This window comes from Zea mays, chromosome 1 (assembly GCF_902167145.1).
Source record: "Zea mays cultivar B73 chromosome 1, Zm-B73-REFERENCE-NAM-5.0, whole genome shotgun sequence".
Classification (NCBI taxonomy): Eukaryota; Viridiplantae; Streptophyta; class Magnoliopsida; order Poales; family Poaceae; genus Zea; species Zea mays.
Genome location: NC_050096.1, coordinates 40,563,959 through 40,636,047, shown reverse-complemented (window position 1 = coordinate 40,636,047; position 72,089 = coordinate 40,563,959). Strand labels below are relative to the sequence as shown.

General features: G+C 45.2%; 1 protein-coding gene and 1 pseudogene across 7 annotated transcripts; one reads left to right on the top strand and one right to left on the bottom strand.

The window, feature by feature from the left end:
* Positions 1-36,400: 36,400 nt before the first annotated feature.
* On the bottom strand, positions 36,401-41,433 carry LOC100282120 (DHHC zinc finger domain containing protein). 7 transcript variants are annotated; one of them, XR_004857596.1, is made up of 11 exons: positions 40,952-41,425; positions 40,689-40,823; positions 39,646-39,712; positions 39,388-39,484; positions 39,203-39,299; positions 39,029-39,112; positions 38,815-38,855; positions 38,070-38,135; positions 37,022-37,101; positions 36,872-36,923; positions 36,401-36,770 (listed from the first exon to the last, which is right to left on the bottom strand). XR_004857596.1 is itself a non-coding variant. In XM_020551455.2 (11 exons), exons 1-11 carry the CDS (start codon positions 41,041-41,043, stop codon positions 36,694-36,696), a joined length of 882 nt encoding a protein of 293 aa, XP_020407044.1. In that variant the 5' UTR covers positions 41,044-41,411; the 3' UTR covers positions 36,401-36,693. The 7 variants fall into 7 exon arrangements, 3 of the variants coding, with proteins under 3 accessions (XP_020407044.1, XP_008675968.1, NP_001148505.1); XM_020551455.2 differs by having other exon boundaries at positions 37,022-37,081; positions 40,938-41,411; NM_001155033.1 differs by having other exon boundaries at positions 36,433-36,770; positions 37,022-37,081; positions 40,952-41,382.
* On the top strand, positions 41,254-61,666 carry LOC103644575 (ATP-dependent DNA helicase DDX11-like; annotated as a pseudogene).
* The last annotated feature ends 10,423 nt before the right edge of the window (positions 61,667-72,089 follow it).

Here is a 72,089-nt window from a genome sequence, read left to right as displayed (position 1 = left end):
TTCACTAAGACTTGTAATGGTGACCTTTTTGTGTGCCAAATTTATGTCGATGACATAATATTTGGTTCTACTAATCAAAAGTCTTGTGAGGAGTTTAGCAGGGTGGTGACTCAAAAGTTTGAGATGTCAATGATGGGCGAGTTGAACTACTTCCTTGGGTTCCAAGTGAAGCAACTCAAGGACGGCACCTTCATCTCCCAAACGAAGTACACTCAAGATCTTCTCAAGCGGTTTGGGATGAAGGACGCCAAGCCCGCGAAGACACCAATGGGAACCGACGGACATGTCGACCTCAATAAAGGAGGTAAGTCCATTGATCAAAAGGCATACCGGTCTTTGATAGGGTCATTACTTTATTTATGTGCTAGTAGACCGAATATTATGCTTAGCGTATGCATGTGTGCTAGATATCAATCCGACCCAAGGGAATGTCACCTTGTGGCCGTTAAGCGGATTCTTAGATATTTAGTTTCTACGCCTTGCTTCGGGATCTGGTATCCAAAGGGGTCTACCTTTGACTTAATTGGATATTCAGACTCCGATTATGCTGGATGCATGGTTGATAGGAAGAGTACATCAGGGACGTGCCAATTCCTAGGAAGGTCCCTGGTGTCTTGGAGTTCAAAGAAACAAACCTCTGTTGCCCTATCCACCGCTGAGGCCGAGTATGTTGTCGTAGGACAGTGTTGCGCGCAACTACTTTGGATGGGCAAACCCTCTGGGACTTTGGCTACAGTCTGAGCAAAGTCCCACTCCTATGTGACAATGAGAGTGCAATCCGCATGGCGGATAATCCTGTTGAACACAGCCGCACTAAGCACATAGACATCCGGCATCACTTTCTGAGAGACCACCAGCAAAAGGGAGATATCGAGGTGTTCCATATTAGCACCGAGAACCAGCTAGCCAATATCTTTACCAAGCCTTTAGATGAGAAAACCTTTTGCAGGCTGCGTAGTGAGCTAAATGTCTTAGATTCGCGTAACTTGGATTGATTTATAGCATACATGTGTTTTATGCCTTTGATCAAGTTACTTTATGCATTTATAAAATTTGTTGCTTATTTATGGTGCTCAAGTTGTGCAAAGGATCCCCGGACTGAAAGTCGCCTAGAGGGGGGGTGAATAGGGCGAATCTGAAATTTGCAAACTTAATCACAACTACAAGCCGGGTTAGCGTTAGAAATAAGAACGAGTCTGAGAGAGAGGGCGCAAAACAAATCGTGAGCAAATAAAGAGTGAGACACGATGATTTGTTTTACCGAGGTTCGGTTCTTGCAAACCTACTCCCCGTTGAGGTGGTCACAAAGACCGGGTCTCTTCCAACCCTTTCCCTCTCTCAAACGGTCACCTAGACCAAGTGAGCTTCTCTTCTCAATGAATCGGAACACAAAGTTCCCGCACGGACCACCACACAATCGGTGTCTCTTGCCTCGATTACAAATGAGTTTGATCGCAAGAAGAATGAGAAAGAAAAGAAGCGATCCAAGCGCAAGAGCTCAAAAGAACACAACAAATCACTCTCTCTAATCACTAAAGCTTTGTGTGGAGTTGGGAGAGGATTTGATCTCTTTGGTGTGTCTTGTATTGAATGCTAGCTCTTGTAAGGTGTAGAAGAGTGGAAACTTGGATGCCATTGAATGTGGGGTGGTTGGGGTATTTATAGCCCCAACCACCAAAAATGGTCGTTGGAAGGCTGCAGTCGCATGGCGCACCGGACAGTCCGGTGCGCCACCGGACACAGTCTGGTGCGCCAGCCACGTCAGTAGACCGTTGGGGTTCGACCGTTGAAGCTCTGACTTGTGGGGCCTCTGGGCTGTCCGGTGGTGCACCGGACAGGTCCTGTAGACTGTCCGGTGCGCCTCCCGCGCGTGCTCTGACCTCTGCGCGCACTGTAGCGCATTGAATGCGGTTGTAGTCGACCGTTGCGCGCGAAGTAGCCGTTGCTCCGCTGGCACACCGGACAGTCCGGTGTGCACCGGACCCTGTCCGGTGACTCACCAGACAGTCCGGTGAATTATAGCGGAGCGCCCTTTAATTTTCCCGAAGGTAGCAAGTTCAGTGTCGAGTGCCCTGGTGCACCGGACACTGTCTGGTGGTGCACCGGACACTATCCGGTGGCACACCGGATAGTCCAGTGCGCCAGACCAGGGTGCCTTCTAGGATGTCTTTTGCTCTCTCTGTTTGAACCCTTTCTTGGTCTTTTTATTGGCTTATTGTGAACCTTTGGCACCTGTAAAACTTATAGACTAGAGCAAACTAGTTAGTCCAATTATTTGTGTTGGGCAATTCAACCACCAAAATTAATTAGGAAAAAGGTGTAAGCCTAATTCCCTTTCAATCTCCCCCTTTTTGGTGATTGATGTCAACACAAACCAAAGCAAATATAGAAGTGCATAATTTGAACTCGTTTGCATAATTTGTAAGTGCAAAGATTACTTAGAATTGAGCCAATAAATATTTTCATAAGATATGCATGGATTGTTTCTTTATTTTTAATATTTTGGACCACGTTTGCACCACATGTTTTGTTTTTGCAAATTGTTTTGTAAATTCTTTTCAAAGTTCTTTTGCAAATAGTCAAAGGTAAATGAATAATATTTTGAGAAGCATTTACAAGATTTGACATTTTCTCCCCCTGTTTCAAATGCTTTTCTTTCGACTAAACAAAACTCCCCCTTGATGAAATCCTCCTCTTAGTGTTCAAGAGGGTTTTAAGATACTGATTTAGAAAATACTACTTTCTCCCCCTTTTGAACATAATAAGATACCAATTTGAAAACATCATTTTTTGTAAAATTAGGTGGTGGTGCGGTCCTTTTGCTTTGGGCTAATACTTTCTCCCCCTTTGGCATGAATCGCCAAAAACGGATACTTGAGTGAAATATAAGCCCTTGTAAAACTACTTTCTCCCCTTTGGCAAATAAAACATGAGTGAATATTATACCAAAGACGGAGAGTTGCTCGGAGCGACGGCGAAGGATGAGTTATAGAGTGGAGTGGAAGCCTTTGCCTTGCCGAAGACTCCAATTCCCTTTCAATATACCTATGACTTGGTTTGAAATTCACTTGAAAACACATTAGTCATAGCATATAAAATAGACATGATCAAAGGTATATTAATGAGCTATGTGTGCAAAACATCAAAAGAAATTCCTAGAATCAAGAATATTCAGCTCATGCCTAAGTTTGTTAAAAGTTTGTTCATCTAGTGGCTTGGTAAAGATATCGGCTAATTGTTCCTTAGTGTTAATATATGCAATCTCGATATCCCCCTTTTGTTGGTGATCCCTTAAGAAATGATACCGAATGGCTATGTGTTTAGTGCGGCTATGCTCGACGGGATTATCCGCCATGCGGATTGCACGCTCATTATCACATAGAAGAGGAACTTTAGTTAATTTGTAACCATAGTCCCTAAGGGTTTGCCTCATCCAAAGCAATATACTCGATGTGCTTCTTTGATGTGCGGCAATATACTCGGCTTCGGCGGTAGAAAGAGCGACGGAATTTTGCTTCTTTGAAGCCCAAGACACCAGGGATCTTCCCAAGAACTGGCAAGTCCCCAATGTGCTCTTTCTATTAATTTTACACCCCGCCCAATCGGCATCCGAATAACCAATTAAATCAAATGTGGATCCCCGAGGGTACCAAAGCCCAAACTTAGGAGTATGAACTAAATATCTCAAGATTCGTTTTATGGCCGTAAGGTGAGCTTCCTTAGGGTCGGCTTGGAATCTTGCACACATGCATACGGAAAGCATAATGTCCGGTCGAGATGCACATAAATAGAGTAAAGAGCCTATCATCGACCAATATACCTTTTGATCGACGGATTTACCTTCCGTGTCGAGGTCGAGATGCCCATTGGTTCCCATGGGTGTCTTGATGGGCTTGGCATCCTTCATTCCAAACTTGTTTAGAATGTCTTGAATGTACTTTGTTTGGCTAATGAAGGTGCCCTCTTGGAGTTGCTTCACTTGAAATCCTAAGAAGTACTTCAACTCCCCCATCATTGACATCTCGAATTTCTGTGTCATGATCCTACTAAATTCTTCACATGTAGATTCATTAGTAGACCCAAATATAATATCATCAACATAAATTTGGCACACGAACAAATCATTGTCAAGAGTTTTAGTAAATAGAGTAGGATCGACTTTTCCGACTTTGAAGCCATTAGTGATAAGAAAATCTCTTAGACATTCATACCATGCTCTTGGGGCTTGCTTGAGCCCATAAAGCGCCTTAGAGAGTTTATACATATGATTAGGATACTCACTATCTTCAAAGCCAGGAGGTTGCTCAACATAGACCTCTTCCTTGATCGGTCCATTGAGGAAGGCACTCTTCACGTCCATTTGGTAAAGCTTGAAGCCATGGTAAGTAGCATAGGCTAATAATATACGAATTGACTCAAGCCTAGCTACGGGTGCATAGGTTTCACCGAAATCCAAACCTTCGACTTGGGAGTATCCCTTGGCCACAAGTCGGGCTTTGTTCCTTGTCACCACACCATGCTCATCTTGCTTGTTGCGGAAGACCCACTTGGTTCCTACAACATTTTGATTAGGACGTGGAACTAAATGCCATACCTAATTTCTAGTGAAGTTGTTGAGTTCCTCTGGCATCGCCACCACCCAATCCGAATCTTGTAGTGCCTCCTCTACCCTATGTGGCTCAATAGAGGAAACAAAAGAGTAATGCTCACAAAAATGTGCAACACGAGATCTAGTGGTTACCCCCTTATGAATGTCGCCGAGGATGGTGTCGACGGGGTGATCTCGTTGGATTGCTTGGTGGACTCTTGGGTGTGGCGGTCTTGGTTCTTCATCCTCCTTGTCTTGATCATTTGTATCTCCCCCTTGATCATTGCCATCATCTTGAGGTGGCTCATCTCTTTGATCTTCTCCTTCATCAACTTGAGCCTCATCCTCATTTTGAGTTGGTGGAGATGCTTGCGTGGAGGAGGATGGTTGATCTTGTGCATTTGGAGGCTCTTCGGATTCCTTAGGACACACATCCCCAATGGACATGTTCCTTAGCGCGACGCATGGAGCCTCTTCATCACCTATCTCATCAAGATCAACTTGCTCTACTTGAGAGCCGTTAGTCTCATCAAACACAATGTCACAAGAAACTTCAACTAGTCCTGAGGACTTGTTAAAGACTCTATATGCCCTTGTGTTTGAATCATATCCTAGTAAAAAGCCTTCTACAGTCTTAGGAGCAAATTTAGATTTTCTACCTCTTTTAACAAGAATAAAGCATTTGCTACCAAAGACTCTAAAATATGAAATATTGGGCCTTTTACCGGTTAGGAGTTCGTATGATGTCTTCTTGAGGATTCGGTGTAGATACAACCGATTGATGGCGTAGCAAGCGGTGTTGACCGCCTCGGCCCAAAACCGATCCGAAGTCTTGTACTCATCAAGCATGGTTCTTGCCATGTCCAATAGAGTTCGATTCTTCCTTTCCACTACACCATTTTGTTGTGGCGTGTAGGGAGAGGAGAACTCATGCTTGATGCCCTCCTCCTCAAGGAAGCCTTCAATTTGAGAGTTCTTGAACTCCGTCTCGTTGTCGCTTCTAATTTTCTTGATCCTTAAGCCGAACTGAAAGGGAAATGTGCCCTTGGGCCATTTCTAAGTATTTTGGTGATTGAGTGTCAACACAAGTGCTTAAATGTAAATCAATGCCCATGGATGAACAAAGTGCAAATCTTCAACAAAGGTATGTTTCTAAGTCTTAGTACATTGGTTTTGTGTACTAATATATTTGTCTAAGTGTTAGAAACAGAAAGAAGAAGAGAAGAGAAGACTTGGCTGTGTGCAGCCAAGGGGCTGTTTCGGTCTGGGGCACCGGACTGTCCGGTGGTGCACCGGACAGTGTCCGGTGGTGCACCGGACAGTGTCCGGTGCGCCAGGCTGCCTCGACCGAAGAGGCCGCTCTCGGGTTTTTCTCCGGCGACTTCGGCTAAAATTCACCGGACTGTCCGGTGTGCACCGGACTGTCCGGTGAGCCAACGGTCGGCCGGGCCAACGGTCGGCCGCGCGATCGGCGCGCGACACGTGGCCGAGCCAACGGTCGGAAGGAAGCACCGGACTGTCCGGTGTGCACCGGACTGTCCGGTGCGCCAGATCTGCAACGGTCGGCAACGGTCGGCTTCGCTTTTTATGGAAACAAATCGGGCACCGGACAGTGTCCGGTGTGCACCGGACTGTCCGGTGCGCCACGAGACAGAAGGCAAAGATGGCCTTCCAGATTTGTTCCCAACGGCTCCTAGCTGCCTTGGGGCTATAAAAGGGACCCCTTGGCGCATGGAGGAGTACACCAAGCATTCCTTGAGCACTCTTGATCACTCACACATCAATCTCGCGCACTTGTTTGACATTCTAGTGATTTGAGCTCCGTTCTAGTGTGCTAGTCTTTTGAGCTCAAGTCTGGGTCTTGTGTGTGCGTATTCGCTGTGATCTTTGTGTCGTGTGTGAGTTGCTAATCCCTCCTTTGCTCTGTGATTCTCTGTGAACATCTTTTGTAAGGGCGAGAGGCTCCAAGTTGTGGAGATTCCTCGCAAACGGGATTGAGAAAAGAAAAGCAAGAACACCGTGGTATTCAAGTTGATCATTGGATCACTTGAGAGGAGTTGAGTGCAACTCTCGTCCGTTGGGACGCCACAACGTGGAGTAGGCAAGTTTTGTACTTGGCCGAACCACGGGATAACCACTGTGTCATCTCTGTGATCGGATTCTTGTGGTTATTGTGTTTTGACTCCTCTCTAGCCACTTGGCATAAACTGTGCTAACACCTAATCAAGTTTTGTGGCTATAAGTTTAAGTTTTTACAGGATCACCTATTCACCCCCCCCCCTCTAGGTGCTCTCAATTGGTATCAGAGCCGTTCTCTTCAAGAAAGGGACTAACCGCCCGAAGAGATGGATCCTAAGGGGAAGGGAATTGTGATCAACGACAAGGAGAAGGAGTCCTTCGTCAACGAGCCAAGGGATGACAAGTCCAATGACTCGGGCTCGGGCCACAAGCGAAGAGATGGGAAGAAGAAGAAGACAAGACGCATCAAGGAGATCGTCTACTACGACAGCGATGAGTCCTCTTCTTCCCAAAAGGACGACGACCACGACAAACAAAGGAAACCGGTTAATTCGAACTTTTCATTTGATTATTCTCGTATTCCACATAGTTCGAATTCGCATTTGCTTTCCATTCCTCTTGGTAAACCTCCACATTTTGATGGGGAGGACTACGGATTTTGGAGTCACAAAATGCGTAGTCATTTATTCTCTCTCCATCCAAGCATATGGGAGATTGTAGAGAATGGAATGAAATTTGATAGCTCGGATAGCCCTATGTTTATCAATGAACAAATTCATAAAAATGCACAAGCTACTACTGTTCTCTTAGCATCTTTGTGCAGGGAAGAGTACAATAAGGTGAGCGGCTTGGACAATGCCAAGCAGATATGGGACACCCTCAAGATCTCTCACGAGGGGAACGACATCACCATGCTCACCAAGATGGAGTTGGTGGAGGGCGAGCTTGGACGATTCGCCATGATAAGGGGAGAAGAGCCAACTCAAACTTACAACCGGCTCAAGACCCTTATCAACAAGATAAGGAGCTACGGAAGCACGCGTTGGACGGATCACGACGTCGTCCGCCTAATGCTCAGGTCATTTACCGTTCTTGATCCTCATCTCGTGAACAATATTCGTGAGAACCCCAGGTACACGATGATGACGCCCGAAGAAGTACTTGGAAAATTCGTGAGCGGGCGGATGATGATCAAGGAGGCAAGGTACGTCGATGACGCGTTGAACGGTCCAATCCACGAGCCTCAACCCATTGCTCTCAAGGCATCGAGGAGCAAGGAGGCACTACCAAGCAAGGTGGCGCAAATTGAGGCGGCCGGGCTTAATGATGAAGAAATGGCTCTCATCATTAAGCGCTTCAAGACGGTGCTAAAGGGTCGCAATGGACAGCCGAGCAAGACTAAGACCAAGGGGAAGCGATCATGCTTCAAATGCGGTAAGCTTGGTCATTTTATTGCTAACTGTCCCGATAATGATAGTGACCAGGAAAAGGGAAACAAGAGGGAAAAGAAGAAGCATTACAAGAAGGCAAAGGGCGAGGCGCATCTAGGCAAGGAGTGGGACTCGGATTGCTCCTCGTCCGACTCCGACAATGAAGGACTCGCCGCCACCGCCTTCAACAAATCAACCCTCTTCCCCAACGAGCGTCACACATGCCTTATGGCAAGGGAGAAGAAGGTATGTACTCGCAACTCTACCTATGTTTCTTCAAGTGAGGACGAATCTAGTGATGAGGATGAAGTAGATTATTCATGTTTGTTCAAGGGCTTAGATAGATCTAAGATAGACAAAATTAATGAATTAATTGATGCCTTGAATGAAAAGAATATACTTTTAGAAAAGCAAGAGGATTTGTTGTATGAAGAGCATGATAAATTTGTTGAGGCACAAAAATCCTATACTTTAGAAGTTAAAAGAAATGAAATGCTTTCTTTTGAACTATCTACTTGTCATGAAACCATTTCTACTTTGAAAGGTGTCAACAATGATTTAAATGCGAAATTAGAAGTAGCAAATAAATCCAATTCTTGTGTAGAACATGTTGAAATTTGTACTAGGTGTAAAGATTTTGACATTAATGCTTGTAGTGAACACCTAGTTTCAATTTCCAAGCTTAATGATGAACTGGCTAGTCTTAATGCTCAACTTAAGACTAGCAAGAATGATTTCGATAAGCTAAAATTTGCAAGGGATGCCTACACAATTGGTAGACACCCCTCAATTAAGGATGGACTTGGCTTCAAGAGAGAAGCTAAGAACTTAACAAGCCATAAGGCTCCCATTCCCGCCAAGGAGAAAGGGAAGGCCCCTATGGCTACTAGTGCTAAAAGGAACCATGCATTTTTGTATCATGATAGAAGACAAACTAGAAATGTAAGTCATGATGCTTATGATTCATATGTTTATGATTCTCATACCATGTTTGCTCCTAGTTCCTCTTATGTGTATGATAGAAATGTTACTAGGAGAAATGTTGTTCCTAAAAGAAATGCTATTCATCATGTGCCTAGAAGGAATGTTATTCATGCTCCTAGGAAAATAGCAAATGAACCTTCCACAATTTATTATGCTTTAAATGCTTCCTTTGCTATTTGTAGAAAGGATAAGAAAATTGTTGCTAGGAAGTTAGGGGCAAAATGCAAGGGAGACAAAACTTGCATTTGGGTCCCTAAGGATATTTGCACTAACCTTGTAGGACCCAACATGAGTTGGGTACCTAAGACCCAAGCCTAAATTTGCCTTGCAGGTTTATGCATCCGGGGGTTCAAGCTGGATTATTGATAGCGGATGCACAAACCATATGACGGGGGAGAAGAAGATGTTCACCTCCTACGTCAAGAATAAGGATTCCCAAGATTCAATCATATTCGGTGATGGGAATCAAGGCAAGGTAAAAGGGTTAGGTAAAATTGCAATTTCTAATGAGCACTCTATCTCTAATGTGTTTTTAGTAGAGTCACTAGGATATAATTTACTATCTGTTAGTCAATTGTGCAATATGGGATATAACTGTCTGTTTACAAATATAGATGTGTCTGTCTTTAGAAGAAGTGATGGTTCACTAGCTTTTAAGGGTGTATTAGACGGCAAACTTTATTTAGTTGATTTTGCAAAAGAAGAGGCCGGTCTAGATGCATGCTTAATGGCTAAGACTTGCATGGGCTGGCTGTGGCATCGCCGCTTAGCACATGTGGGGATGAAGAACCTTCACAAGCTTCTAAAGGGAGAACACGTGATAGGTCTAACCAATGTTCAATTCGAAAAAGATAGACCTTGTGCAGCTTGTCAAGCAGGGAAACAGGTGGGAGGAGCGCATCACAGCAAGAATGTGATGACCACTTCAAGACCCCTGGAGCTGCTGCATATGGACCTCTTCGGACCCGTCGCCTATCTAAGCATAGGGGGAAGTAAGTATGGTTTAGTTATTGTTGATGATTTTTCCCGCTTCACTTGGGTGTTCTTTTTGCAGGATAAGTCTGAAACCCAAGGGACCCTCAAACGCTTCCTCAGGAGAGCTCAAAATGAGTTTGAGCTCAAAGTGAAAAAGATAAGAAGCGACAACGGGTCCGAGTTCAAAAACCTTCAAGTGGAGGAGTTCCTTGAAGAGGAAGGGATCAAGCACGAGTTCTCCGCTCCCTACACACCACAGCAAAATGGTGTGGTAGAGAGGAAGAACAGGACGCTCATCGACATGGCGAGGACGATGCTAGGAGAGTTCAAGACTCCCGAGTGCTTTTGGACGGAAGCCGTGAACACGGCGTGCCACGCCATCAACAGGGTCTACCTTCATCGCCTCCTCAAGAAGACGTCGTATGAGCTACTAACCGGTAACAAACCCAATGTATCGTACTTTCGTGTATTTGGGAGTAAATGCTACATTCTAGTAAAGAAGGGTAGAAATTCTAAGTTTGCTCCCAAAGCTGTAGAAGGGTTTTTATTAGGTTATGACTCAAATACAAAGGCGTATAGAGTCTTCAACAAATCATCGGGTTTGGTTGAAGTCTCTAGCGACGTTGTATTTGATGAGACTAATGGCTCTCCAAGAGAGCAAGTTGTTGATTGTGATGATGTAGATGAAGAAGATGTTCCGACGGCCGCTATACGGACCATGGCGATTGGAGAAGTACGGCCACAGGAACAAGATGAACGAGATCAACCTTCTTCCTCAACTATGGTGCAACCCCCAACCGAAGATGACAAACAGGTACCTCAAGTGGAGGTGCTTGATCAAGGGGGAGCACAAGATGATCAAGTGATAGAGGAAGAAGCGCAACCGGCACCTCCAACTCAAGTTCGAGCGATGATTCAAAGGGATCATCCCGTCAACCAAATTCTGGGTGACATTAGCAAGGGAGTAACTACTCGATCTCGATTAGTTAATTTTTGTGAGCATTACTCCTTTGTCTCTTCTATTGAGCCTTTCAGGGTAGAAGAGGCCTTGCTAGATCCGGACTGGGTGTTGGCCATGCAAGAGGAGTTAAACAACTTCAAGCGCAATGAAGTTTGGACACTGGTGCCTCGTCCGAAGCAAAATGTTGTGGGAACCAAGTGGGTGTTCCGCAACAAACAGGACGAGCACGGGGTGGTGACGAGGAACAAGGCTCGACTTGTGGCAAAAGGTTATGCCCAAGTCGCAGGTTTGGATTTCGAGGAGACTTTTGCTCCTGTGGCTAGGCTAGAATCAATTCGTATCTTGCTAGCATATGCCGCTCACCATTCTTTCAGGTTGTTTCAAATGGATGTGAAGAGCGCCTTCCTCAACGGGCCAATCAAGGAGGAGGTGTACGTGGAGCAACCCCCTGGCTTCGAGGATGAACGGTACCCCGACCATGTGTGTAAGCTCTCTAAGGCGCTCTATGGACTTAAGCAAGCCCCAAGAGCATGGTATGAATGCCTTAGAGATTTCTTAATTGCTAATGCTTTCAAGGTTGGGAAAGCCGATCCAACTCTTTTTACTAAGACTTGTAATGGTGATTTGTTTGTGTGCCAAATTTATGTCGATGACATAATATTTGGTTCTACTAACCAAAAGTCTTGTGAAGAGTTTAGCAGGGTGATGACGCAGAAATTCGAGATGTCGATGATGGGCGAGTTGAACTACTTCCTTGGGTTCCAAGTGAAGCAACTCAAGGACGGCACCTTCATCTCCCAAACGAAGTACACGCAAGATCTGCTAAAGCGGTTTGGGATGAAGGACGCCAAGCCCGCAAAGACTCCGATGGGGACCGACGGACACACCGACCTCAACAAAGGAGGTAAGTCCGTTGATCAAAAAGCATACCGGTCAATGATAGGTTCTTTGCTTTACTTATGTGCTAGTAGACCGGATATTATGCTTAGCGTATGCATGTGTGCTAGATTTCAATCCGATCCTAAGGAGTGTCACTTAGTGGCGGTGAAGCGAATTCTTAGATATTTGGTTGCTACGCCTTGCTTCGGGCTCTGGTATCCAAAGGGGTCTACCTTTGACTTAGTTGGATACTCAGACTCCGACTATGCTGGATGTAAGGTCGATAGGAAGAGTACATCGGGGACGTGCCAATTCTTAGGAAGGTCCCTGGTGTCATGGAACTCTAAGAAACAAACCTCCGTTGCCCTATCCACCGCTGAGGCCGAGTATGTTGCCGCAGGACAGTGTTGCGCGCAACTACTTTGGATGAGGCAAACCCTCCGGGACTTTGGCTACAATCTGAGCAAAGTCCCACTCCTATGTGACAATGAGAGTGCTATCCGCATGGCGGAGAATCCTGTTGAACACAGCCGCACAAAGCACATAGACATCCGGCATCACTTTTTGAGAGACCACCAGCAAAAGGGAGATATCGAAGTGTTTCATGTTAGCACCGAGAACCAGCTAGCCGATATCTTTACCAAGCCTCTAGATGAGAAGACCTTTTGCAGGCTGCATAGTGAGCTAAATGTCTTAGATTCGCGGAACTTGGATTGAATTGTAGCATACATGTGTTTATGCATTTGATCAGGTTCATTCTGCATTTTGTTGCTTATTGTGGTGCTCAAGTTGTACCAACACTCCCTGGACCTCACAAGTCCGTTGCAAAGTGATGCACATGTTTAGGGGGAGATGTGTTACAACTTGACCCTTTGAGACTAACCATTTGCTTGAGATTGCTTGATTTAGTCTCGAAGGAGGATTGAAAGGGAAAAGGTGGACTTGGACCATGAAAGACTTCCACTGCACTCCGATGAGAGGGTAACTAATTCCAAGTTCATCTCATGAAATCTTATTGCCATTTGCTCTTAATTGAAGACTTTGATGAGGCAATGGGGTTAAAAGGCCAAGATTGATCCCGTTTTGGTGCTTGATGCCAAAGGGGGAGAAAATAAAGGCCAAAGCGATAAATGGATCAGCTACCACTTGAGAGATTTTGAAAATAGTAGGATAGAGTTTTTGTTTTGTCAAAAGCTTTTATTGTCTCTTATTGTCTCTATTGTCAAAAGTTGGCTTCTTGTGGGGAGAAGTATTGAGTATGGGAAATAGGGGGAGTTTTTGAAATCTTTGATCAATCTCTTTTGGAATGACTCTCTTTAAACTTCAACATGTGTGTTTGACTTAGAGATAGAGATTTGAGTTTGATTTGCAAAAACAAACCAAGTGGTGGCAAAGGATGATCCATATATGCCAAAATTGAATAAAACCAATTTGAGTTTTTATTTAAAGTGATTTTGCACTTGTTCTAGTTGCTTTATATTGTGTTGGCATAAATCACCAAAAAGGGGGAGATTGAAAGGGAAATGTGCCCTTGGGCCATTTCTAAGTATTTTGGTGATTGAGTGTCAACACAAGTGCTTAAATGTAAATCAATGACCATGGATGAACAAAGTGCAAATCTTCAACAAAGGTATGTTTCTAAGTCTTAGTACATTGGTTTTGTGTACTAATATATTTGTCTAAGTGTTAGAAACAGAAAGAAGAAGAGAAGAGAAGACTTGGCTGTGTGCAGCCAAGGGGCTGTTTCGGTCTGGGGCACCGGACTGTCCGGTGGTGCACCGGACAGTGTCCGGTGGTGCACCGGACAGTGTCCGGTGCGCCAGGCTGCCTCGGCCGAAGAGGCCGCTCTCGGGTTTTTCTCCGGCGACTTCGGCTAAAATTCACCGGACTGTCCGGTGTGCACCGGACTGTCCGGTGAGCCAACGGTCGGCCGGGCCAACGGTCGGCCGCGCGATCGGCGCGCGACACGTGGCCGAGCCAACGGTCGGAAGGAAGCACCGGACTGTCCGGTGTGCACCGGACTGTCCGGTGCGCCAGATCTGCAACGGTCGGCAACGGTCGGCTTCGCTTTTTATGGAAACAAATCGGGCACCGGACAGTGTCCGGTGTGCACCGGACTGTCCGGTGCGCCACGAGACAGAAGGCAAAGATGGCCTTCCAGATTTGTTCCCAACGGCTCCTAGCTGCCTTGGGGCTATAAAAGGGACCCCTTGGCGCATGGAGGAGTACACCAAGCATTCCTTGAGCACTCTTGATCACTCACACATCAATCTCGCGCACTTGTTTGACATTCTAGTGATTTGAGCTCCGTTCTAGTGTGCTAGTCTTTTGAGCTCAAGTCTGGGTCTTGTGTGTGCGTATTCGCTGTGATCTTTGTGTCGTGTGTGAGTTGCTAATCCCTCCTTTGCTCTGTGATTCTCTGTGAACATCTTTTGTAAGGGCGAGAGGCTCCAAGTTGTGGAGATTCCTCGCAAACGGGATTGAGAAAAGAAAAGCAAGAACACCGTGGTATTCAAGTTGATCATTGGATCACTTGAGAGGAGTTGAGTGCAACTCTCGTCCGTTGGGACGCCACAACGTGGAGTAGGCAAGTTTTGTACTTGGCCGAACCACGGGATAACCACTGTGTCATCTCTGTGATCGGATTCTTGTGGTTATTGTGTTTTGACTCCTCTCTAGCCACTTGGCATAAACTGTGCTAACACCTAATCAAGTTTTGTGGCTATAAGTTTAAGTTTTTACAGGATCACCTATTCACCCCCCCCCCCCCCCCTCTAGGTGCTCTCACGAACTCATTTTGAGCCCGTCTCAAGAATCCCTTTAAGGTTTCCTGGGTATGAGATTTTTCCTGCAAAAAGAATACCCAAGTGAAGCGAGAATAATCATCCACAATAACTAGACAGTACTTATTCCCGCCGATGCTTATGTAAGCTATCGGGCCGAATAGTTCCATGTGTAGGAGCTCGAGTGGCCTGTCAGTTGTCATAATGTTCTTGTGTGGATGATGAGTCCCAACTTGCTTTCCTGCCTGACATGCGCTACAAATTCTGTCTTTCTCAAAATGAACATTTGTTAGTCCCAAAATGTGTTGTCCCTTTAGAAGCTTATGAAGATTCTTCATTCCAACATGTGCTAGTCGGCGATGCCACAACCAGCCCATGTTAGTCTTAGCAATTAAGCAAGTGTCGAGTTTAGCTCTATCAAAATCTACTAAGTATAGCTGACCCTCTAACACTCCCTTAAATGCCATTGAATCATCACTTCTTCTAAAGACAGTAACACCTACATCTGTGAAAAGACAGTTGTAGCCCATTTTGCATAATTGAGAAACGGAAAGCAAATTGTAATCTAAAGAATCTACAAGAAAAACATTGGAAATTGAATGGTCGGGAGATATAGCTATTTTACCCAATCCTTTGACCAAACCTTGATTTCCATCCTTGAATGTGATAGCTCGTTGGGGATCTTGGTTTTTCTCATAGGAGGAGAACATCTTCTTCTCCCCGGTCATGTGGTTTGTGTACCCGCTATCGATAATCCAACTTGAGCCCCCGGATGCATAAATCTACAAAACAAATTTAGTTCTTGATTTTAGGTACCCAAATGGTTTTGGGTTCTTTGACATTAGACACAAGAACTTTAGGTACCCAAACACAAGTCTTTGACCCCTTGTGCTTGCCCCCAACATACTTGGTAACTACCTTGTCGGATTTGTTAGTTAAAACATAAGAAGCATCAAAGGTCTTAAATGAAATGTTAGAATCATTTGATGCCTTAGGAGTTTTCTTCTTAGGCAATCTTGCATGGGTTGATTGCCTAGAACTAGATGTCTCACCCTTATACATAAAAGCATGATTAGGGTCAGAGTGAGACTTCTTAGAGTGAATTCTCCTAATTTTGCTCTCGGGATAACCGGTAGGGTACAAAATGTAACCCTCGTTATCCTGAGGCATGGGAGCCTTGCCCTTAACAAAGTTAGACAATCTTTTAGGAGGGGCATTGAGTTTGACATTGCCTCCCTGTTGGAAGCCAATGCCATCCTTAATGCCAGGGCGTCTCCCACTATAAAGCATGCTTCTAGCAAATTTAAATTTTTCGTTTTCTAAGTCATGCTCGGCAATTTTTGCACCTAATTTTGCTATATGATCATTTTGTTGTTTAATTAGAGCCATGTGATCATGAATAGCATCAATGTTAATGTCTCTACATCTAGTACAAATGGAAGTATGCTCAACGGTAGATGTGGATGGTTTGCAATATTTTAATTCTACAACCTTAGCATGCAATATATCATTTTCACTTCTAAGGTTGGAAATAGTAACATTGCAAACATCAAAATCTTTAGCATTAGCAATCAATTTTTCATTTTCAATCCTAAGGCTAGCAAGTGAGACATTCAATTCTTCAATCTTAGCAAGTAAGTTAACATTATCATCTCTAAGATTGGGAATTGAACCATCACAAACATTAGAATCAACCTTAGCAATTAATTTAGCATTTTCATCTCTAAGGTTGGCAATAGTGTCATGGCAAGTGCTTAGCTCACTAGATAGTTTTTCACATTTTTCTACTTCTATAGCGTAAGCATTTTTAACCTTAACATGCTTCTTATTTTCCTTAATTAGGAAGTCCTCTTGGGTGTCCAAGAGTTCATCCTTTTCATGGATGGCACTAATCAATTCATTTAACTTTTCCTTTTGTTGCATGTTTAGGTTCGCAAAAAGAATGCGTAAGTTATCCTCCTCATCACTAGCATTATCCTCATCACTAGAGGTTTCATATTTAGTGGAGGATTTTGATTTTACCTTCTTCCTTTTGTCGTCCTTTGCCATGAGGCACTTGTGGCCGACGTTGGGGAAGAGGAGTCCCTTGGTGACGACGATGTTGGCGGCATCCTCGTCGGAGGAAGAGTCAGAGGAGCTCTCGTCGGAGTCCCACTCACGACACACATGGGCATCGCTGCCCTTCTTCTTGTAGTATCTCTTCTTTTCTCTCCTCTTGCTCTTCTTGTCGTCGCCCCTGTCACTGTCACTAGATAGTGGACATTTTGCTGTAAAATGACCGGGCTTACCACACTTGTAGCACACTTTCTTGGAGCGGGGCTTGTAGTCCTTCCCCCTCCTTTGCTTGAGGATTTGGCGGAAGCTCTTGATGATGAGCGCCATCTCCTCATTGTCGAGCTTAGAGGCGTCGATTGGTTGTCTACTTGATGTAGACTCCTCCTTCTTCTCCTCCGTCGCCTTGAATGCAACCGGTTGTGCTTCGGGCGCGGAGGGGCCATCTAGCTCGATGATCTTCTTTGAGCCTTTGATCATCAACTCAAAGCTCACAAAATTACCTATTACTTCCTTGGGAGTCATTAGTGTGTATCTAGGATTACCACGAATTAATTGAACTTGAGTAGGGTTAAGGAAAACAAGTGATCTAAGAATAACCTTAACCACCTCATGGTCATCCCATTTCTTACTCCTGAGGTTGAGCACTTGGTTCACCAAAGTTTTGAGCCAGTTGTACATTTCTTGTGGCTCTTCACCTTGGCGAAGCCGGAAGCGACCGAGCTCCCCCTCGATCGTCTCCCTCTTGGTGATTTTGGTCACCTCGTCTCCTTCGTGCGCGGTCTTGAGCACGTCCCAAATCTCCTTGGCGCTCTTCAATCCTTGCACCTTGTTATACTCCTCTCGACTTAGAGAGGTGAGTAGTATAGTGGTGTCTTGGGAGTTGAAGTGCATGATTTGGGCCACTTCGTCCTCATCATAGTCTTCATCCCCTACGGATGGTACCTGTACACCAAACTCAACAACATCCCATATACTTTTGTGGAGTGAGGTTAGGTGATATCGCATCATATCACTCCACCTAGCATAATCTTCACCATCAAACGTTGGTGGTTTGCCTAATATGACGGAAAGTAAAGGCGTATGTTTAGGAATGCGAGGATATCGTAGGGGGATCTTACTAAACTTCTTGCGCTCATGGCTCTTAGAAGTGACGGACGGCGTGTCGGAGCCGGAGGTGGATGGTGACGAGGAGTCAGTCTCGTAGTAGACCACCTTCCTCATCTTCTTCTTCTTGTCACCACTCCGACGCGACTTGTGTGAAGGGGATTCCTTTTCCTTCCCCTTGTTGCGGGACTCTCCCGATGGAGCTTTTCCGTGGCTTGTAGCGGGCTTCTCGCCGGTCACCATTTCCTTGGCGTGATCTCCCGACATCACTTCGAGCGGTTAGGCTCTAATGAAGCCTTGGGCTCTGATACCAATTGAAAGTCGCCTAGAGGGGGTGAATAGGGCGAATCTGAAATTTGCAAACTTAATCACAACTACAAGTCGGGTTAGCGTTAGAAATAAGAACGAGTCCGAGAGAGAGGGCGCAAAACAAATCGTGAGCAAATAAAGAGTGAGACACGATGATTTGTTTTACCGAGGTTCGGTTCTTGCAAACCTACTCCCCGTTGAGGTGGTCACAAAGACCGGGTCTCTTCCAACCCTTTCCCTCTCTCAAACGGTCACCTAGACCGAGTGAGCTTCTCTTCTCAATCAATCGGAACACAAAGTTCCCGCAAGGACCACCACACAATTGGTGTCTCTTGCCTCGATTACAAATGAGTTTGATCGCAAGAAGAATAAGAAAGAAAAGAAGCGATCCAAGCGCAAGAGCTCAAAAGAACACAACAAATCACTCTCTCTAATCACTAAAGCTTTGTGTGGAGTTGGGAGAGGATTTGATCTCTTTGGTGTGTCTTGTATTGAATGCTAGCTCTTGTAAGGTGTAGAAGAGTGGAAACTTGGATGCCATTGAATGTGGGGTGGTTGGGGTATTTATAGCCCCAACCACCAAAAATGGTCGTTGGAAGGCTGCAGTCGCATGGCGCACCGGACAGTCCGGTGCGCCACCGGACACTGTCCGGTGCGCCAGCCACGTCAGTAGACCGTTGGGGTTCGACCGTTGAAGCTCTGACTTGTGGGGCCTCTGGGCTGTTCGGTGGTGCACCGGACAGGTCCTGTAGACTGTCCGGTGCACCTCTCGCGCGTGCTCTGACCTCTGTGCGCACTGTAGCGCATTGAATGCGGTTGCAGTCGACCGTTGCGCGCGAAGTAGCCGTTGCTCCGCTGGCACACCGGACAGTCCGGTGTGCACCGGACAGTCTGGTGAATTATAGCGGAGCGCCCTCTGATTTTCCCGAAGGTAGCAAATTCAGTGTCGAGTGCCCTGGTGCACCGAACACTGTCCAGTGGCACACCGGACAGTCCGGTGCGCCAGACCAGGGTGCCTTCTAGGATGTCTTTTGGTCTCTCTGTTTGAACCCTTTCTTGGTCTTTTTATTGGCTTATTGTGAACCTTTGACACCTGTAAAACTTATAGACTAGAGAAAACTAGTTAGTCCAATTATTTGTGTTGGGCAATTCAACCACCAAAATTAATTAGGGAAAAGGTGTAAGCCTAATTCCCTTTCACGGACCTCACAAGTCCATGTGTGAATGATGCACATATTTAGGGGGAGAAGTGCTACAACTTGACCCTTTGAGACTAACCTTTGTGTTTGAGTGTATTTAATGCAGTCTCAAAGGTGAATTGAAAGGAAGAGGTGAACTTGGACCATGCAAAGACTTCCACTGCACTCCGGTATTAGTGTACTCACCTCCAAGTTCATTCTTATGCTCTTATTGTCTTTTGCTCTTAATTGACAATTTTGGTGAGGCAATGGGGTTAAAGGGCAAAAAATGATACGGTTTTGGTGCTTAATGCCAAAGGGGGAGAAATTAAGGCCAAAGCAATTGGATCAGCTACCACTTGAGAATTTTGAAAATAGTAGAGTTAGGATTTTTGATTTGACCAAAATACTCTTATTGCAAAATTTGGCCTCTTGTGGGGGAGAATTTTCGATTATGACAAAAGGGGGAATTTTTGGTACTTGTTCAATTTTTCGATTGGAATATCTCTCTTTGTGCCTAAACAAGTGTGTTTGGATTAGAGATAGGAAAATGAATTTGATTTGCAAGAACAAACCAAGTGGTGGCAAAGAATGATCCAAATATGCCAAGTTAGAGTCAAAAACAATTTGGTCTTCAATTTTAATCGATGTTGCATGTTTTGCATTGCTTTTTGATGTGTTGGCATAAATCACCAAAAAGGGGGAGATTGAAAGGGAAATATGCCCTTGGGCCATTTCTATAATGTTTTGGTGATTAAGTGTCCAACACATAGCGAGTGAAATATAATGTGCCAAACAAGCAAGAAGTGCAAATCATGTAACAAGGTACGTTTCTAGACTTAGTACATTGTTTTGAGTACTAACATATTTTGTCTAAGTGCTAGAAACAGAGAAAAGAAAAGAAGAAAAGGATTGCAAGTGACTTGGCCATATACAAACGAAGTCCAGCTCAGTCTGGCACACCGGACTGTCCGGTGGTGCACCGGACAGTGTCCGGTGCGCCAGGCTGGCTTCTGGTGAACAGGCCACTCTCGAGAAAAATTGGCGGCATACGACTATAATTCACCGGACTGTCCGGTGGTGCACCGGACTATCCGGTGAGCCAACGGTCGCCAGCGCAATGGTCGGCCGCGCAATCCACGGGCGACGCGTGGCCCGCACCAACGGTCGACAAGGGGCATCGGACCGTTCGGTGTGCACCGGATAGTGTCCGGTGCGCCAATTGGCTCGGCGCTGCAACGGTCATCTGCGCCAAAATAGGAAGGAGATCCGCACCGGACCGTCTACAGTGACTGTCTGGTGGTGCACCGGACTGTCCGGTGCACCACCCGACAGAAAGGCAACTTTGACCTTCCTTGTTGGCCTCCAACGGCTCCTAGCTGCCTTGGGGGTATAAAAGGGACCCCTAGGCGCATGGAGGAGTCACTCAAGCTGTTGGGGACCTTCGGCATCCGAAGGTCCTCAAAAACAGGATTTAACAGTATCTCTGGAGTACAATGTGTGAACAGGTATCTTCGGACTAAAGTCGGCATTGCTGTAGACCGGAATAATACGAAGGTTGATACCGAGCCGAAGGTGTGAGCAGGAAAGCTTTGGCGTGACAGCAAAGAGTGGAACCGACTTAAAGATGAAAAGGCTATTCAGACCTCGATAGACTACTATAGAATTATTATCAAATGTAAAGGGCATGTATGTAATTTTGTAAGGGCTGTGTCCCGTGCCTATAAATAGGTGAACAGTATCCCCGTACTGTTCACGCTGACTGGGCATTCACTTTTTGCGTCACGCTTGTATTGTCATCCTCTCTCGATTGAAGGTACACTTATAATTCAATAATATTTCTATTTATGTCTGATAATAATATATAATCGTTCATATTGTCTTTTATATCCTTTACATTTTCACCTTCGTCATCGTTTAATGATTTTATGAAGGTACGTCCTTCATAACCTTCGTCCGTAAATCATTATATCCTAAGGGAAATAATGCTTCGGAGGACGAAGGACTATAACGATTAACATTTTCTGTGTTGCCTTGTTCTTAACTCTTAGCACTTGAGAACAAGTCCCCAACATTGGCGCCCACCTCCGGTGAACTCACTTCCATTTCTTGAGCTTTTCAACACCTTCGGCAAGCATCACCTTCGTCATGCCGTCGAAGAAGGCTTCAGCAGCAGGGGCTGGCACGCTGCAGCCGCTGGACCCCAATCAAGACGTCCTTTCTCTTAGAGAGGCACGAAGCCAGAAGAGGAAGGCAGCCAGTCCAACACCGCCGGAGGATGATCTAGATCAGGAAATTCAGAATCTGGAAATCCTTCAGCAGCAGGTTCAACGCAAGAAGGAGAAGATGGCCCGTCTAGCTGATCTTCAGAGACAAATAGATGAAGCTTCCGAAGAGGTTCGTCATCTTGTTCAAGATGATCAAAACCGAAGGCCTCCACGCAGAGAGTTTCACCAGGAAGACTTTCGTAATGAGGAAGACTGGTATGACGATTTCCATCATGGCAACTTCGCTTTTGATGATGCTTCTCCTCTCTCAACAGAATTGCAGGCTACACCTTGGCCACAGACTTACAAGCCACCTCAGCTTCCCATATATGACGGTCACTCAGACCCTAAGCAATTCCTAATGAGCTATGAAGCAACTATATCTTCGTACGGTGGCAACACGGCAGTCATGGCAAAATCATTTGTAATGGTCGTCAGAAGCGTTGCTCAGACTTGGTACTCTTCTCTTCGGCCAGGGACAATCACTTCTTGGCAGAAATTGAAGGATATGCTGATAACTAGTTTTCAAGGGTTTCAGACGAAGCCGGTAACTGCTCAGGCTCTTTTCCAGTGTACCCAGGGCCATGAAGAGTACCTTCAGGCATATGTCCGAAGGTTTCTACGATTGAGGGCACAGGCGCCAACTGTGCCCAATGAGATTGTCATTGAGGCTATGATCAAAGGGCTTCGGCCAGGGCCGTCAGCACAGTATTTTGCCAGAAAGCCACCACAAACGCTGGAAAAGTTGCTCCAGAAGATGGACGAATACATTCGAGCTGACAATGATTTTCGTCAAAGAAGGGAGGAGGCTTTCAGGTTTTCTGAGATGACCAGGGGCTTCGGAGGAAGGTTCTACCCGAGGCATGTCAGGTCAATTCACAATTCTACTCAAAATGATGATAAAGGGAGTCAGCAAGAAAAGGCCACAATACTCCTCGCAGGCTTCGGGGCAACAGCAAAGCTCTTTCCGACCACCAGCACCAAGAGGCAGAGGTGCCAGGGGCTTCGGAGGAAGATTTGGCGATCAACCGAGAAGAATCTTTTGCTTATTCTGTGGTGAGAACAAAGGCCATACTACTAGGATGTGCCATGTTACTATTCAGAAGCAAAAGGAAATAGCTGAAGCAGCAGCACAACAAGCCCAGCCGAAGCAGGTCATGCATACAGCTTCGTATCATTCGCCCTACATCCCAGAATATGTGGGCAACCATCCTGCAGTCTCTGTTGCTTCGGCGAGTCAGCCTCAAGCTTCCTGGCAACAGCCTCCGCCTCCACCTCTGTTGCAACAAGGCCAGCAGCCAGAAGGGAGCCAATATGCTCCGCATCAAAGGGACTTCAGAGAGCAGTCCGAAGCTCGCACGGTCAACAGCACTGTGCCAGAATCAAAGCACATTTATTGACAAATATCCTACTTTGATAGTAATCTTTTTCATTCAGTTTTATTTTTTGTGTAATAAAGGACATTGTTTAGATTTCATGAAAATAGTTCCCACAAGGAAAATATATTTTCTTCACAGGCATCAGTTGTTGAAGTTTAAGGATTTGTCATAACAAAGAGGACCTTCGAATTATCGAAAAAATTCTTCGAAGCAACGAAAAGTCGTTCCAAGGAACACAGAGTAAGTTTGACGAAGTCACAAAAAGTCGTTCCGAAGGGAGCGCAGTGTAAGTTTTCTGCTCCAAAGTCGTTCCAAAAGGAATGCAGAGCATACAGCGAAAAGTCAACGCTGATACCGCCTAAGTAAAAGGCGAAGAAGCTCCAAAGTCGTTCCTAAGGGAATGCAGAGCTTACAGCGAAAAGTCAACGCTGATACCGCCTAAGTAAAAGGCGAAGAAGCTCCAAAGTCGTTCCTAAGGGAATGCAGAGCTTACAGCGAAAATTCAACGCTGATTCCGCTGAAGTAAAAGGCGAAGAAGCTCCTAAGGGAGGCTTATAGTGAAAAGTTAACGCTGATTCACAAAAAGATTATGTTTTATCGCGCAGATATGCGTGTACCTTCGGAATATCACTTTACATAGCATAACATCATCGCATCATTTTTTGCATAACATAAGCATCATACATCATACTGCATGTGGCATAAGAAAGAGATATGATATCAATCTTCGGGAAAACGCTTTGAAAAAGGGGCAAATCATGCCAAGTCACAAGGAGAAACAATATTGATCTCTGAAGTATAGCCTTGAAGAATGTTTCTACGAAGCTTCAACACTTTTCAGGATACTTCGGATATTGTTGTGATAAATGGTAATTCTTCTTCACGAAGCATGAAAAGAAGGGAAGGTGTTTTTTCGCCAGACTCAAAAACGGTACGTATGTAAAGTTTCATGCATCGTAAAGAATTGAACCATAAAGAAAAATAAAACAAACATATTACATACAGGATTACAAGATATTACACATGTTACATTTAAAATGTTTTTACAATAGCATTTAGTCTTCCCTAAGTACCACTTCTGCAGCTTCGTTCAACAGTCGATCGACAACTTCATCCATAATAGCCTCAGCCATCTTTTTAATCTCATCGTCACCCCTAGGCCGTGCACCCGGAGATACTTCAGTAGGATCTGAGGAAGGACAGGACACGGCTACATTGCTATTACAAATCGCAAACAAATTTTAAAGCCTAAGATTACAACACGATAAAAACCATTATTTAATACCTAATTGACCTTCGGTCCCTGCGCTCTTTTCAGCAGCCTCAGCTACTTCTCTAGCATCATGAATCCCCTTTTCACTTCTTCGAATAATTTCTCCGGCCATTTCTCGGCCACCATTATCCCAGATATCGGTAAAAAACTTTCCACCAATTATGCTAGCTTCGGCCGAAGGATCTCTTGTATCTTCAAAGGACAAGGCAGCTTCGGACTGTGCTAAAATTTTTATATGTTCACAGCCCTTCTTCTCTAAGATGGTGGCAATCCCTCTGGCGCCAGAGAAGGCACATATATCTCCTCGGCTATTTAAAATTTCTTCGAAGGCTTCAGCTTCGTGGCCAATCCATTCGATAACACCTTCGGGATTGCCTCTCGAAAAGTTTTCCTCGCTTGAGAACGCTCCAACCTTGGCAAAGCTAGCCTTTAATTTCTTAACACAATCTATAGATTTGTTGTAGCATCTCTTTTTGGACGAACGAAGCTCTTCAACAGTCACTTCTAGGTGATCTGCCCATTGATCGCTGAGTTCACGTTTTGTTTCTTCAAGTATGCGTTCTTCCTTGGCTCTGGCCAGTTGTTTCCGAAGGTCTTCAATTTCGCGTTTCTGAACTTCAGCTTGACTTTTAAAAGCAGCTTCGTCTTCCTTTATTTTATTTATCAATGAGTATAATATTTTATCTTTTTCGAGACCTTCGTTCCTCAGTTCAATTACTTCGGAACGAAGGTTGCTCAGGGCTATAGAACATCCTTCGTCCTCAGCATCTTTCTGCGCCCTGAGGGCATTGCTGAGTATCAGGCCCTGCAAAGAGGAATATGTCTGTGTCAATAGGTTTAAACAAACGAAAAATTTTGAAAAAATACAAGAATTTCATTTGTCGCACCTTTAAGCTATTGTAAGCTAGGCTGTCAGCCAGATCGTTCTTTGACAGCACCGAAAGTCCGTCTTCTAAAGTTGGGAATCCGAAGCTCCTGCTCATCTCCCGACAGACAGAAATTTCCTTGTTGTCGGGGAGACAATACAAGAAGTCTTCTTCTCCACTGCCATTGAATATTAATGCCCCCTTTGGATATTTCAGTTTTTGGGCATAGTGCTGGGCCTCTTGTTCTTCTTTTTCTGATAGTTTTTTCCCCGAAGCATGACGAACAATATAATCACGAATTTTGGAGGATGCTTCGGGGGCAATAACACCGGTTTCTTCAACAAGAGTTGGCTTTGTTATTTTTTCTGTCTCACTTTCCAAGGGTTTTATCTTTGCGGGCTCTGAGGGCCCAGCTTCGGCTTCAGTCTCTTTCTCTGGAGTTTTGGAAACAGAAGTTTCAACTGTTGTTTCAGGAGTGACAGCAGCCTTCTTCGGAGGTGTGCTTGAAGACTTGATCGATTCCAACACATCTAGTACATTAGCCATTCTCTTTCTTTTCGGAGTGACGGCTGGCACTTTTTCATTTTTTGCTGTCTCAATGATTGCTGCAGGACTCAAAACTTCCGATGTTTTGGAGCCCTCAGTTGCTTCCTTTACCTTTTCCATTTTTTCTGTGGATGGCGCTTCGGCCTTCTCTTTCGTTTCTGGCAACAAAATCTTTGATTGCTCTAATTTTGTCTTTTTTGGCACTTCGGCCGTTTCTGCGACTTCTGGCAGCACAGTTGGCTCGGTTGGTTGTTCAGCTTCGGTGGCCGAAGGAGTTTCTCCGGCAAACTCAGGCACCGAAGCTGGTTCAATATAACGCGGTCGATGCGTAAGGACCTTTATCTTCTTCCTTTTCGGTTCTGGCTCGCTAGGAGCAGCTACAGCTTCTTCTTTTGTAGAGATTGTGTTTTTTCTCTTCTGCCTTCGAACGGGATAACAATAGTCAGGGTAGACAAACCCGATGGCATCAAATACCCGATTCAGCCTTTTCTTTTTTCGGCCTCCGAAGGCTGCTGACATTGCAGTATCTTCGGCCTTCGAATAAGCCCCAAGCAGTTCATCGCTTAAATTTTCAATACTTTTCAACCAGTCATCATCTGGCTCAACGAATTTATCTCCAAATTTAAAAGTGTACTTTAACCTGATAAGTCCACCTTCGTCGGTTTCTTTTACGGTTTCTTGTGGCATTTCCCATTTCTCCGCAAGTGGCCATACCCTGAAGGCAATATGCTCTTGGACTAAGTCTCTTGTTCCAATGAAAGAGCACACTGCGCCGAAGGCTCTCTGGCATTCTTCGGCAGCTTCATTCATTTCAACCTTCGGCCTCCGAAGGCCGAAGCTTTGCCAAATAGGGCGCATGATTATACCCTTGATATCTTCTCGTATTGTCAGATCACTCTTTACATAGAACCATTCTGTCATCCAGTCTTCAGGCCATCTCTTCCGAAAGGTTGGCACGGGGCAGCTTGACCCGGACCGAGAAACAAAACTGTAGCAGCCAAAATTGTTGTGATACTGTTCCTTACCCCAAGGTTTTGTTTCATATGATAATTCATGTATATTGCAGAAGCTTTTTGCGTCAGGTTTCAGACCTTGGCTTCTCACGGCCCACACGAAGATATTTAGCCTTATAATTGCCTCGGGGGTAAGTTGATGGAGATAGACTTCGAATATTTTCAGTACCTCCACAACGAAGCTGCTCAAAGGAAATCGCAGTCCAGCTTTCAAAAAGCTTCGGTACACTACGACCTCATTTTCTTCAGGGTGTGGGCAAGTTTTTTCCCCTTCGTCGGCCCTCACAATGGACAAATCCCGGAAATACCTCCCTCTCATGTTGACAAGATGATTCTCTTTGATAGTTGATTTACCATAAACTGAATGACTTGGTCGCCATGGACGATCTTCGGAGTCCTCGCCACCACTGTCCGCATCATAGCTGTCGCTGTCACCAGTATCTTCGGACAAACCTTCCAGAATCTCCTTGGTAATCTTTTCCGTGTTGGTCTTCGACATCGCTATAAGAAACCCCAAGTTTTTCTCTTCGTCGAGGCTCAGCTTCGTCTCAGCAACAGTCTTCTTATCCTCGGACATCTTCGGAAACACTAAAAAACTGTTTTCAAATCCGAAGCTTCAAAGCTAAAAGCTTAGCAAATCACAGTGCACAAGAGCTAAAAATTGAGTGAGCGGGAGTGGTTGGCCAGAAAGCGTGTCAAATGAGTTTGCGGTATGCCCGTATTTATACGCCAAGAGCGTTGAAAATTCAGAGACCCCGCCTGTCAGTGATTGTTGCTATTCTAGCAAAGGGAAGGTGTTTTTTCGGACCTTCGGCGTAAAGCCTTCGTCCAGGTCGCAATCTGAATTCGTTATTATAAACAAATTAATATTGCGAGGGGCTACTGTTGGGGACCTTCGGCATCCGAAGGTCCTCAAAAACAGGATTTAACAGTATCTCTGGAGTACAATGTGTGAACAGGTATCTTCGGACTAAAGTCGGCATTGCTGTAGACCGGAATAATACGAAGGTTGATACCGAGCCGAAGGTGCGAGCAGGAAAGCTTCGGCGTGACAGCAAAGAGTGGAACCGACTTAAAGATGAAAAGGCTATTCAGACCTCGATAGACTACTATAGAATTATTATCAAATGTAAAGGGCATGTATGTAATTTTGTAAGGGCTGTGTCCCGTGCCTATAAATAGGTGAACAGTATCCCCGTACTGTTCACGCTGACTGGGCATTCACTTTTTGCGTCACGCTTGTATTGTCATCCTCTCTCGATTGAAGGTACACTTATAATTCAATAATATTTCTATTTATGCCTGATAATAATATATAATCGTTCATATTGTCTTTTATATCCTTTACATTTTCACCTTCATCATCGTTTAATGATTTTATGAAGGTACGTCCTTCATAACCTTCGTCCGTAAATCATTATATCCTAAGGGAAATAATGCTTCGGAGGACGAAGGACTATAACGATTAACATTTTCTGTGTTGCCTTGTTCTTAACTCTTAGCACTTGAGAACAAGTCCCCAACACAAGCATTCACTAAGCATTCTAAGTCTCCCACACTCCGTCTCCGCGCACTTGATCGATTGTGTTAGTGATTTGAGCTCCGTTCTAGTTGTGAACTCTTTGTGCTTCATTTTTGAGCTCAAGTCTTGGCTTGTGTGCGTGTGTGTGCTGTCGATTTGTGTGTGTTGCTTCCCAACCTTACTCTTGTGCTTTCATTATGATCTTTGTTGTAAGGGAGAGAGACTCCAACTTATGGAGATTCCTCGCAAACGGGAAAAAGAGATAAGGAAGAAAAGTCGTGGTATTCAAGTTGATCATTGGATCACTTGAAAGGGGTTGAGTGCAACCCTCGTCCATTAGGACGCCACAACGTGGAAGTAGGCAAGTGTTACTTGGCCGAACCACAGGATAAAATAGTGTGTCTCTTGTGATTGTTCCTTCTTTGATTGTATGTGTTTGCAAGAGCTCGTCTCATTGACTTGATTAACCCTGAAAGTCGCCTAGAGGGGGGGTGAATAGGACGAATCTGAAATTTATAAACTTAAGCACAACTACAAGCCGGGTTAGCGTTAGAAATAGAAACGAGTCCGAGAGAGAGAGGTCGCAAAACAAATCATGAGCGAGTAAAGAGCGAGACACGATGATTTGTTTTACCGAGGTTCGGTTCTTGCAAACCTACTCCCCGTTGAGGTGGTCACGAAGACCGGGTCTCTTTCAACCCTTTCCCTCTCTCAAACGGTCACTTAGACCGAGTGAGCTTCTCTTCTCAATCAGACGGAACACAAAGTTCCCACAAGGACCACCACACAATTGGTGTCTCTTGCCTTGGTTACAATTGAGTTGATCACAAGAAGAATGAGAAAGAAAAGAAGCAATCCAAGCGCAAGAGCTCAAATGAACACAAATGTCACTCTCTCTAGTCACTATTTGATTTGGAGTGATTCCGGACTTGGGAGAGGATTTGATCTCTTTGGAGTGTCTAGAATTGAATGCTATAGCTCTTGTAATGTGTTGAAGGTTGGAAACTTGGATTCCATTGAATGTGGGGTGGTTGGGGTATTTATAGCCCCAACCACCAAAAATGGCCATTGGAAGACTGTTGTCGCATGGCGCACCGGACAGTCCGCTGCGCCACCGGACACTGTCCGGTGCCCCAGCCACGTCAGCAGACCGTTGGGGTTCAACCGTTGGAGCTCTAACTTGTGGGGCCTCTGGCGCGCACTGTAGCGCATTGAATGCGGTTGCAGTCGACCGTTGCGCGCGAAGTAGCCGTTGCTCCGCTGGCACACCGGACAGTCTGGTGTGCACCGGACACTGTCCGGTGACTCACCGGACAGTCCGGTGAATTATAGCGGAGCGCCCTTTGAATTTCCCGAAGGTAGCGAGTTCAGCTTCAAGTGCCCTGGTGCACCGGACACTGTCCGGTGCGCCAGACCAGGGTGCCTTTGGGATGTCTTTTGCTCTCTTTGTTTGAACCCTTTCTTGGTCTTTTTATTGGCTTTTTGTGAACCTTTGGCACCTATAGAACTTATAGACTAGAGCAAACTAGTTAGTCCAATTATTTGTGTTGGGCAATTCAACCACCAAAATCAATTAGGAAAAGGTGTAAGCCTAATTCCCTTTCAAACCCTCACTAATATTTTTATAATCAAGGTTGTTGGAATTTAGTGTTGAATTCTACAGGATCACCTATTCACCCCCCCTCTAGGTGCTCTCACAAAGCAAGGGGAAAGCACTCATGTTTCAAATGCGGTAAGACTGGTCATTTCATAGCACAATGCCCCGATAATGATAATGACCAGGAACAAGAAAAGCATGAGAAGAGGGAGAAGAAGAAGGTTTACAAGAAGGTAAAGGGCGAGGCACACCTTGGCAAAGAATGGGATTCAGACTGCTCTTCATCCGACTCCGACGATGAAGGATTTGCTGCCTCGGCCTTCGACAAATCTTCGCTCTTCCCCAACGAACGCCACACTTGCCTCATGGCCAAAGAGAAGAAGGTAAGTGTTCGAGATTCCCCTAAGTACTCTACTTCTATTGATGAGGATTCTTCTGATGATGAAGTAGATTACTCTAGCTTATTCAAAGGTTTAGATAGAGCTAAGGTAGAAAAAATTAATGAATTAATTGATGCTCTAAATGAAAAGGATAGATTGTTAGAAAAACAAGAGGATATTTTATATGAGGAGCATGATAAATTTGTTAGTGTGCAAAAATCTCTTGCTTTAGAGATTAAAAGGAATGAAATGCTATCTTCTGAGTTATCCGCTTGCCATGAAACTATATCTAGTTTAAAGAGTTTAAATGATGAAGTAACTACTAAGCTAGAAGGAGTTCATAAATCTAGTTCTTGTGAAAAGCATGTTGTTATTTGTGATAGATGTAAGGATTTTGATGTTGATGCTTATGATGAACACCTTATTTCTATTATCAAATTAAATGATGAGGTGGCAAGTCTTATTGCTCAACTTAAGACTTGCAAAACTAATTTTGATCAATTAAAATTTGCTAGGGATGCCTACACCGTGGGTAGACATCCCTCAATTAAGGATGGGCTTGGTTTTCGAAAGGAAGCCAAGAACTTAACAAGCCAAAGGGCTCCCATTCCCAACAAGGAGAAAGGGAATGCTCCTATGGTTAATAATCCTCACATGAACCATGCCTTTATTTATGATAGGAAAATTGCTAATCGTGCTCATTATAATAGGAGTTATAATCATGATGCTCTTAACTCACATGCTATGTTTGCCTCTAGCTCTACTTTTGTGCATGGTAGGCCTAGGAGAAATCATGTTGTGCATCATGTGCCTAGGAAAGTGTGTAATGAATCTACTGCCATTTACCATGCTTGCAATACTTCATTTGCGCTTTTATGTAAGAATGAAAAAGTAGTAGCTAGAAAGTTGGGATCCAAATGCAAGGGAGACAAGACTTGTATTCGGGTTCCAAAGGCTATTGTGACTAACCTTGTAGGACCCAACAAGAGTTGGGTTCCTAAAACCCAAGCTTAAACTGCCTTGCAGGTTTATGCATCCGGGGGATCTAGCTGGATAATCGACAGCGGATGCACAAACCACATGACGGGGGAGAAGAAGATGTTCACCTCCTACGTCAAGAACAAGGATTCCCAGGATTCGATCATCTTTGGAGATGGGAACCAAGGCAAGGTTAAAGGATTGGGGAAGATAGCCATTACATCCGAGCATTCTATCTCCAATGTGTTCTTAGTTGAATCGCTCGGGTACAACTTATTGTATGTGAGTCAATTATGTAACATGGGTTATAATTGTCTATTTACCAATATAGATGTATCTATCTTTAAAAGGAGTGATGGTTCATTAGCTTTTAAGGGTGTATTAGACGGCAAACTCTACTTAGTTGATTTTTCGAAAGAGGAGGCCGATCTAGATGCATGCTTAATAGCTAAGACTATTATGGGCTGGCTGTGGCATCACCGTCTAGCACATGTTGGGATGAAGAACCTTCATAAACTTCTAAAGGGAGAACATGTGTTAGGACTAACCAATGTATGTTTCAAAAAAGATAGACCTTGTGCAGCTTGTCAGGCAGGGAAACAGGTGGGAAGCACTCATCACAGCAAGAATGTGATGACAACATCAAGACCACTGGAGCTTCTTCACATGGACCTCTTCGGACCCGTCGCCTACCATAGAATCGGGGGAAGTAAGTATGGTCTTGTAATTGTTGATGACTTTTCCCGCTTCACTTGGGTGTTCTTTCTACAGGATAAATCAAAAACCCAAGGGACCCTAAAGCGCTTTCTAAGGAGGGCTCAAAACGAATTTGAGCTAAAAGTGAAAAAGATAAGGAGCGACAACGAGTCCGAGTTCAAGAACCTACAAGTTGAGGAGTATCTTGAGGAGGAAGGCGTCAAGCACGAGTTCTCCACTCCCTACACACCACAGCAAAATGGTGTGGTAGAGAGGAAGAACTGGACACTTATCGACATGGCAAGGACGATGCTTGGAGAGTTCAAGACGCCCGAGCGGTTTTGGTCGGAAGCTGTGGACACAGCTTGCCACGCCATAAACCGGCTCTATCTACATCTCCTCCTCAAGAAGACCTCATACGAACTTCTTACCGGTAACAAACCCAACATCTCTTACTTTCGTGTATTTGGGAGCAAATGTTACATTCTAGTGAATAAAGGTAGAAATTCTAAATTTGCTCCCAAGGCTGTAGAAGGGTTTTTACTAGGGTATGACTCAAATACAAAGGCGTATAGGGTCTTCAACAAATCATCGGGTTTGGTTGAAGTCTCTAGCGACGTTGTATTTGATGAGACTAATGGCTCTCCAAGAGAGCAAGTTGATCTTGATGACATAGATGAAGATGATGTTTCGACGACCGCAATGCGCACGATGGCGATAGGTGATGTACGACCTCAGGAACAACAAGAGCAAGATCAGCCATCTTCCTCTACAATGGTGTATCCTCCAACTCAAGATGATGGACAGGTTCATCAAGAAGAGGCGTGTGATCAAGGGGGAGCACAAGAAGAACAAGTTATGGAGGAAGAAGCACCACGGGACCCTCCAACTCAAGTCCGAGCAATGATCCAAAGAAATCACCTCGTCGATCAGATTCTGGGTGACATAAGCAAGGGAGTAACGACTCACTCAAGATTAGCTAATTTTTGTGAGCATTACTCGTTTGTCTCTTCTATTGAGCCTTTCAGGGTAGAAGAGGCCTTGTAGGATCCAGATTGGGTGTTGGCCATGCAGGAAGAGCTCAACAACTTCAAGAGGAATGAAGTTTGGAGCCTGGTGCCACATCCAAAGCAAAATGTTGTGGGAACCAAGTGGGTGTTCTGCAACAAGCAAGACGAGCACAGGATGGTGACAAGAAACAAGGCTCGACTTGTGGCAAAAGGTTATGCCCAAGTCGCATATTCCATCTTTACCACCATATTGCACCTTTTATGGTAATTTATGACATAGGGAGAGAAATATGTGTACAAAGATAAAGAGGGAGCATTGACAAAGGGGGATACAATAGAATAAGCATTTATCATCATGTGATAGTATTGCTCTATCCATAATTTCCAAATTCAACATATGTATGAACTTAAAATTAATATAACTAGCACATATGTTGGGAGATCTAATACTACCTAAATAGATTTACGGAACTTGACCAAACTTTACAAATGGTTAAAATTACTTGGATAAGAAACATAAATATAAACCAAGTTAGTAAGTCATACTCATATGAGGAACAAACTTGAAAACCAAAGAGGAAAAGACTATCTTTGTGTGGTTGTCATCAATTACCAAAAAGGGAGAGATTAAAAGCTCAATATATAGTTTTGGTAATTGAAACAACTAGTGGACTAAACTTCTCTCTAAGTGTTGTGTACGAGATAGGTTCAAGTCCGCACGCAAAGGTCGTGAAAGGTGGTATACCAAGGATAATGATCGCCACAAGGTGAACAAGTGCTCAACATAGAAAGATAAATGTAAAATACAAGGACTCAAGGCAAAGGTATTTTTGTTTTATTGGTCAATACACAATAGATTGTGTGATCGGATTTAAGATAAGTAGTACTATAAAGAGGACCAAGGTTTGAGACGGTTACTATGTGCCACTAGGTGAGATGATTGCTCATGCAAAGGCAAAGGGGCACACAGATGCCTATTTTGGTATTATCCATATGATGTCAAAGAGAGATAAACACATGCATTTGCATTAGAACTAGTGTTGTTCTACCTTAGACATCTTTGAAAAAACCTAACTTACAATCTCTAGTGTTTGGGACATGTTCAAGTTAGCACATGTGGAAAGGTTAGAGAAATGGGACAAATAATAGGCGTCGGACCCTAACAGACAGAGGTGTTAAACAACAATAGTGCTGGTCTGATGGCTAACCCTAGTAGGATATCAAAGAGATTGTCTGATCCTAAGTTGTGGTCTGACGATGGGTGTTAGACTAGTTTAATTCCTTTTTTCGAACATCGCAGGAGAGCTGCGAGTCATTGCATTAAGAAGAAAGAAAAAAGGTGACCACGAGGTCAGTCCAAAAAAGGGTTTAGGATGGTTAGGCCATGAGCACTTATAAGATGTGCTAAGGACCACTAAACCACACTAACAACCAACCAAACCGGTCACCCTGATAGCAACACCGCCTAATGCCCAGGAGTGAATTGGCAGGCAAAGAGCTCTCGGCTCCTGCCGCACACCAAAGAGGGCCTTCATTAGCCACTTCCTGAAGAACAGAATGGACACAAAGCCTTCTCCTATCAAATACACAAGCATTATGGTGCTTCCAAATCTCCTGGGCAACCAGCACAATGAGAGAATTAAGGCCTTTTCGAATCTCCTTAGGGATTGTCTTAACAGATCCGCTCCACCAACTTAGGAATCTGTCACTAGGCTGAGGCAAGAGAGTCGACCACCACAATTTGATGAATAGTACAAACCAAACCTCTTTAGAAAAGACATAGGTGACCAGGCAATGTTGGATAGTCTCCTCCGCCTGATCACAGAGTGGACAGGCAACAGGATGGGGCAACCCTCTTTTAGCAAACATGTCAACAGTCCAACACCTATTCTTGACAGCCAACCATATGAAGAATTTGCATTTTAAAGGTGTCCAGGTCGTCCAAATGTGTTTCCAGTGACTGAACTTAATTGACCCAGTAAAGAAGGCCTCATATGCTGATTTGCTAGAGTAGGAACCATGTTTAGATAGTTGCCAAATATGTCGGTATGGATTATTCTGTTGGAGCCCTAAATTGTCAATGAGGTTCCAAAGCTGCAGATACTCAACAAGCATTTGCACAGACAAAGCTCCTCTGGTACCAGAGACCCATCTTGATTTTGCAAACATTGGGGCGCGGTCCTTTGCCTTCAAGCCTTGGAATCAGATGGAAGAGGTTGGGATTCCACTCAGCGACAGTTTTTCCTTCTATCCAACGGTTTGTCCAGAATTTGGTTGATTCTCATTGCCTATTGTACTAACCACCACTACCTTGAAAAGAGCTTGTGCAACAGAGGGTACTTGGATGGGGAGACCGGACCAAGGGTGGGAGGCATCAGTTTTCTGCACCAAAACCAGCGAGCACGAAGGGCCCATCCAAACCACTCTAGGCTAAGAATACCTAGCTCGCCGAATTGCAGGGGTCGTTGAACACATTCCCAAGATACAAGACAGTTACCCCATTGGCCTTCTCTTGTTCTTCTCATAAGAAACCTCTTCAACATTTGTCTATTGCTTTAAACACCTATTTAGGGAGATTTAGGGCAAGCATGGAGTAGACAAGGATGGATGATAACACCACCTTGACCAACACGAGACGACCTGCTTTGCTCAAGAGAGAAGCTTTCCAACCCGACAACTTGTTAGACACTTTGTCAATGAGGGGTTGCAGTTCAAAATTTGTTAGTTTTCTTATGGACAGGGGAAGCCCAAGATAGCTGCAAGGGAATTCTTTTATAGTGTGTTTGGTTTAAGGGATGAGTAGTCCATCATCTTCTCACTACTTACTTTATTGTTTGGTTTTTGGAATAAACTGAATTGATCTATCATCATTTCAATCCTATAGGCTAATAATTAGTAATAATATGAAGACACTAAATTTTTAAAATGGACTCATGATACACCACCTCATCTAGAATGGATTGATTTCTCAAACCAAACACTCCCTTAATTGATAGGTCAGCATGTTTGAAATAACAGCCAAATCCTCCTCGTACTGAATAGATGTGACTGAACTTTTGATAATTTGTCTTGAGGCCTGTGGAGTGCCCAAAGATATCAAGCCGAGTGACAAAGGGGGCGGAGGAATAAAACAACATCATCTGCATAGGAGACTGGTTCAATTCCTTGACCGATCCAAATGAGATCAGCTAGGACTGAAGAAAAAAATGGTTTGGCCTTCATAAGTGACCATAGATAAAAGACGTGATAAGCTCGAAATAATAGCTCGTACATTGTACAACTAGAAAGACTAATTCATGCATCATAAATCTACATAAGCAACAGCGATAAAAAGCAAGAGCCCAATCTTCTTTTAGGCAACTTTCGGTTATTCCTATGTCACATGGATTAGATAAAATTAAAAAAATTTAGTAGGGCTTTTGACCTACTATGGATTTAAACCTATCCAAATCCCTCCAATCCACATGGATTAAAATCAAAACGATCAAGCCCTTATTGAGGCCAACTATCAAGGGCATGGTCATAGACAAAAGCACGGCAATTCCCTTCAAATTATTTCAAATCCCTACAGGTGCGACCCTTTTCCCACAGAACGTCAGACCAAACGGTGAAAAATGCAGGACCACGATATGAATTCCATAAGTGAAAGTAACCTTACAAAAGAATGTTACTTGCACATTAAACTACAGGGAGTTCAATGATCCTCAGAGTGTGTTTGGTTCAGTTTACTGAACCAGATTCGCTGTCATAAATCTGGAATCTCAACTAAACGGCTACAACATCAGAATAGATTCCTGAAAATCTATAGCCAACAAGGAAACAAGCTTCCATCCAGTTATAACGCACTTCAGACTTCCCATCTTTCTAGTTCCAGGTCTTCGTACTCAAAATTGGCTATCTATCATTCCGGCTTTAGAAATTCTCTTATGTTACACAGCATGCCCTTGTCATATGGGTTCACAAATTTGACTTCAGAATCTGCATTTACGAGGGGGAATGGATTTACGTGTGTCATTGCATAAACCGCTAGGGTAACTGAGATACATAAAAAACAATGAAGAGTAGTGCACGTAAAGCACCTGATCGAGGTTGTTCCTTCATCTGGAATTCAGGATATTTCTTCCAGTTAATCTGGAAAATCTCACCTTTTAGCTACAAGAAACAGCTAACGAGAAGACGACCTGCAATTGATGAACGAAGACTCCAAAGCATGGGAAATTTGAAATTACCCACTCATCTGTCTTGATGTTGAAGCAGATGCAATATATGTGCCACATCAAGAATACAATCTGGTAACAGCACGGAGGATCTATTAGAAATAATACAATCACTAGCTTATGCAATACTCCCTCCAATCCCAAATATATGTCCATTTGGATTTGGCACTGGAACTATGGTGGGGATACAATGACTAAATTACTCATCAATCATTGCTAGAGTTAAGACAGGTGGCAAGTGAATTGCATTGATTAATCACATTTAAGTAGGGATAGACAAGGATGAACGAAGCAAAAAAGGTTCAATGGAGTTATCATGGACTCATGTTTATTGCATTTGGGAGATCAGATGGACTTATCTTTGGGATCAGAGGGAGTACAACATAAGGCTGCAGTTTTAATTAGCGTGCTTGGTATAGGCATAGCAATTGCAAATGTAGATAGGAGTACTGTCTTGTCTCTAAATGCTAAAAGAATTGGTGGAAAGACATTTCAAGTTCTGCCACATGCAACACATATGGCAGATGACTATTTCAATATATCTAGCCAACACTCCCAAATATAACAATGATTAAGTGGACTGAAGTCGTATTTCTTGTGGCATGCTTTCGAATTCCGGGCTGAACACACTTCCTCTTTTTACTGATGACTTCAGTTCACAGCCTGAGAGTATTTATTCACATGAATAAGAAAAATCTCATTTAGATTTGTACATGTTGTGAATTGATGCCAACCAGACTGGCAAGTTGTAATGTGGTATCACAGTAGCCTGAAAACTTGTCAGTTTAATACATGGAAAACCATAAAAAAACTCCAGTAAATATCCACATGCTGCCTAATTTGAGTGGTATTTTTTTAATAGTTCAATAAGGATGATCAATGGGAGCATACAGCATAGGCATGAGGTAAAACACACATAATACATAGATTTTCTAAAGCTCTCTAACAACCGTGACAATCTACCTCAAAAGCAGAGTCTATAAGGACAAAAAATCATGGAATAACAGATAAAAGCAGAAGAGAAAGAGCTGACATTACATCACAAGGGTTAGGAGCAAACCTGCCAGAGGACCTGGAGGATAGAGAAGAGCGTTGTACTGATTACTATGTTTAAAGATACAGGATTCTGGAAAGTAAATGAGTACACTCAGTAAGCATCTTGCGGTCATTCTTACAGATATCAGAAACCAAGGGTACAGTTTGATGGAAAAATAAAACAAAAGGGAAGTTGTAAGTTTCTCAGAAACATGGAAGACCAACTCAAAAGGCCCAGAACATAGCTTAATATAATTGCTTTCCACTATATCATGGTTGACCTGATTTAAATATATTACCATTGAAAGTACTAAAGACATACAAATGCACTCACTATGCATATGCAGTAAAAAGCGTTGTGTTTGAGAAAAAGAATGAATAGCTACTATGCTAAAACATCTAAATAGTCCTAGAAGAGGAAAAAATAATGAGTATGGTTGAACACATTTACTTAACAATTAGCTTATTTCCTAAGGTCAGCTTCTCCTGCGTGTTCAAGAAATATGGGGGGTGGAAGGAAGCTGAGCACCTTCAAAAACAGTAAACTGCAAGAAATTCTTGGAAACAAAATGAAAGATGTAGGTGTGTACAATCAGGTTAATTACTGTTTCCATTATTGCCACTGTTTTTAATTATTTCATCCAAGTAAATGGTTCAGAAAAAACTGGTAAAAATCGAAATACTAGCTGAGACAATGGCACAGACATACATTTTCCAAACAAAATTGCCTTACAATTCATGCACAAAGAATAAGATATGGGCATAGATACCTCCGATCTTATAGTCCCTGAACTGATGCATCTGGTAATATCTGCATAACACAGGAATGTAGGTGAAATTATTTGGTTAAAGAATACAGTATGGCTTGAAAAGAAAAAAAAATAGTTGATGGGTACTTTAGTTAGAGAGATAAGAAACAGCCACATCTGGTATTAGAATAAAACCCAAGACTCTTTTCAGAGAGCAAGAAGACAAATAGCATACATTTTGTTGAGCACATCGTATATGTTGATTCAGCAACAACAAATCCTGTCAAAAGGGCCATAAATAGACGATGATTTTTCTGTCCTGAAAAATACGCACAGGAGATTAGAATGCATACCTACAACTGCCATGCCACAATAGGGCAAAACACTATCAAATGGAATATAATAATACCTATGCAAGTACCAAATGCAGGACAATGATGGTCATAGCCCCTAATGTTTGCTTTGCACCAGGTACACTGCCTGACCCTTGAGAGCATTGGGAGTTTCTACATCAAAAGTAAAGGGTGTTAAAGAACTATTTTCTTCAAGTTAGTAACTTAGACAGCTTCATTTAAAACTAGACTTTCGCAACACCTCACTCGAGTATATAGCTTCCACAAAATCCTTGCAGCCAGCTTCTTCCAAATATGAAGAATCACAAGCAACAATACCAGGATCACCAGATAAAATCCTGCAATAAAAAGGTAGAAATTAAGCCATGTATCCTAAAGGTGGTGGTATCAACGGCCATAAATTGTCAATATTAGAATCACATTGCACTGTTTAAAATTCACTAGGTCTAGCTTAGATTTGCAAACTTCATTGAAAAAGGGTTATTCCTGAAGAAGTAACCTGTAGAATCCCCACAGAAGAAGTGCACACTCTGCATTTATTAGCATGTCCAGCAGAGAAGAAGTTTCTGCAAAGTATTTGACAGATTACAGATCCACGACAACAGAAGTAGACATATATATACAGTGCTCTTTTCTCCTGTTCCGGAACGGTAGTATAAAACACATCAAATTAATGAATAGTTGAATACTTAAGGGTTACTAGCACAAAATCTACTGTATACACATTCTTTCAAACCGGAGGGGATTGGAGGGGCTAGATTCCCCTTCTTAACCCCCTCCGGTTTTCTCGCTCCCAAACTAGTCCTGAGAGTTTGAGAAAAATAAATCCAATGATCTGTTAGACCAATTTACAGTGCATCATCCTCAATACCTGAAGTTATAATAGTAAGCATGAATCAAATTACTAGAGCATGTTGTGTCTAGACATGGTCCTTAACTGGAGCCAGCTCAGTCTTGAGTGGTATGGGGTTTTGTAGTTGAGCACAAATTTGGTCACAAGACTGACTTAATATTGAAGTACTGCAGGGATTCGTAGTTGAAATATTCCCTTAGTATATGCTTCGGAGTATGTGCAACTCTCAGCCCTCAGGGATGGTGCATAAAAACATCTCTTGACTGAACCCAATTTACAGCACCTAACCAGAAGAAGCAACTGACAAATTTAATCCTTTCGCTTCAGTTATTTCAGTCAAGGTCGAATTCTAAATCTGGGAAACAGGTATGGCTTAATTCTATGTTAAGACATAGAGCTATAAGCTTCCACCTAGTTTTACTCACTTTTACAGATATCAGTACATTCATAATGTCGAAATCAAGCACCAGCATCTTAATTATCTTGACTTTGTATGCACTAAAAGATTCAGTTATATGGGACCCAAGCAAACAAAGAAAGCTCAACTCACCTAAACCAGGAAACTTCGTCAGCTTTGCTCAAGTCAATGCATCAACACAAAAATAGCATATATCCACAGCAATCGATAGCGTCCAAAATCACAATCGGCATCCTACCAATACACTGCACGCATTGCTCCAAGAGCTCACCTCTCCGGATTACGAATACGTAAACGCCCCACAATAGGAGGATGTTGAAGAGCACGAAGAGCGGGGCCGACGCCGCCACCCCGATGAACCTCCTCCACAGGCGGCCGAGCACGATAGCCGCGATGAACACCAACCCTATGCAACACGCAGTCGAAGGAAGATCAGAATCGCTCTGGCGCTTAAAAAATAGAAACTCCCGCAATCGGGTGCAGTGCAGCTGTGCAGAGAACCAAAAAGGAAGCGAGCAACCAGAGAGCACCGACCCGCGATGGGGAGCATCGCGAGGAGGGAGAGGAAAGGGAAGAGACGGGGAACCATCGCCACGGCGAGCTGCGAGAAAAGCACTAGGCCGCATGACGCGAGCGCCGACCACAGCACCTCCCACTGCGACGACGACCTCCGCAAGCGCTGGAGCCCCGACGCAAGCCTGCTCATCGCCTCGAACTCCACCCCGGACCGACCCCAGGGACCATCAAGGCGGCCCGAGCCAGGAGATCCAGTCGGGCGCTGGGACGCCTAGGAACCGGGCTCCGACGAGTCTCGTCGATCTCGAGTAGGTCCGCTGATGGGGACGAAAGTTGGGGAAGGAATCCGAGAAGATGCTAGGCGAATCTCAGTTGACGATGAAGAGGTCTCGACTCTCGCGGCGGCATTTCGTCGAACGTGTAGTTCGCGGAAGGGCAGCTTGTCAGCGCGTAAACCTGTCTGAGCGTGTGCGTAGGTCGTCCGAATTTTTTTATTTGTCTTTTTTTTAAATCACATTTAGACCTAATTATTAAGAGTCACGTGTAGACTGCCCCGCTATCCCCAACCTCCCGCGGATCCCGCGCGCGCTCCCGCGGATCCACCGCGCGCGCGCGCCCGCCCCCACCCAGCCGTGATTCCCTGTAGCGATGCGCCCGGCAAACTACCCCCGCGGAGGATCCCCTATCTCCCGATCCCTACCTCCCAAGGATCCCGCGCGTGCCCGGCAAACTACCCCCGCCGAGGATCCGCCGCCGAGGATCCCCTACCTCCCGCGCACGCCAGCGCGCCCCGACAGCCGCCATCCCGCAAGGCGCGACACCACCCGCCAGCCCCTACGCCAACCGCAAGGCGCGGCCGCGCTATCCGCCCGACCCGTACGCCGCGAACCCCGCCATCCGCCGCGAACCCCGCACGCCCTCCGCGATACGCCAGCCGAGAACGCCGCCGCGAACCGCCTAAAACCCCGCCCGCACTCCAACAGCCATGCCTCGACAGCTCTACGAAATCCACCTTCGCCGCAAACGCCCGCATGCCCCGCACGCCCGCGCGCGATTCGCCACGACCTCCATACCCAGCGCGCAGCTCCGAGCAGTCCGCAAACAACCGTCACGATCTTGGCGGCATGATCTCCGTACAACCCAAACAAAACTGTCCCTGCTCAATCCCCTGATCAATCCCCTGCTCAATCCCACCCGCCGTCATTTGCCCGCCCCGCCCCCACGTGTAGACTGCCCCGCTATCCCCAACCTCCCGCGGATCCCGCGCGCGCTCCCGCGGATCCACCGCGCGCGCCCGCCCGCCCCCACCCAGCCGTGATTCCCTGTAGCGATGCGCCCGGCAAACTACCCCCGCGGAGGATCCCCTACCTCCCGATCCCTACCTCCCAAGGATCCCGCGCGTGCCCGGCAAACTACCCCCGCCGAGGATCCCCTACCTCCCGCGCACGCCAGCGCGCCCCGACAGCCGCCATCCCACAAGGCGCGACACCACCCGCCAGCCCCTACGCCAACCGCAAGGCGCGACCGCGCTATCCGCTCGACCCGTACGCCGCGAACCCCGCCATCCGCCGCGAACCCCACCCGACGTCGCGAACCCCGCACGCCCTCCGCGATACGCCAGCCGAGAACGCCGCCGTGAACCCCGCCGCGAACCGCCTAAAACCCCGCCCGCACTCCAACAGCCATGCCTCGACAGCTCTACGAAATCCGCCTTCGCCGCAAACGCCCGCATGCCCCGCACGCCCGCGCGCGATTCGCCACGACCTCCATACTCAGCGCACAGCCCCGAGTAGTCCGCAAACAACCGTCACGATCTTGGCGGCATGATCTCCGTACAACACAAACAAAACTGTCCCTGCTCAATCCCCTGATCAATCCCCTGCTCAATCCCACCCGCCGTCATTTGCCCGCCCCGCCCCCTTCATTCCCACACCATTGTGCCGCTAGAGAGGAAGGTCGAAGGAGAAGGATCTTGCCCCGACACCGGAGAGGAAGGTTGCTCAACCGCGCAGGCCTCGACCAAGGTAAGCCATTAGGCTCGACCCTCCAATGAAGTTGATATGCTTATTTGTCAATTGTCATGCTGATTTGTTTAGGGTTTATCAAGGCAGTTGTCAGTGCTTCTTTGTAATTCAAAGTTACTTCCCTTGCAAAACCATGCTGTAGATATGCTTTAACATTTTGTCCCACGCTAGTGTGCCGCTAGAGAGGAAGGTCGAAGGAGAAGGATCTTGCCCCGACACCGGAGAGGAAGGTTGCTCAACCGCGCAGGCCAAGACCAAGGTAAGCCATTAGGCTCGACCCTCCAATGAAGTTGATATGCTTATTTGTCAGTTGTCAGTGCTGATCCCGCGCGCGCCTTGCAAAACCACGCCGTAGATATGCTTTAACATTCTGAAGCAACAAATGGTATTCACATTAAAGGTTTGATGTAGCCATAACAGCACAAGATGGTAACGATGTCAGAACCATCCAGGACTAACCCATGAACCTTTGCAACTCCTCTCTTAGGGTTAACAATGCTACAGACATGTCACCCGTAGCAACACAGGAATATTGCATCTACACAAATCTATTAACTTTCTATCCAACAGTAAGGCCCGGTCACAATCTGCTTCGGCCAACTTAAAACTACATCAGAAAAAAACATGTCACATTTAATGCTACAGACATGTCACCCGTAGCAGCACAGGAATATTGCATCTACACAAATCTATTAACTTTCTATCCAACAGTAATGCCCGGTCACAATCTGCTTCAGCGAGCTTAAAACTACATCAGAAAAAAAAACATGCCACATTTAGTGTACTAACTTCATAAAAACTTTGAGCAGATAAATATGGCTGCTTTAAAGTATACCGGCCCAGTTCCAAATAAGCTGCTGCTCTGTTGCAGTAATATGTTGCATTTGTGTCACTCAAACTGATGGCTTCTGAGTAAAACTCAATTGCTTTGATCCACTGTCTTCTTTTGAAGGCGCTATTTCCCTGTCACGGGAACGCACACTGGTTTAGTTTAAAATGAGCAACATGAGGTGAAGAAATGAACTCGGTTGCTTTAAATTAGTGTCATTATATGCGTTCCCTTTCAAGTCTCCATATCCCACTTCTTTTAATCCAGAAGTAGACATAGGAGATGAAACTAGAAAAAGGAACTACATAGTAATGAAATTCTAACTAACAGATTAACCTTGGTTATTCATTGCGCTCTGGATGACAAGGTTACATGGATTTTCTTCCAGAGGCAATTGGTGATTGACTACTAGGTAACTCAATAAAATTTAGAAACAAACCCAAATCTCGTCAGTAGCGAAGTGTCAAACCAAGGTGCATTAGACATCGAGGATTTGGCACAAATAGGGAAGAAGATTGGAACCTGTCCCTACTATGGTTCACGAGACATGGTCCGCTCAGCTGACCTTGGAGTCCTTCCTTATCAATCTTTGTTACTCAAGTCTGCTAGAGAATCACTTGGCCTTAATCTGAAGAACAGTGTTGTCATCATAGATGAAGCTCACAACTTAGCTGACTCCTTGAGTAACATGTACAACTCAAAGATCACGTCTTCTCAGGTTACTCGCACCTTTCATTAACCTTTCCATCACAATCTGGCAAATAGTATTTTTCCCTGTGTAATAGGTCATTATATTTGGTTGCAACTGTATTGCTTTGTGTTTCATTCAACGGACATAAACATCTATATTCCACAATGTTTATTAATTATAATTTTTGTTAGGACATAAATGTCATTTAGTTCTATGTTTTGTGTGCCTGATGCTCATTCAGTACTGTTGTCAAAGCACAAAAAGGGGATTTAGGAATTTATTAGGCATATAAAGGGGCCTAAACAAAGAGGGTCTTTTAGTGGAGTTAGCTTAGCTTGCCTATGTGGTTTTATGTCACTTTGTAAGATTCTATATATGGTTTCATCTGTTTCAGGTTTAGAATTTTCATTTTGAAAGCAAGATTCATTCCATACATGACTTTAGCATGCCTTCTAAATTGACATTTTTGGTGTTTACTTGGGCTAAAAAACTGGGATTCTAGCATTTCTTCTGTCATGTGTTTCTTGCAAGTGAAATTGTGTTGTTGAGGAAACAAACTTAATCATCCTTTTCTCATTTTCCTGACTGTGTTTACTGATATTCATTTTCTTTTTGGATTGTAGTTGAAGACAGTCCTTTCCTGCCTGGATGAATACCTTGATAGATTTTATAATGTTTTGGGAGCTGGGAATCGACGATACATCTAGACCTTGACAGCTTTAACAAGGTCTTTCATACGTGTTTTGATCAACAATCAAGATGGTGCCAGCACTATGTCTTCTATGACCATAAACCAATTCTTGTTTTCCCTTGACATTGATAACATAAACATAGTAAAAATTTGTCAGTTTGTGAAAGAAAGCAATATAATCCATAAGGTATTTTTTCCCAAAATGTACTCATTCAGTTGCCCAACGCCCATGTGATCTGACTGTTGCCTTTTCAGGTTTGTGGATATGCAAACAAGTTAAGTAGCATCCAAAATCAGTTTGATCTGTAGAATAGTGAACCCATAACCCTAACAGGGGTTGGGTGGTGTATTAATAGAGTTGAGTAAACTGGGCCAGGCCCATTACAGAGGGGCAAGACAGTAATTACCCCAAACCCTAAACGGGTATTCTAACACCCCCGCAGTCACAACGCTATCCTGTGCAGACGTTGAGACTAGATCGAAAGTCTAAAAATACACTCGACGATAATCCCTTGGCGAAGATGTCGGCAAACTGCAGTGTGGTAGGGACGCTGAGAACCCGAACGTCACCGGCAGCGACATGCTCGCGGACGAAGTGCAGGTCGATCTCCACATGCTTCGTGCGCTGATGTTGCACGGGGTTGGTGGAGAGGTAGACCGCGCTGATGTTATCGCAGTAGACGAGGGTGGCGCGCTAGAGGCGACTGTGGAGCTCGTGGAGGAGCTGGCGCAGCCAGGAGGCCTCTACCACGCCGTTGGCCACGGCACGGTACTCGGCCTCAGCGCTGGAGCGAGAGACGACGGGCTGACGCTTGGCCGCCCAAGAGACGAGGTTGGCGCCCAGGAACACGACGTAACCGGAGGTGGACCGGCGCGTGTCGGGACAGCCAGCCCAGTCAGCGTCGGTGTAGACCACGAGCTCCGACGTCGGGGATGTTCGGAGAAGGAGGCCGTAGTCGAGGGAGCCGCGGAGGTAGCGCAGAATCCGCTTGAGCGCGGTGAGATGGGGCTCCCGCGGAGTGTGCATATGCAGGCACACCTGCTGGACGGCATATGCGATGTCGGGCCTGGAGAAGGTGAGGTACTGGAGCGCGCCGGTCAGGCTCCGGTAGGACGTCGCGTCGGCGACCGGAGGCCCATCGTCCTTAGAGAGCTTCGCCTGAGTGTCGACAGGTGTGGAGCAGGGCTTGCAGTCAGACATGCCAGCCCGCTCCAGGATGTCGATGGCGTACTGGCGCTGGTGGAGGAAGAGACCCTGAGGCCGGCGCTCGGCGGTGATGCCGAGGAAGTGGTGTAGGGGCCCCAGGTCCTTCATCGCGAACTCCCGCTGAAGGGCGACGATCGTGCGGTGTAGAAGGTCGGTGGTGGATGCCGTGAGCACAATGTCGTCGACGTAGAGCAGGAGGTAGACGGTGTCGTCGCCGCGCCGGTAGATGAACATGTGAAAGGGAATTAGGCTTACACCTAGTTCCTAAATAATTTTGGTGGTTGAATTGCCCAACACAAATCTTTGGACTAACTAGTTTGCCCAAGTGTATAGATTATACAGGTGCAAAAGGTTCACACTCAGCCAATAAAAAGACCAAGTGTTGGATTCAATAAAGGAGCAAAGGGGCAACCGAGGGCACCCCTGGTCTGGCGCACCGGACTGTCCGGTGTGCCACCGGACAGTGAACAGTACCTGTCCGGTGCACCAGGGGACTCAGACTCAAACTCTTCGCCCTCGGGAATTCTCGGAAGCCGGCGCGCTATAATTCACCGGACTGTCCGGTGTGCACCGGACATGTCCGGTGCTCCAAGGAAGCGCGGTCTCCAGAACTCGCCAGCCTCGGGTTCGCGCGGCAGCCGCTCCGCTAAAATTCACCGGACTGTCCGGTGTGCACCGGACTGTCCGGTGTGCCAGCGGAGCAACGTCTCTCTGCGGCGCCAACGGCTCCCTGCGGTGCATTTATTGCGCGCGCAGCGCGCGCAGACGTCAGGCACGCCCATGCCGGTGCACCGGACATCAAACAGTACATGTCCGGTGTGCACCGGACACTCAGGAGGGCCCACAAGTCAGAAGCTCCAACGGCTAGAATCCAACGGCAGTGATGACGTGGCAGGGGCACCGGACTGTCCGGTGTGCACCGGACTGTCCGGTGCGCCATCGAGCAGACGCCTCCAGCCAACGGTCAAGTTTGGTGGTTGGGGCTATAAATACCCCAACCACCCCACCATTCATTGCATCCAAGTTTTCCACTTCCCAACTACTACAAGAGCTCTAGCATTCAATTCTAGACACTCCAAAGAGATCAAATCCTCTCCAATTCCACTCAAGCCTTTAGTGACTAGTGAGAGTGATTTGCCGTGTTCATTTGAGCTCTTGCGCTTGGATCGCTTTCTTTCTTTCTCACTTGTTCTTGTGATCAAAACTCAATTGTAACCAAGGCAAGAGGCACCAATTGTGTGGTGGCCCTTGCGGGGAAGTTTTGTTCCCGTTTGATTGAGAAGAAGAAAAGCTCACTCGGTCGAGGGACCGTTTGAGAGAGGGAAGGGTTGAAAGAGACCCGGCCTTTGTGGCCTCCTCAACGGGGAGTAGGTTTGCGAGAACCGAACCTCGGTAAAACAAATCCGTGTGTCTCACTTGCTTATTCGCTTGTGATTTGTTTTGCGCCCTCTCTCGCAGACTCGTTTATATTTCTAACGCTAACCCGGCTTGTAGTTGTGTTTATATTTGTAAATTTCAGTTTCGCCCTATTCACCCCCCCTCTAGGCGACTATCAATTGGTATCAGAACCCGGTGCTTCATTAGAGCCTAACCGCTCGAAGTGATGTCGGGAGATCACGCCAAGAAGGAGATGGAGACCGGCGAAAAGCCCACTACAAGCTACGGGAGCACTTCATCGGAAGAGTCCCGCACCAAAAGGAGGGAGAAGAAGAAGAGCTCCTCCAACAAAGGGAAGGAGAAGAAATCTTCTTCTCACCACAAAGAGAAGAAGGAAAAATCTTCTTCCCACAAGCCACATCGGAAAGGCGACAAGCACAAGAGGATGAGGAAGGTGGTCTACTACGAGACCGACACTTCATCAACATCAACCTCCGACTCCGATGCGCCCTCCGTCACTTCTAAGCGCCAAGAGCGCAAGAAGTATAGTAAGATCCCCCTACGCTACCCTCGCATTTCCAAACATACACCTTTACTTTCCGTCCCATTAGGCAAACCACCAACTTTTGATGGTGAAGATTACGCTAGGTGGAGCGATTTAATGCGATTTCATCTAACCTCGCTCCACAAAAGCATATGGGATGTTGTTGAGTTTGGCGCGCAGGTACCATCCGTAGGGGATGAGGACTATGATGAGGATGAGGTGGCCCAAATCGAGCACTTCAACTCTCAAGCAACAACAATACTCCTCGCCTCTCTAAGTAAAGAGGAGTATAACAAAGTACAAGGGTTGAAGAGCGCCAAGGAGATTTGGGATGTACTCAAAACCGCGCACGAGGGAGATGAGCTCACCAAGATCACCAAGCGGGAAACGATCGAGGGGGAGCTCGGTCGGTTCCGGCTTAACAAAGGGGAGGAGCCACAACACATGTACAACCGGCTCAAGACTTTGGTAAACCAAGTGCGCAACCTCGGGAGCAAGAAGTGGGACGACCACGAAGTGGTAAATGTTATTTTAAGATCTCTTATTTTTCTTAATCCCACTCAAGTTCAATTGATTCGTGGTAATCCTAGATATACTAAAATGACCGCCGAGGAAGTTATCGGGCATTTTGTAAGTTTTGAGTGCATGATAGAAGGCTCGAGGAAAATCAACGAGCTTGGCGACCCATCCGAAGCTCAACCCGTTGCATTCAAGGCAACGGAAGAAAAGAAGGAGGAATCTACACCAAGTCGACAACCAATAGACGCCTCCAAGCTTGACAATGAGGAGATGGCGCTCGTCATCAAGAGCTTCCGCCAAATCCTCAAACAAAGGAGGGGGAAGGATTACAAGTCCCGCTCCAAGAAGGTTTGCTACAAGTGTGGTAAGCCCGGTCATTTTATTGCTAAATGTCCTATATCCAGTGACAGTGACCGAGGCGACGACAAGAAGGGGAGAAGAAAGGAGAAGAAAAGGTACTACAAGAAGAAGGGCGGCGATGCCCATGTTTGTCGGGAATGGGATTCCGACGAAAGCTCTAGCGACTCCTCCGACGACGAGGACGCCGCCAACATCGCCGTCACCAAGGGACTCCTCTTCCCCAACGTCGGCCACAAGTGCCTCATGGCAAAGGACGGCAAAAAGAAGAAGGTTAAATCCAACTCCTCCACTAAATATGAATCGTCTAGTGATGATAATGCTAGTGATGAGGAGGATAATTTGCGTATTCTCTTTGCCAATCTTAACATGGAGCAAAAAGAAAAACTAAATGAATTGATTAGTGCTATTCATGAAAAGGATGACCTTTTGGACTCCCAAGAGGATTGTCTAATTAAAGAAAACAAGAAACATGTTAAGGTTAAAAAGGCTTATGCACTAGAAGTAGAAAAATGTGAAAAATTGTCTAGTGAGCTAAGCACTTGCCGTGAGATGATTGACAACCTTAGAAATAAAAATGCTATTTTAAATGCTAAGGTTGATTCACATGTTTGTAATGTTTCAATTCCCAATCTTAGAGATGATAACATTGACTTGCTTGCTAAGATTGATGAATTGAATGCATCTCTTGCTAGCCTTAGATTAGAGAATGAAAATTTAATTGCTAAGGCTAAAGATTTTGATGTTTGCAATGCTACTATTTCCGACCTTAGAACTAAGAATGAAATGTTGCATGCTAAGGTTGTAGAACTTAAATCTTGCAAACCCTCTACATCTAATGTTGAGCAGGTTTCTATTTGCACTAGATGTAGAGATATTGATGTTAATGCTATTCTTGATCATATGGCTTTAATTAAACAACAAAATGATCATATAGCAAAATTAGATGCTAAAATTGCCGAGCACAACCTAGAAAATGAGAAATTTAAATTTGCTCGTAGCATGCTTTATAATGGGAGACGCCCGGGCATTAAGGATGGCATTGGCTTCCAAAGGGGGGACAATGTCAAAATTAGTGCCCCTCCTAAGAGATTGTCCAACTTTGTTAAGGGCAAGGCTCCCATGCCTCAGGATAACGAGGGCTACATTTTGTACCCTGCCGGTTATCCCGAGAGCAAAATTAGGAAAATTCATTCTAGGAAGTCTCACTCTGGCCCTAATCATGCTTTTATGTATAAGGGTGAGACATCTAGTTCTAGGCAACCAACCCGTGCTAAATTGCCTAGAAAGAAAACTCCTAATGCATCAAATGATCATGATATTTCATTTAAAACTTTTGATGCTTCTTATGTGCTTACAAACAAATCCGGCAAAGTAGTTGCCAAATTTGTTGGGGGCAAACACAAGGGCTCCAAGACTTGTGTTTGGGTACCCAAAGTTCTTGTGTCTAATGCCAAAGGACCCAAAACCGTTTGGGTACCTAAAGTCAAGAACTAAAATTGTTTTGTAGGTTTATGCATCCGGGGGCTCAAGCTGGATACTCGACAGCGGGTGCACAAACCACATGACCGGGGAGAAAAGGATGTTCTCCTCATATGAGAAAAACCAAGATCCCCAACGAGCTATCACATTCGGGGATGGAAATCAAGGTTTGGTCAAAGGACTTGGTAAAATTGCTATATCTCCTGACCATTCTATTTCCAATGTTTTTCTTGTTGATTCTTTAGATTACAACTTGCTTTCTGTTTCCCAATTATGTCAAATGGGCTACAACTGTCTATTCACTGATGTAGGTGTCACTGTCTTTAGAAGAAGTGATGATTCAATAGCATTTAAGGGAGTGTTAGAGGGTCAGCTATACTTGGTAGATTTTGATAGAGCTGAACTCGACACTTGCTTAATTGCTAAGACTAACATGGGCTGGCTCTGGCATCGCCGACTAGCACATGTTGGGATGAAGAATCTTCACAAGCTTCTAAAGGGAGAACACATTTTAGGATTAACAAATGTTCATTTTGAGAAAGACAGGATCTGTAGCGCATGCCAGGCAGGAAAGCAAGTTGGAGCTCATCATCCACACAAGAACATAATGACGACCGACAGGCCACTGGAGCTCCTACACATGGATCTATTCGGCCCGATCGCTTACATAAGCATCGGCGGGAGTAAGTACTGTCTAGTTATTGTGGATGATTATTCTCGCTTCACTTGGGTATTCTTTTTACAGGAAAAATCTCAAACCCAAGAGACCTTAAAGGGATTCTTGAGACGGGCTCAAAATGAGTTTGGCTTAAGGATCAAGAAAATAAGAAGCGACAACGGGACGGAGTTCAAGAACTCACAAATTGAAGGCTTCCTTGAGGAGGAGGGCATCAAGCATGAGTTCTCTTCTCCCTACACACCTCAACAAAATGGTGTAGTGGAGAGGAAGAATCGAACTCTATTGGACATGGCAAGAACCATGCTTGATGAGTACAAGACACCGGACCGGTTTTGGGCCGAAGCGGTCAACACCGCCTGCTACGCCATCAACCGGTTATATCTTCACCGAATCCTCAAGAAGACATCATATGAACTCCTAACCGGTAAAAAGCCCAACATTTCATATTTTAGAGTTTTTGGTAGCAAATGCTTCATTCTTATTAAAAGAGGTAGAAAATCTAAATTTGCTCCTAAAACTGTAGAAGGCTTTTTACTTGGTTATGACTCAAACACAAGGGCATATAGGGTCTTTAACAAGTCCACTGGACTAGTTGAAGTCTCTTGTGACGTTGTGTTTGATGAAACTAACGGCTCTCAAGTAGAGCAAGTTGATCTTGATGAGATAGGTGAAGAACAGGCTCCATGCATCGCGCTAAGGAACATGTCCATCGGGGATGTGTGTCCTAAGGAATCCGAAGAGCCTCCAAGTACACAAGATCAACCATCCTCCTCCATGCAAGCATCTCCACCAACTCAAAATGAGGATGAGGCTCAAAATGATGAAGAGCAAAATCAAGAAGACGAGCCACCTCAAGATGATAGCAATGATCAAGGGGGAGATACAAATGATCAAGAAAAGGAGGATGAGGAAGAACCAAGACCGCCACACCCAAGAGTCCACCAAGCAATCCAACGAGATCACCCCGTCGACACCATCCTCGGCGACATTCATAAGGGGGTAACTACTCGATCTCGGGTTGCTCATTTTTGTGAACATTACTCTTTTGTTTCCTCTATTGAGCCACACAGGGTAGAGGAAGCTCTCCAAGATTCGGATTGGGTGGTGGCGATGCAAGAGGAGCTCAACAATTTCACGAGGAATGAGGTCTGGCATTTAGTTCCACGTCCTAACCAAAATGTTGTAGGAACCAAATGGGTCTTCCGCAACAAGCAAGATGAGCATGGTGTGGTGACAAGGAACAAAGCTTGACTCGTAGCCAAAGGGTATTCACAAGTCGAAGGTTTGGATTTCGGTGAAACCTATGCACCCGTAGCTAGGCTTGAGTCAATTCGCATATTATTGGCCTATGCTACTTACCATGGCTTTAAGCTCTATCAAATGGACGTGAAAAGTGCCTTCCTCAATGGACCGATCAAGGAAGAGGTCTATGTTGAGCAACCTCCCGGCTTTGAAGACAGTGAGTATCCTAATCATGTCTATAGGCTCTCTAAGGCGCTTTATGGGCTCAAGCAAGCCCCAAGAGCATGGTATGAATGCCTTAGAGATTTCCTTATTGCTAATGGCTTCAAAGTCGGCAAGGCCGATCCTACACTCTTTACTAAAACTCTTGAAAATGACTTGTTTGTATGCCAAATTTATGTTGATGATATTATATTTGGGTCTACTAACGAGTCTACATGTGAAGAGTTTAGTAGGATCATGACACAGAAATTCGAGATGTCGATGATGGGGGAGTTGAAGTATTTTCTAGGATTCCAAGTCAAGCAACTCCAAGAGGGCACCTTCATTAGCCAAACGAAGTACACTCAAGACATTCTTGCTAAGTTTGGGATGAAGGATGCCAAACCCATCAAGACACCCATGGGAACTAATGGGCATCTCGACCTCGACACGGGAGGTAAGTCCGTGGATCAAAAGGTATACCGGTCGATGATTGGTTCATTGCTTTATTTATGTGCATCTCGACCGGACATTATGCTTTCCGTTTGCATGTGTGCAAGATTCCAATCCGACCCTAAGGAATCCCACCTTACGGCCGTAAAACGAATCTTGAGATATTTGGCTTATACCCCTAAGTTTGGGCTTTGGTACCCTCGGGGATCCACATTTGATTTACTTGGTTATTCGGATGCCGATTGGGCGGGGTGCAAAATCAATAGGAAGAGCACATCGGGGACTTGCCAGTTCTTGGGAAGATCCTTGGTGTCTTGGGCTTCAAAGAAGCAAAATTCGGTCGCTCTTTCCACCGCCGAAGCCGAGTACATTGCCGCAGGACATTGTTGCGCGCAATTGCTTTGGATGAGGCAAACCCTGCGGGACTATGGTTACAAATTAACCAAAGTCCCTTTGCTATGTGATAATGAGAGTGCAATTAAAATGGCCGACAATCCCGTCGAGCATAGCCGCACTAAGCACATAGCCATTCGGTATCATTTTCTTAGGGATCACCAACAAAAGGGGGATATCGAGATTTCTTACATTAACACTAAAGATCAATTAGCCGATATCTTTACCAAGCCACTTGATGAACAATCTTTTACCAGACTTAGGCATGAGCTCAATATTCTTGATTCTAGAAACTTCTTTTGCTAAGCTTGCACACATAGCTCTTTTGAATACCTTTGATCATATCTCTTTTATATGCTATGACTAATGTGTTTTCAAGTCTATTTCAAATCAAGTCATAGGTATATTGAAAGGGAATTGGAGTCTTCGGCGAAGACAAAGGCTTCCACTCCGTAACTCATGCTTCGCCACCACTCCGAGCAACTCTCTCTTCTAAGGGGGAGAAATGAGCATCAAAGAAAAGGACTTCATCCTTGGAGGAGAGAGTAAAAGCTCAAAAGCAAAAGGACCGGATTTCGTCTTTGGTATAATCTTAACTCATTTACTTATGACCAAAGGGGAAGAAATTACTCAGGAGCAAAGGGCTCTAATGATTCCGTTTTTGGCGATTCATGCCAAAAAGGGGGAGAAATGAGCCCAAAGCAAAAGGACCGCACCACCACCAATTTCAAAAACTTAGTGCTTTCCAAAAGTATTTATCAATGGGTATCCTATTGTGTTCAAAAGGGGGAGAAAGTAGTATTTCAAAAATGGTATATCAAAACCCTCTTGAACACTAAGAGGTGGATCTCTTTTAGGGGAGTTTTGTTTAGTCAAAGGAAAAGCATTTGAAACAGGGGGAGGAAATTTCAAATCTTGAAAATGCTTTTGCAAACTCTTATTTATTTACCTTTGACTATTTGCAAAAGATCTTTGAAATGGATTTACAAAAGGTTTTGCAAAAACAAAACAAGTGGTGCAAACGTGGTCCAAAATGTTAAATAAGAAAGAAATATTCCATGCATATCTTGTAAGTAGTTTTATTGGCTAAATTCCAAGCAACCTTTACACTTACATTATGCAAACTAGTTCAATTATGCACTTCTCTATTTGCTTTGGTTTGTGTTGGCATCAATCACCAAAAAGGGGGAGATTGAAAGGGAATTAGGCTTACACCTAGTTCCTAAATAATTTTGGTGGTTGAATTGCCCAACACAAATCTTTGGACTAACTAGTTTGCCCAAGTGTATAGATTATACAGGTGCAAAAGGTTCACACTCAGCCAATAAAAAGACCAAGTGTTGGATTCAATAAAGGAGCAAAGGGGCAACCGAGGGCACCCCTGGTCTGGCGCACCGGACTGTCCGGTGTGCCACCGGACAGTGAACAGTACCTGTCCGGTGCACCAGGGGACTCAGACTCAAACTCTTCGCCCTCGGGAATTCTCGGAAGCCGGCGCGCTATAATTCACCGGACTGTCCGGTGTGCACCGGACATGTCCGGTGCTCCAAGGAAGCGCGGTCTCCAGAACTCGCCAGCCTCGGGTTCGCGCGGCAGCCGCTCCGCTAAAATTCACCGGACTGTCCGGTGTGCACCGGACTGTCCGGTGTGCCAGCGGAGCAACGTCTCTCTGCGGCGCCAACGGCTCCCTGCGGTGCATTTATTGCGCGCGCAGCGCGCGCAGACGTCAGGCACGCCCATGCCGGTGCACCGGACATCAAACAGTACATGTCCGGTGTGCACCGGACACTCAGGAGGGCCCACAAGTCAGAAGCTCCAACGGCTAGAATCCAACGGCAGTGATGACGTGGCAGGGGCACCGGACTGTCCGGTGTGCACCGGACTGTCCGGTGCGCCATCGAGCAGACGCCTCCAGCCAACGGTCAAGTTTGGTGGTTGGGGCTATAAATACCCCAACCACCCCACCATTCATTGCATCCAAGTTTTCCACTTCCCAACTACTACAAGAGCTCTAGCATTCAATTCTAGACACTCCAAAGAGATCAAATCCTCTCCAATTCCACTCAAGCCTTTAGTGACTAGTGAGAGTGATTTGCCGTGTTCATTTGAGCTCTTGCGCTTGGATCGCTTTCTTTCTTTCTCACTTGTTCTTGTGATCAAAACTCAATTGTAACCAAGGCAAGAGGCACCAATTGTGTGGTGGCCCTTGCGGGGAAGTTTTGTTCCCGTTTGATTGAGAAGAAGAAAAGCTCACTCGGTCGAGGGACCGTTTGAGAGAGGGAAGGGTTGAAAGAGACCCGGCCTTTGTGGCCTCCTCAACGGGGAGTAGGTTTGCGAGAACCGAACCTCGGTAAAACAAATCCGTGTGTCTCACTTGCTTATTCGCTTGTGATTTGTTTTGCGCCCTCTCTCGCAGACTCGTTTATATTTCTAACGCTAACCCGGCTTGTAGTTGTGTTTATATTTGTAAATTTCAGTTTCGCCCTATTCACCCCCCCTCTAGGCGACTATCAACATGGACGTGTCCGACTTGGCCTCAACGAAGCCGATGGAGGCCAGGTAGGAGGCGAAGCGACTGTACCAAGCCCGTGGCGCCTGCTTGAGGCCGTACAGGGACCGGTTCAGCCGGCAGACCAGATCTGGACGATCAGCGTCGACGAAGCCGGTGGGCTGGCTGCAGTATACAGTCTCCGTCAGAGTGCCATGGAGGAAGGCATTCTTGACATCGAGCTGATGAATCGCCCAGTCGCGGGAGAGGGCGAGGGAGAGGACGGCGCGAACAGTGGCGAACTTGATGACGGGGCTGAAGGTCTCGTTGTAGTCCACTCCAGGGCGCTGTGTGAAGCCCCGAAGGACCCAACGGGCCTTGTAGCGGTCGAGGGAGCCATCCGAGGTCAGCTTGTGGCGAAATAGCCACTTGCCGGTGACCACGTTGGTGCCTGGTGGACACGGCACCAGGTCCCAGGTGTGGTTGGCCAGGAGGGCCGCGTACTCCTCCTCCATAGCACGACGCCAATGTGGGTCGGCGAGGGCAGTGCGAACGGAGGATGGCACCGGGGAAGCGTCGGGTGGAGTGCTAGAAGTATCGGCTTCCAGGATCAGCCGGTCGACGGGGCGAAGGACGCCAGCGGCGCGTCGAGTCACCATCGGGTGGACGTGTCCGGGGTCGCGGTGGACGGCGACCGGGTGGTATACGGACGGCTCGGAGCGGACCGTTGGAACGTCGAGAGCGGCGGACGTGGCCGGCTCGCGGCGGTGATAGGCGACGGCGGGGTCGGCGAAGCGGGTCGCGCTCGTCGACGGGCCCGAGTTAGGGGGCGCCGAGGTAGTGGCGTGGCCGCGACGGTGGTAGACGAGCGTGGGGTTGGCGAAGCGAGCCGGGGTCGACGGGGCCGCGCGTGGCGAAGGCGGGGTCGACGGGGCCGCGCGTGGTGCAGGCAGGATCGATGGGGCCACGCGTGGCGCAGGCGGGGTCGACGCCTCGACGGGGCCGCGCGTGGCGCGGAAATGGGCGCGAGCTGTGGCGTCGTGGCTGCACGAGGAGCAGGTAACGGCGCAAGACGGGGCGCCGGGGGTGGGGGGGGAACCGGGTCAGACTCGAGGAGGGAGTCAAGATCGGTGGGTGGGGTGGAGCCTGCAAGGGGAAACACATCTTCGTCGAAGACGACGTGACGAGAGATGATGATGCGGTGGGAGGTGAGGTCCAGGCACTGATACCCCTTGTGGTCAGGGGAGTAGCCAAGGAAGAGGCAGCGAGTGGAGCGAGGAGAAAGTTTGTTAGGGGCGGTAGCAGAAATGTTAGGGTAGCAGGCACAGCCGAACACGTGCAGGTGGTCGTAGGAAGGGGCTGTGCCGTACAGGGCGAAGTGAGGTGTAGGGTGGCTCACCGCCTTCGAGGGAAGACGGTTGAGGAGATGCGTGGCGGTATGAAGGGCCTCTGCCCAGTAGGTGGCAGGGAGAGACGCCTGAAAGAGAAGGCAGCAGATCATATTGGTGGTGGTGTGAATCATGCGCTCGGCCCGGTCGTTCTGAGCAGAGGTGTAGGGACACGAGAGACGCAACTGGACGCCGTGAGTGAGGAAGAAAGAGCGGGAGGCGTTGTTGTCGAACTCGCGGCCATTGTCGCACTGCAGGGCACGGACCGGGCGCCGGAACTGGGTGGAAACCTAGGCAAAGAAGTGAGTGAGGGTGGTAAACGTGTCGGACTTCAGCCGAAGGGGGAAAGTCCAAAGGAAATGGGAGTGGTCATCCAGAATGACCAGGTAGTATTTGTAGCCGGAGAGGCTAAGGACATGAGATGTCCAGAGATCACAGTGGACAAGATCAAAGGCCTGAGTAGCCCTGGACGTGGAAGTGGAAAAAGGAAGACGAGAGTGACGGCCGAGCTGACAAGCATGACAGAGGCGCTCAGAAGAGCCCCGAGTGTATGATATGTCGGATTGGCCGGAAAGCTGGGACATGACGTCAGGTCCAGGGTGCCCGAGGCGACGGTGCCAAATGGCAGAGGAGGTAGTGGTAGTAGCAAGAGCATGTGATGTGGTGGTAGTAGTAAGTGTAGGAGATGAGGCTACTCTGGTGTGGGGAGTGGACGGCAAGTGAAGAGAATAGAGGGGGCCGGAGCTGTCACAGCGAGCGAGCACATCATGTGTGGGAAGGTGGCGTATGGTGAGGCCCCAGGGGTCGAACTCCATAGAGCACTGGTTGTCACTAGTGAAGCGACGAACCGAGAGGAGGGGATGAGTCAGTCCGGGAGCAACAAGGATGTCGTTAAGACAGAATGGTCCTGGAAGAACCGATGTACCTACTGAGGTGACCGGGAGGGTGGAACCGTTGCCGACGACGATGGAGGTAGGATGTGAGGGGTGGGGTGGATGGGAGTGGAGTAATGAATTGGTGGTGGGGGTAGTGTGGAAGGAGGCTCCGGAGTCAACCACCCAATCGGTGGTGGTTCGGGGAGGTGGAAGTGGCGAAGGTACGGTGTGAGCGGAGAGGGCCAAAGAGGGTGCCCCGACAGAGGCAGTAGGAAGGGAGGGGGATGACACGGGCTCAACCGCAAGGGAGGCGATCGCAGCACGTGGGAAGACAAGCGGTCCAGGCACGTGACGGCCCGCCTGAGGGTGGACCTCGACGCAGTCCCGAAGAATAGGGTTCCAGACTGGATCGAAGGACACGAACATGCCCCGGATGAGCTGGCCGTCGTGGAGGAGGACACGCACAGTCACGAGAGCGACGGGCGGGGGTGACGCCATGGAATCGATGTGGGTGGGGACACCGCTGGTAGGAGAAGCGCAACGGCGCGAGGAGCGCGGAGGGCCGTCCAGAAGGGCGCGCGCAGCCACGAGGAACGAGTCGGGCGGTGTGGCTGGGAGTGTCGACTGCGCAGCACCGCAGGGGCGCGCGGCTTCTGGCGTCTCCAGGTGCGGGCACTGCTTGGCACGCCCTGGTGCACGGCGAGGGCGCACCCGGCACGGCACGCCCTGGTGCACGGCGCGGGCGCGGGATGGCCTCGGCGCGGGGCTAGTACCCAGGCGCGGCGCTGCTGGATCGGGTAGGCTGGCGTGGCCCTCGGCCAGCGCAGCCTCCTGGCGCGGTTGCAGCACCCGTGCAGGGGCGCGCGAAGCGGAGGGGGGGGGCGCGGTCGGCCAGGCGGCTGCGACCGGGCGGGGACGCGTCGGGGTGGCGTCCAGAAGGGCGGGGTGGGGCGCAGCACTGCTGCGGCGGTCGGAGACGAGACACGCGTGGGGAGGGGCGCAGCTCTGCTGCTCGGACTCCTGGGCGCGGGGAAGGAGCGGCGCACGGGCGGCGCGGCAAGGCATGGGCGCAGGGCGGCTGGCTCGGCGGGTGGCGCGCCCGGCACCGGCGCCAGAGCAGGGAGCCGCGACTGGTGGGGAGAGGAGGAAGGCCGGCGGCTGAGGGGGCTGGCGGCTGAGGGGGCTGGCGGCTGGAGAGGGTAGCCGGCGGCTGTAGTGGAAGGAAGATCTAAACCTAATCTGATACCATGTAGAATAGTGAACCCATAACCCTAACAGGGGTTGGGTGGTGTATTAATAGAGTTGAGTAAACTGGGTCAGGCCCATTACAGAGGGGCAAGACAGTAATTACCCGAAACCCTAAAAGGGTATTCTAACATGATCTCCAGCTCCATGATGAAGGAAGCAGTATAGCATGCTTTCAGGCATTGGTTGACTTTCTACGCTCCCTTCTGAACAGCAATGATGATGGAAGAATCATAGTTGCAAAGCAAAAGCTAGGTGGACAACCTGATGAAGCATATCTTAAATTTGTGACGCTTTGTGCGGAAAAAATATTTTCTGAGGTACTAAACGTTTCCTTTTTGAGTGGTCGAGTATGTATTGTAGCTACTTATAAATTTTATTCCTTGTATCTATTATAGGTTACGCAGGATGCTTATGCTGTTATCCTGGCTGGTGGAACCCTCCAGCCTATTGAAGAAACTAGGCTGCGCTTGTGTCCAAGCTTACCACCAACTGGTATAAAATTCTTCACTTCCAACCATATTGTTCCTCCTGAGAGTATTCTTCCAATAGCAGTTACACGTGGACCCTCAGGCATGGCATTTGATTTCAGCTACAATTCAAGGAGCTCTCCTTCCATGGTTTGCACTTTCTACCTCATATCTAACGTCCCCGACCCATTCGCTTCTGCTACTCAAGCATAGATTGTGAAATTATGAATTATTTGTATTTACATGCTGCCATCTTCTTTCCAATAAACATTGATTCAAATATTTATTTGACAGTATTTACAACATGTACCATCCCTTACCTTGCCTATCGGAACCCAGGGCGCTATAAACTTGCTGCAAAATGTATATACGAGTCCCTTCTATATTCCTTTGTTTCTTTTTGTTTCATTACCTTGTGATCTTATTATGTTAGGCATTCCTTGAATGCATGTAAATAAGTCCTTATTTATCATTTTTTATTTGTGGAAATACAATTATTACATGGGTGCATGATTTCATCCATCTAGGCTTCTCCTTAACAATGAATTCTTATTTCTGTGGTTGTTTGAGCCCATTTTGATCTGCAGCTTCTTTCGGTGCTTTATACTTTATCGTTGTTGTGCAATATGTTATACTTGAATGCACTTTATGCTTTGTAATTCTTATCTTGCTTGTGTTTGCAGATTGAGGAACTTGGTCGTTTCATCTGTAACATTATAACAGTCGTGCCTAAGGGAGTTGTTATGTTTTTTTCTTCATATGATTATGAAAGGCGTGTATATGATGCATGGATGACAACAGGCACAATTTCCAGGATTTCTAAAAAGAAACATGTTTTCAGAGATCCAAGGAACAGTGCTGATGTCGAGGCTGTCCTCAACAAATACAAGGAGGCAATTGAATCCTGTAGTAATTTTTCCCAAGACACAGGTGTCAATGGGGCACTTCTATTAGCTGTTGTTGGTGGGAAGATTTCTGAAGGCATAAATTTCAGCAACGGGATGGGTCGTTGTGTCATAATGGTTGGCTTGCCTTATCTAAGTCCATCTGATGTGAGCTGATAGAGACGATAAAGCATATCGAAAGTATTTCTAGCTCATTTTTTGCTGGAGATGATAAGGCCTTAAGCAGAAAATATGATGATGAATGTGAACTTCAGCCTGGTTATGATATATTACGGAAGTGCACTAGAGGTGGAAGAGAGTATTATGAGAATTTATGCATGAAAGCTGTGAATCAATCTATTGGTAAGCTGCTTCTCCTGAGCATTTGTCATGCATATAGCACTGTTTAATTTCATCCTTATATGGTAAGATGAAATAATTGCAGGCAGAGCAATCAGGCACATAAATGACTATGCTACAATGCTATTGGTTGACTCGCGTTATGCACAGACTTCATCAACCAAAAGTTTTTCCTGCCCGGCTGATAAGCTTCCTCAATGGATAAAAGCACGACTCTCTTGTGCTCAAAACTATGGAGAAGTTCATAGATCGTTGCATCAGTTCTTCAAGTTCAATAAAAAAAATGTTGAAATACTCTAGAAACCACCAAGCATTGCCATTGTTGATTCAATGCAAACAAAAATACAGGTGTATGTACTCGTACTCCTCTTCGTGAATCGTAGCATTGTGTTTGTGTATCCTTATGCTTCTTACTTATGAGTTATGAGCAAGGCTTCAGCCTGCGAATGTGATTAGAGTTATGTATAGAATTATGGTGATAGTAACGCTTCCTCTTCTCTACTACTTATTAAGGCTGTAACTAGGTGAGTGCCCGTGCGATGCAACGGGAACATATAATACCATATAATAACTTATATACAAATGTGTATTACACTGTTATAATAAAGGTCCTCAAGCACCAGGTTGGCCTAGGCGACGATGATGGAGACGTTGCCAGCATGGCAGCGTGCGAGGTCGTGCCACCAGAGTAGGTTGTCACAGCCTTTAGAGTTGTCCCCGGAGGAGGTCACAGCACCAAGGGCCGACGAGGTGGACCAGACACCGTCGCACACCGAGAGGAGCATGTGGAGCAGGCCTAGCATGCTTCCGCCACATCGTCGCCAACGGCGTCCTCAAGGTAGCGCGGGCGGGGGCAGTTTCAGTGGTGGGAGGCGAGGGTCACAATCAGTTGCGTACAAGAATGGGGGAACGAAATGAAACGGCGAGCGAGCCTTCTTATCCTTATTCTTTGAAAATGTTCTGTATCCCTGATGGGCAAAGCAGAGCAGGAGAGCCCATGCCTTAGAATAAAGGGAAGGCCAAAATTATTAATTTTAAATGTGCAAACATTTAAAATATAAAAAACCAAAACATCTAGAAGCTCCAAAAAAAGATGGACCTGAATCCTAGTGAAAGGTCTACTAATAATCACGCAAAAGTAATTTTAATCAGATAAAAGGTTGTTTAACGTGCACACTTTACATGCATCGGATTCTCCAAATGGCACACCTGGCTTAATAACTCCCTGAAAGCAGATAACATAACAAAACAACACTTGAAATGTTATTAGACAAATTAGCATGTCGGGCTGCAGCTAAAAGCATTTTTAGCAATGTATCTTGCCTGTTGTGACCAATTTATAGGATTCATCAATTGGAAATAAGGATCATTGACTCCTTAGATAAAGTAACCTGGGGTTGTTAAAAAAGTAAGAATGAGCTTATGGCACTCGAATCAAAGATCCAAACACACCAAACTTAATAACTGATGTCGAGTACATTCAGTAGAGGTGCCAAAGCCAGATACTACACAAGTTACACACATTCTATACAGGACTATTTATATGCACGCTATCCATAGGGTGAGCATGTATTAACCTTCTTGGTACAAAGAAGAGCCAAGCAGCAATGTGAGTGTTAGTTGGGTATAAGCTTGGAGCGAGGCTTGGAGAACGCCGGAGTCAGATCGCAGCACCCATAGTCATTTGTCTTCACCATGTCTCCTAAAGTCGTTGCTCCCTTTTCAGAAGCAGCAGTGGAATGGTCCTGAATTAAGCAAGATGGATACAAGTATTCTCTTTTCAAAGAAGAATACGTCCCCTTGAGTTTGGAAGATCGCTTTCAAACTTATAAGAATATGGATTCGTAGATTAGTATAAGTTGTCAGAAAATTACCTGACAGAATATATAACTTGTGATCCTTTTCATCGTGCAACTTCCTTTCTCCTGCAAAAGCAAATTTTAGGAGACCAGTGAATCAAACCATTCACTTCTGCATGCCTGAAAAATATGACATGTTTCCAATACTACATACTAATTATTTCTTAACAAGTTCTGAGTTCATTGTTTTTCTCTTTGTGTAGCTCGTACAATATAAGGAAATTACAAAAAATAAAAACAACAATAGATTGAACAGTCCAGGAAATCAACATGCGTGCGTACCGATCGAAAGCGCAGGCAAAACAATAAGCAGAAGAACAAATACCAAACCCCTGTTTGCTTTCACGGAACTCATCTTGTACCTTCCCCCTCCTATAATAATCCTTCTATCCCTGAGCACTGCATCAGAACAGTGTATCCGGATTTATATAGCTCAACTATGCCCCACTGCCCAATCACAGGATTAAGGCAAACATCCCGGGAGAAACTTTGAGGAGGAACAAGATAGTGCAAAATCCTGGAATCTCCGACAGCCCCATGGGAGGACGGTGGAGGAAGATCCAAGCGAGCTATTCTCCATGCCCAGGAAGGTCCTTCGCCACTGCATCCATGGCGGGGACGGAGGCATGCTTCGGCGCAGAGGACTCGTCCCCCACGTGAATGCCTGCCGCATAGGAGGGCGTTGCGGACTGCGGAAGCCGGGGTCGATGGCATGGCGGCTGCGCGCGGGGGATGAGCGAGGGAGGAGGTCTAGCGCAGCTGCACGCGAGGCAAGAAGATCCTAGGGTTTCGCGGGCGATTGACAGAGAGAGGGAGGCGTGGGCGAGGGAGGAGAGTACGACATAGCCATGGTAGCGTCGACGGTGAGTTGGGGCGAGGATGGCTCCATCGGCATTGAAGGCGGCCTGGGGAAGGGCGCTGGGATTTGGGGCGAAGATGACTCCAGTGGAGGCGCGTCGCAGACGCAGGCGCTAATGGCTCGGTCACAGTTGGAGGCGTCGCGCGTGCGTTGGTGGCGGACTGGCAGGGGCACGGATGCCTGGTGGACGCCCTCGCTAGGTACTTAAGGTGTAGTAGAGATAGTAGTCTGTCATTCCGTGTTCTGCTCATTCCCTGTTCTACCACCATTCCCGTTCTGCAATTCTCATGTCTTGTTCTGCCTTTCTGATTCCCTCCTCCCTGCGCACAGTCCATTCCCATGTTCTGTCATAATTCTATATCTATCATTCTCATTCCCCCTCCCTGCAAAGCCCATTCACATTCCCCGTACAGCCGACGTCTAGCTAAAATTAAAAAAATACACATAGCCCCAAGGGGATTCGAACCCACAACCTGTCAATCAAATGCTAGCAGTAGCTACCACTACACCACATGTGTATTTATGTCTACATCTATAACAGAAAACACATCTACTATATCTCTCCCTAAGCTCACCTGCTACACTTGCACAATGCGTAGTAGTAGATAAGTATCACCGAGATTCTTGAATTATATTTTAGGATGAAGGGAGTAGTATTTAAAGAAGAGCCTTGCATGCAATTTATTTTGTTTGAATAATGTTTTCAACTTAAATTCCTTTTTTGCATGTGTGACACTCTCTACTACTTTATTAAGGCTGCAATAGTAGTCTGTCATTCCGTGTTCTGCCCATTCCATGTTCTGCCACCATTCCCGTTCTGCAATTCTCATGCCTTGTTCTGCCTTTCCGATTCCCTCCTCCCCACACACAGTTCATTCCCATGTTCTGCCACCATTCTATATTTATCATTCTCATTCCCTCTCCCCGCAAAGCCCATTCACATTCCACGTACAGCCGATGTCTAGCTAAAATTAAAAAAATACACATAGCCCCAAGGAGATTCAAACCCACAACCTGTCAAGCAAATGCTAGCAGTAGCTACCACTACACCACATGTGTATTTATGTCTATATCTATAACAGAAAACACATCTACTATATCTCTCCCCAAGCTCACCTGCTACACTTGCACAATGCGTAGTAGTAGATAAGTATCACCGAGATTCTTGAATTATATTTTTGGATGTAGGGAGTAGTATTTAAAGAAGAGCCTTGCATGCAATTTCTTTTGTTTGAATAATGTTTTTAACTTAAATTCCTTTTTTGCATGCGTGACATTTATTCTTCGTAATATTTTTTCCATTGATCTGACTTGTGATTCATTTTTATAAACCAACGCCAAACATGAATCCATGTTTGTTACTTGAAAACCCTGAACAAACACCATTAGCAGGAGGCACTCGCGTTGGGGTCGCTCATCGACGACAAGAAGAAACTTTGCGACTGCCAGTTCGACCTCTAGAAACAGTCCTACGTGGCCGCATGTGCCGCTCTCTACTACTTATATTCTCATGTCTTGTTCTGCCTTTCTGATTCCCTCCTCCCCGCGCACAGTCCATTCCCATGTTCTGCCACCATTCTATATCTATCATTCTCATTGCCCCTCCCTGCAAAGCCCATTCACATTCCCCGTATAGCCGACGTCTAGCTAAAATTTAAAAAATACACATAGCCCCAAGGGGATTTGAACCCACAACCTGTCAAGCAAATGCTAGCAGTAGCTACCACTACACCACATGTGTATTTATGTCTACATCTATAATAGAAAACACATCTACTATATCTTTCCCCAAGCTCACTTGCTGAAAGGAAAATAGGGTCAAATCTTTCCCTAATTGATTTTGGTGGTTGAATTGCCCAACACAAACAATTGGACTAACTAGTTTGTTCAAGATTATACTTATTACAGGTGCCAAAGGTTCAACACAAACCAATCAAAAGAACAAGTTAGGTCTCAAAAGAAAGGAGCAAAAAGGGAACCGAAGGCTGCCCTAGTCTAGCGCACCGGACAGTCCGGTGTGCCACTGAACAGTGTCCGGTGCACCATGGTGCTTCAGCTCGAACTCTTCACCTTCGGGTTTCCCAGGCGCAACTCCACTATAATTCATCGGACTGTCCGGTGTGCCACCGGACAGTGTCCGGTGCACCACCGAACTGTCCGGTGCACCAGCGGAGCAACGGCTACCTGCGCGCAACGGTCGACTCTGCAAAGTGAACAGTGGAATTCAGATGTCAGAGCAGCGAGTCAGAGGGGCACCAGACTGTCCGGTGCCACAAGAGGACAAAGCCTCCAACGATCGACCAGCTCCAAGCCCTAACGGCAGGATGACGTGGCGGCGCACCGGACTGTCCGGTGCGCCCTTCGCCAGCGGACTTCACTTAGCGAAGAAGATTATCATGCCTTCATTACAGATTACAATGAACATATTCCCGATGCACATGATATTTGGACTAGAATTAAAAGCAAATTTGATGAGTCCAAAAATGATGGTTCTTTTTGTACTTCTACTTCCTTTGGTCCTTGTGATACTAACCCTTGCAAGGAAGAAGAAGAAAATGACCGATGGAGACCAAACGACAAATTCACCTCTCCAAGAGGTTTGTCTTCCCATTTCGATTCCCACATGTGTTGTGTGACTAATGAAAATGATAGTGGAAGCACAAACGAGGATGAGGAGAAAGAAAGAAGCTCTGTGCAACTCTACGCTTGTCTAAGCCAAGAAGATAAGGCAGTCATGCTCAAACTTCTAGAAAGAGCGAGAGAGCAAAGCGAAGCTCGTCAAAGACTAGAGAATGTTCTATCCATGAAAATGCAATGCTTTGACGAGTTGACTAAAGAACATGAGGAGCTAAAACGCTCTCATGTTGATTTGGTCCAAAGGTATGAAACTATTTCAATTGAGCAAGATAACTCTTTACATTGTATCACTCAATTAGTAAATAGGAATGCCTTGCTTAAGGACCAAGTAGAAAAGCTAAAAATCGAAAATCTAGCTTTTCAAGATAAATATGATACGCTTCTAAGTTCTCATGAAAATCTTATGGATGATCATATCATATTAAATGTAGCTCATGAGGTTGTAATGGAAAACTTAAAATCTCAACAACCTCACTCATGCACATGTATTCAAATTGAAACTACATTACCATGTGCTAATGCTTGTTGTCCGTCGACAAGCAAATCTTCCTTTGAGCTAGAATTTGCAGGAACAAACAATGATTCGTATCAAAAGCTCAAAGAAGAAAATGAGAGGCTAATGAGGAGCTTGACACAACTAAAAGGGAAGTGCATTGCTCAACCTTCTCAAGATAACCATGATCACATGGTGAAGAAGCTTGAGACGGTAACAACCGTGGCATGCACCAAACCCCTTGAAGAAAATGTCAAGGACTCGAGGATTACCAAGAGGAGGAAGCAAAAGAAGAATATCAATACCTCTTCCAAAAGCCTCAACCATGCCTCCATAAAAGGTAACATCCAAGGTAATAATCAAGTTACACTTCATACAAATAAAAATATGAAGTGTAGTGAATGCTTTGAAAAGGGGCACTTCATTAGATCATGTCCCTATATTAAAAATAGCTTGATTATTAACAAGGATGATAAACTTTGCTTTAAATGTTCAAAGAAGGGACACTTTATTAAATCTTGTCCCCATTTGAAACAAAAAGGCATAGGGCTAGAAAAGAAAATATTTACTAACCATGTAGCAAGCAAGAAACAAGGAAGGAAGAAATCTTCGAGGTTTGAAGATCGCCTTTGCTACATATGCCGAAAGAAGGGACATCAATGCAAGGATTGTCCCATTGGTAACAATCTCACTCCTAACTTGTCAATTAATTCTCATGTAACTAGGCAACCCATAATTGCAACTTGTGCTAGAAAGGTAAAGGGTTTACCTAGTGCTAACACAAAGGACTCTTGGGTTCCTAGATCCTTGTTGACTAACCATGATGGACCCATCAAGCGATGGGTACCAAAACATGCTTGACAAGATTTGCAGGAGAAGGAGATGGTATGAAGCCTTGGGGTGCTTGAAAGAGTCAATTCTTATTAACTCAAGCTATCAATCTACAATGATCTACATATCCAAGATTGACTCAAGGTTATTTCAAATTATTATGTCTAAAACTCATATCATCTCAAGAAGATATTGATGTTGTAGGAAATAAAGAATTAATCCTATACCGAAAAGTCAAGACCTACAACATGGTGGAAAGCCAAAGGATGGTAACAATTATGCTTTCAAATGCAAATATCTTAAATTATCATTTCTTATGTGTCTTGTGTAGTCTCATAGAAAAAGGAAGCACTTAAAATGTTCTTAAAATTATGTCACCATTCTTTGAAGAAATTCCTCCCATATGGTAGATTGTACATTCATCATTTCTATACCATAGCAATCTACATGCTTTAAATTGTTGTAAGTTCCTCATGGCATGCTTTTTCACTAATCATCATATTATTGCCATGTTCTAGATATAGAGAGTTATTCCATGTTCTTAAAAGAATAAAGTGTCACATAAGGAATTCAATACCTTAGGACATTTATAAAGGGAATCTCTCTTTATATCTAGAAATCGTGAGACTAACGTTTTTATCTAAATAACCTATGTAGTCTCACTAGTAGAGAATATGTTTCTCTTTGGAGATGCGTAATTTAACATAAAAAGAAAAGTCAATGATTTATGTTGTTTTGCTTCTTGCTTATATTGGATATAATTCTTCTACATCTATCACTCTCCATGTTATGAATTAGATTTATTCCCATAGTCTTAAAAGAACTAACTATGCTTGTTCCATAAGATAAAACTGAGCATACTTCAAGGAATAATCTAGTTCATATTATAAAGTTTCCATGCTTTAGTAATCCACTTTTCATTCTTTATCAAAAATGATTACAAAAGGGAAACTAGTGCTTGTGTTGCTATTAACATTTCTCTTGAGCTCTCTTATGAAAATCTACAAGAGAGTGAGTGCAAGCTTAAAGCCACAAGCCTCAAACGGTTGCTCTTCACCCAAAGGAAGGAAGGTAAAAGCAAAGGTATGGGAACTCATCTTCTCAATCAAATATAGTTCCCATCAATGGTTGTTTACTCCAATATATCATAATCTACCTATGAAAAGAATAGATTCTTAATTGGACCAAAAGTCAGATAGATGTGCATTCAATCTCATTCTAATAAAATGCACTTGTCCATTAGAATCTATTTCATGCCTTTGCTATATTTGTTCTCATATTGATTTGCTTCTAAATAATGATCAATAAATTCAATATGAAGAAGTAAATTTTCTATGAGTGATCAAAATGTTTAAAAGGTGCATATTTCTCTTTCCTAAAGAAGTGCGCTAACATTAAGAAATTTACTTCAAGTATATGTGAATTTTGGATGATGAATTGTGTTTATTTCCTATCTAAGAAGTCATCCTTCATCATATACTCCCTTGAGCTATTAACATCTTTCTTGAGTATTTTCAATAAGTTTGGAAGGAAAAAGAGTCGACTATAAAAGGGAGGACACTCAAATGAAAAAGGAAGACATCAAGAGCAACAACACCTACTTGGATAATGAGATTTTCAAAACATTCAATGGTGTGGTTGTAAGCATTCTAAATCTTTTCATTATGAGAATACTAGGCAAAAATTGTTTATTGCAAATCTTTTAAGCCTTGATCAAGTTAAATAGTGCTTCTCCCTATTTGCCCTTAAAAGTGAGTGCATCCACCCATTTCTTTCATTCTTGATGCATATATTTAGGGGGAGCCTATTTCTATATCTTGATTATACTGAGACTAGCACGTTATCTTAGTAATCTCATATAGTCTCATGTATGAGAACAAGTTTCTCATAAGGCATGCTACTACATTTCAATCCAACTTGGTAAAATAATGTCACCTTTATCAAGGATTGTAGCTTTCAATGTTAAAGTAGCATATTTATTGGATTCTCCTATTTTTGAGCTTGTTTGAAAATCTAATGCCTATGTTATTCTTTTGATCACATCTATTGTTTGATCATTGAATAACTTCAATTACCACTTATGTTTCTTAGTGCCTCATGTAATTTCAATTTGATTTCAATTGGTAATTTCAATCGAAATCTATCTTGATATGCACTAAGTTAAAAGGAGAATTCATGATATATTTATGCAATTTGTGATCTACTTGATATCTAAAACAATGACTTAGAAAAGGATCACTAGTTGGAGAACTCTCTCTCTTGTGCAAAATATTTCCATACATTGTCTTGAGTACAGGTCTTAGGCATACTCAATAAGACTAAGGACAAAACACAATGAAGAGAGCATCACTATGTAAAGGTACAAAAGGGTAAAACTCCTCAATCTCATTCATACATGTACCTAAATCTTCCTACATTCCTTGCATATCTTGTATAAAAGGAAGAGAAAGCATGACCATACATTAACCCTGCTTCATACCTAGTTTAACTTCTCAAACATTCATTCTTACATCTTTGTTTTAACTGGGTGAAGTAATTTTATTGTCAAAGAGCTTAAAGCTTAACCTTGTAACGAGGATAAGCTGCCTTTGTTCCAAAGGTGGATGGTCCTTAAGCCTCTTTGAAATCCTTAAGGGTAAATGCTTAAGATAACATGCTTTCATAAGTGCATAAACTGTCATGAGCATCGCACTTATACTATGACACAATGCACTTCACATTCTCTATGATATAGACATGATCTCATTAACCTAATTATGTGAACTTGGCATTTAAGACCAAAAATTTGTATTCCTCTCAAAGCACATATTTAGGGGGAGCAATCTATATTATATAGAATTGTTTAAGCTTAATTGACATATTCTTTTAATCATGTCTCTTTCCTTTGGTACATTTGCGTATTTCTTACCTCTACTTGTGCCAAGGCTAAGACTAATATGTTTTCATGAGCATCTCATGTATTAAGTCTTAGATTGAAAGGGAAATGGAGTATTCGGCAAAGACATCGCTTCCACTCAACTCCAATGGTATTATCCTTCCTTGCCGGTATTCCGCCAGCCCTCCAAATTTGGTATAATCTTCACTCATATTTTATTTGCCAAAGGGGGAGAGAAAGAAAACAGGCTTATATTTCACTCAAAGTATCCGTTTTTGGCGATTCATGCCAAAGGGGGAGAAAGTATTAGCCCAAAGCAAAGGACCGCACCACCACCTTATTTTAAAAAGAAGTTTTTTCAAATTGGTATCTTATTATATTCAAAAGGGGGAGAAAGTAGCACCTTCAAAAATTGATATCTTAAAACCCTCTTGAACACTAAGAGGAGAAATTTATTGAGGGGGAGTTTTGTTTAAGTCAAAGGAAAAGCATTTGAAATAGGGGGAGAAAATTTCAAATCTTGAAAATGCTTCTCAAAATCTTATTCATTTACCTTTGACTATTTGCAAAAGAACTTTGAAAAGGATTTACAAAAGAATTTGCAAAAACAAAACATGTGATGCAAGTGTGGTCCAAAATGTTAAAAATAAAGAAAGCATCCATGCATATCTTATGAAATATAGATTGGTTTAATTCCAAGCAACCTTTGCACATATATTATGCGAACTAGTTCAATTATGCATCAATCACCAAAAAGGGGGAGATTGAAAGGGAAATAGGGTCAAATCTTTCCCTAATTGATTTTGGTGGTTGAATTGCCCAACACAAACAATTGGACTAACTAGTTTGTTCAAGATTATACTTATTACAGGTGCCAAAGGTTCAACACAAATCAATCAAAAGAACAAGTTAGGTCTCAAAAGAAAGGAGCAAAAAGGGAACCGAAGGCTGCCCTGGTCTGGCGCACCGGACAGTCCGGTGTGCCACCGAACAGTGTCCGGTGCACCAGGGTGCTTCAGCTCGAACTCTTCACCTTCGGGTTTCCCAGGCGCAACTCCGCTATAATTCACCGGACAGTGTCCGGTGCAGCACCGGACTGTCCGGTGCACCAGCGGAGCAACGGCTACCTGCGCGCGATGGTCGACTCTGCAAAGTGAACAGTGGAATTCAGATGTCAGAGCAGCAAGTCAGAGGGGCACCGGA

What these genes read in the sequence shown, in the direction of transcription:
- LOC100282120 (XM_008677746.3), bottom strand. Translation starts at nt 41,043, where the DNA reads ATGCGGCCTAGTGCTTTTCTCGCAGCTCGCCGTGGCGATGGTTCCCCG. An exon ending in AAGCTATATACTCGAGTGAG is followed by an intron (nt 39,300 to 39,387) that starts GTGTTGCGAAAG and finishes CTTTTGATGTAG; the next exon opens with AAACTCCCAATGCTCTCAAG. An exon ending in CAGGGACTATAAGATCGGAG is followed by an intron (nt 38,136 to 38,814) that starts GTATCTATGCCC and finishes TTTACTTTCCAG; the next exon opens with AATCCTGTATCTTTAAACAT.